The sequence below is a fragment of the Panthera pardus genome, unplaced genomic scaffold (genome assembly GCF_024362965.1).
Source record: "Panthera pardus isolate Hobbes unplaced genomic scaffold, ASM2436296v1 HiC_scaffold_21, whole genome shotgun sequence".
Classification (NCBI taxonomy): Eukaryota; Metazoa; Chordata; class Mammalia; order Carnivora; family Felidae; genus Panthera; species Panthera pardus.
In genome coordinates this window covers 60063460-60135548 of record NW_026526777.1, presented here as the reverse complement: position 1 = coordinate 60135548, position 72089 = coordinate 60063460, and the positions used below count along the sequence as shown (strand labels likewise).

At 41.1% G+C, this 72089-nt stretch overlaps 2 pseudogenes; both read left to right on the top strand.

Moving 5' to 3' along the window:
- Positions 1–15823: 15823 nt before the first annotated feature.
- Positions 15824–43561, top strand: LOC109261285 (vomeronasal type-1 receptor 90-like; annotated as a pseudogene).
- Positions 43562–58806: 15245 nt separating this feature from the next.
- LOC109261284 (putative vomeronasal receptor-like protein 4) lies at positions 58807–59695 on the top strand (annotated as a pseudogene).
- The last annotated feature ends 12394 nt before the right edge of the window (positions 59696–72089 follow it).

Here is a 72089-nt window from a genome sequence, read left to right as displayed (position 1 = left end):
GGGGCCATTGCTCAACTGTACCTGTCTCAGCCCCTCCGGTCCTCCACCCTTCAGTCTGGTCCTCCCATTGCTGCCACACTGAGGGGCGTGCAGCACAAATAAGCTGAACTCATCTTCAGGTTTCCCATATGGAGCTGAAGTATCTGACTTTGAGAAGTGGTTATAGACGTCACTTCCATTTCAGGAAAATGACTCCTTGCAAGTAAGGGTCAGGGTTAATTTTGGAAAAATACAAAAAACAAAAACAAAAAAAAACCTTCCCAAAGATATGTTTTACTTAGCCCATAATGAATGAGCTCCCCCATCTTTGTGGCCAGACTGATGTAATATTGGGGAAAGTTCTGGTAGGGACATATTTGGGTTGAAATGACTGATCCATACATTGGGAGGTACAAGGACATTCCCCTCATCCTGTCTAACTGGGGTTATCTGAAAAGTCAACTTATTCCAGCCATTCTGTGTTGCTGTGTTCTCCAGTGTAAGTGAAGATGCTGGTTTTGCCTAAAGAGAGGAAGAATTAACCTGTCAGGAAACAGGCACATGGGCCGTGCTCCCCAGAAAAGGCTGGACTAGGGATGGAAATGTTCTTGGGTGTATGCCTGAAGGAAGAACATGAGACCCCGGGTCCTGTAATTAATAGTGAGTGTTCCACATCTCCTATGGAGTGCCAAGGTGAATGTCAGAGGACCCCACTCCTGTCCCAAGTTTATGCAGAGAGAGGGAGGGACTGGCCTTGAGGTTGCCAGATGAGCTGACCACCAGCATGTTCCTCTGTAACTCCACTGTGGTGGTGGGCATGAGGCAAAGTTCATTCCCAAGCAGGCATTCAGGAAGTGTGGCTACAGTGGATGTGTCATGTCTCACACAAGTCAGCACACCAGTTCAGGGCTCACTCCTCTATCTGACCTGGCTGCCTTTGGCAGGTCTTGGGAGGGATGATATTTAGGCTAAAGACACCAGTAAGAGGAGCCAATTTGATGTAAGTTTTGAGCAAGCCCAACATCAATGACAACCATCCCATTAAAACCCATCATTACCTACTTCTACTAGAATAAACTAAACTTCTCAAATGCCCTCAACACACAGAACACACTTTTCCTCAATAATTCCCACTGTCAACCAGACTTTTGGTCTTTACAAGTACTTATCCTTCCATCTTTGGAAATACATTTGGCAAACAATGTGTTTTAGCTACCCTATGCACTCATCGTTGCCTGTAGAGAAGAAAGCCATGATGATGTGACTTTCCACACAGGTTGCCCTGTATCTTCCCAGCTGTGTCTGGCCAGGGCTCACTGTGCTCCTTCTGGTTTAGGCACAGAACTGGGGCTACATTTGCTAGTCACAGTCTTATTGACACACCACTTGCTAACACACCATGTTTAAGAACATCCAGAGTCTTATGACACACCCTAAATATGAAAGGTGAATAATTAAGAACACTCGCCAAATAAACCCCAGAGAAATGTCATCTTTAATATGTCACACAATTCACAGACCCCCAAAGCCAATGATGACCTAGGAGTTAGGATTCCCAATGGATTTGAAAGGAGACATCATTAAAAAAATGCTTTGCCAAGCAATTACAAAAGTGTTTGAAACAAATGAGAATAAGTCTCAGGAAATGAAGAAAGGTGTAAAGAAGTACATAATGGACAATTACAACTGAAAAGTATAATGACTACAATTTTTAAAATACAAACATATACACAGACAACACAAAGAATAAAACCTAATATTTATGTCACAGGAGTCTCAGAAGGAGAAAATATAAAAAAGTAGGGACTAAAAATATATTTCAAGAGAAAAATAAAAAAAAAAATTGTTTCAGGAAATCATGGCTGATTTGCCAAATTTGACAAAAGATGTGAACCTAATGATCTAAGAAAATGAGTAAATACCAAAGAGTTGAAACCTCAAGAAGTCCACCAAGAAACATGCTATGGACTACACTATGCTCCCACCCCATTCACAATTTTCCAGTTCTATCCCCATAAACTTGCATGTGGGGACTTGGAAGGTAATGAGGTTATGTTAGGTCACAAGTTTAGGACCCTCATGATGAGGTTAGCATGCTTACAAGGAGAGATGCCAGAGAGCTGGCACACTCTCTCCATGCACACATACAGAGAGAGGTCATGTGAGCACAAAGCCAGAAGGTGGCCATCTGCCAGCCAAGAAGATGAGTCTCCCCAGAACGTGACCACACTGGTGCCCTTGTTGGATTTCTACCCTAGAAACTGTAAGAAAGTGCATTATGGATATTTATCCATTGGCTTAAACTTAGTGCATTTTTACACATTTCAATAAAGCAAGATTCAGGAACTAAAATACATGGTGAATTGGACTTTATCAAGGTTAAAACATTTTGCTCTTTTTTTTTTAATTTTTTTTAACGTTTATTTATTTAGACAGAGAGACAGAGAGAGACAGAACACGAACGGGGGTGGGTCAGAGAGAAAGATGGAGACACAGAAGCTGAAACAGGCTCCAGGCTCTGAGCTGTCAGCACAGAGCCCGACCCGGGGCTTGAACTCACGAACCGCAAGATCATGACCTGAGCTGAAGTTGGACGCTTAACCGACTGAGCCACCCAGGTGCCCCATTTTTAAATTTTTTTTTAACGTTTATTTATTTTTGAGACAGAGAGACAGAACATGAATGGGGGAGGGTCAGAGAGAGAGAACATTATGCTCTTTTAAAGACCCTGTTTGTTAGCTAACAATATAACATATATTACAATTGTATTAATTATATAAATAATAAATATAATTAATTATAATGATAATACTATAATGTAAATTATATTGAAAATAATGTAGGGGCACCTGCGTGGCTCAGTCCATTAAGTGTCCGACTTTAACTCAGGTCAAGATCTCCTTGTTCATGTGTTCGAACCCTACATCAGTCTCTGTGCTGACAGCTCAGAGCCTGGAGCCTGCTTCAGGTTCTGTGTCTCCCTCTCTCTCTGCCCCTCCCCAACTTGCACTCTGTCTCTCTCTGTCAAAAAAATAATAAACATTAAAAAAATCCTGTTAATATGATAAAAATGCAAGCTATACACTAGGCGAACATGTTTGCAAACCACACATGTGACAAAGAACTTGTATATACACAGTATAAAAAATTTCAGAATGCAACAAAAAATAACAAAAAATAATAAGGAAAACATTTTCCAAATGGGAAATGGACAAAATACATGAAGAAACATTTCAGCAAAGACAACATACAGGTGGCATAAGCACATGAGAAAATGTTCTACATCACTAGCCATGAGGTAAATACAAATGACAACTGAGTAATCACTCCCAGCCTGTTAGAAGAGCTGGTTCAACTAACACAGTGAAAAGATAAAATGTTGGAAAGAGGCGGTTCTCTCATGCATTGCTGGTGGGAAAGTAAATAGTACAGCCACTCCGGTAAGACAGTTTGATAGCTGAACATAAACCCTACAACCTAGCGGTCAGATTCCTGGACAGTTATTTATCCCAGAGAATTAAACTTAAAATCCCACAGAACACTGAGCACAAATGTTCCCTGCAGGGTAATGTGTAATAGCCAAACCACTGAAAGCAAACAAAATGTCCCTCGAATGGATAAACAAAGCATTCCATCCACACTAGGGAGCCCTACACAGTGATAAAGAACATATATACATATATATGTACACACACACACACACACACACACACACATACACACACACAAAGTAAACTCAGCTAAACAGTCTTCTCAGTGGAGATGCAGAGCCAGGAGGGAGGCATCAGCCTAAGGTTCAAAATGAAATGGAAACATCATTCATTTACATTTCAATATGTGCCATGACATGGAGACACACGTCAGGGTTCTGGTAGGTAGGAAGCTGCTTCCAAGGAGAATGCAGGCAAATGCTGTGTATAGAGCCAATGAAGCAGGAGTCCACTTCTGGGATGAGACTGATAAATGAGGCAGAAAACTGGTAAAGTTTTTAATGCTAGCAGAGGTCATGGGCTTTTGTATAGCATGAGATCATTTACATTGCCCCTGGGGGGAGAAAGGTTTTGCATCTCTATTCTCCTAGGCTTGAGGCTTAGTTTTCTCTTCACTTGTGCACTTGAAAGAGTCCTAACAGGTCCTCATTGTACACAGTATGTCCAAGTTGCCAGAGTCCAGAGTCCCTTGGTGGGCTTGTGTGATGGTGCCCTTGCCATAACCATGAAGTCCACAGACGAGTTTTGTGCTTTTCCTGTAAGTCCTGCTTCTAACCTGTCCAGTCTGGGGGTGCCTATTTTCAAGTCCTCAGTTGAGGACATGTGATGAAGGCTGGAGATTGGGACTAACCTTTGATGATCTATATTTCCATGACTCCCTCTTCTCCTTCCAGTGCTGCGTAGGTTCGTGCCTTTGATGCTCCTTTCGTATAAACCCTTGACTACTTGGTCTCTCTACTCCTCCTCACCCTGTATGGTAGTCCTGTGGCTACCCTTGAAACCTCAGGCATAAGTTTTCTTGCCCACCTCTGCACACTGGCCCGCCAGATCAGGGTCTGGTACACCTTACACGTTCAATAGATGCTTGTTGAAAAATTGCACGTGGATGCCCTGTCTCTCTCTGTCACCAAAATAAATAAACATGAAAATAAATTGAAAAAAAAGAAAAGAAAAATCGCACGGATGAGTTGGGATCCGAGGCACACTGTGAAGAAAACATGGGGGTTGGGAGGTAGTGGAGGTGGAAATGCAGTTCCACAGAGTTGAAGGACATGACAAAGTCAGCGATGGCAGGGTGGTGTAGTCCAGGTAGAGCCATGGGAAGGGCATGCAGAGCTGAAAAGCACCGACATTTCAAGCAGAAGGGAGGTGGAAGGAGTCTCGTATTCCCAGTGTGTCTCCCTGTCCCTCAGGGCTGCCCTTTCAGTCATGGGTCACGAGTGGGGAGGGTGCACAGCTGCAGATGTCCACAGTTAGCAGGAACCTGAGGGAGACTGAGGAACAAACACAGAGGCCTAGGATGCAAGAGGGAGCACTAGGTTCATGTACAGCCACCTCCCTGTGAAACCAGCTTTTCAAAACCTTCCTGGGTCTCTTCAGGGATGACAGGGAGGTCTCCACCTGGGGATGAGACACCTGACAGTCCCTCTCCCACTAGCCTGGTCTCTGGAGTCCTCTCTCTGGCTCCTGGCCGTCAGGCTGGTGGGCAGGCGGCCATATCATCTGGTGGGCACACAGAGGTGCGGTGTTGCAGACCCTCGCGCCCAGCAGCTGTGTCCCCTGCAGGGGGTGGGGGAGGCGGGGAGGGAATTGGATCCTGGATACAAGAGGTGTGCAGGAGTGAGCCCCCTGGTGCGCATAGGTGCATGGGTCAGGGGCGGAGCCCGGTGAGGGATGCAGCTGAGGGTGCAGCTGTGCTGTGCATCCTGGCTCCAAGACCACCTGCCACCCCAAGCTCCCAAGTCTCTCTGCCAGCCAGGGGCTTTCGCCCACCCCACTCCCCCACCAGGGACATGGCTGTTGCCTGGCACCTGTGTCCAGGTAGCTGTGGAGGTAACGGTAGCGGGGCACTTGCAGGGAGGACTGGGAGCCATGAGCCTCCAGCCCCGGAGGGTGGCAGCCCTGCTGCTCCTGCTGCTCCGGGAGGCAGAGGCCAAGTCCCTGGATGTGCTCCCAAAGGCGCCTCTCAGCTGCAGCTGCGCTCCTGAAGCACCAACACTGCCAGGGGCTGAGCATGATGCGATGCCCCCAGGTGCCCCCAAAAGACCATCTGGAGAAGCCTAAAGTTGGAACAGCTGAGACCCACAGCCTCCCTCCAGGACCTGCCTCAGTCGCGGTGCTGCCAAGGTAGGGATCCTAGTGACAAGGTGCCATGTGGACTTCCCCCTGCCCCTCTCTGTCTTCCCCTTTCATCCCCACTCCCCTCCCTCATGCTACGGGGTTCTTCTTGGGCTCCTTTCTGGCTGTGGTCATAGGAGTGACCTTTATGGGTTGTACCCTGGTTCCCTGGAGGAGGAGGGTCCGAGATGGAGTAGAGGGTTAGGCTCCGGTGGTGGGGAGAAGAGCAGGTACAGAGAGGGGACGCCCTGAGTGCCCTTGGAGGTCTGACTGGGTTGGTGGCTGGAGGGTGGAGGTGCGAACAAATGAAGGAAAGAACGCGTGGACCTGCGGTTGTCGGAAAATGTCAAGGCAGAGCCAGGGAAGTCACAGTCATGAGCAGGATGAAACAATCCTACCTGTGAAAATGAAGCGCAGGGACCTCAGTTTGCAGAGAAACATTCCAGGGAGAGTCAGGGTGGTGGGCTTCAGTTGCTGGAGCCCAGCAAGGGAACTTGTTGAAGCCATTTATAGTGGAAGCGGCAGGTGAACACAAGCCTCCTGCCTCCCCCCTCCACACCCCCTGCCCTGCCCCACCCCGCCCCTGGTAGCAAGGGTGCACCCTCTGATGGGGCAGGGAGATCCCACCCCGCTTTTGGCTAAAGGCAGTCCTCTAACATGGGAGTTAATGGGACTATGCGGTATGGAGTCTGAATTAGGGGTTGTGCAACTCCCTTTGAGCTCTTCATTTCTGAAGGCAATTTGCATTCAATCGATGAACTCAAAGCAAATGGGCGATGAACAAGTGGAGCTTCGTTCTTTTAGAGGGTGGTCCAGACTCTTTCATACTTGGAGTTGTGTGCTGGAGAGGACTGGGTTTTTGGGATTCAGCACAAAATAATCTTTGGGAAATGTTCGGTGGGAACGTCTTCTTCGCAATCTCACAAGGAAGGTGGATGGAAAGGCTCCTTGTTCCAGGCAGACTTGTCGGTTTTGTTCTTCATATCTGGGGGGCGTGGTGCTTCATGTTTCTGTGGAGCGCCTCCTCTCTTGCATTCATCCTGTGTTCCAAGAGTTTCATACCTTAGGAATCACATCTCCTCTGGGACTCACCAGGCAGCACGAGGGAGAATTGACTCTGAGACCACCATGTCCCTAGAAAACAGTGCATGTGTATGTCAGCAGGCAGGGCTTACCTCTCAGCCTCCTCCTGAAATCAGCTCTTGAGCAAATGCTCTTTCATTCCATGGGTTCTCCCTCTCCCAGGTTGTTGGTGTGTGTGTGTGTGTGTGTGTGTGTGTGTGTGTGTGGTGCTGTGGACTGTATGTAGTCTGGACCACGATACGGTCCCAGTTCTTTCCAAAGACACTGTTTTGTTGCATGGGAATATCTCAATTCAATAGACTGTTCCAATCTTGTCTCAAAGGTTGAAAACACCCTGAAGGCAGCACCATGACCTCACTGAAAGCAAAAGCCTAAGAGCAGAGGCTTTCACAAACTTACATATCAAGATGACTGGTACTTTAGGTTTTCAGTAACATGGTGTGGTGTAGGCCACTTTCAGCAGCAGCTGCTCCTAAGCATCTGTTTTGTCCTTGGGGGGTGGGGGGGGTGAGTTGTCTCTCTCAGGAATTAAGGAGATTATGATTATCTTGAATATTGTTATTTTCATGAATACCATGATTGCTATATTCTTCATATCCCATCGCATGGAATTTGATACATGTGCTCGATACCTGAAATGTTTTCGTCAAAAAATGCTCGCTACAACAAGGAGGAAAAACTCGCTGTTGTGTGATGGATAATGTACCTTACCTTTATTGTACTGTTTTAGTGGTATGTACATAGGTTGACTGATGAGAGTGTCCACTTAGATCTAAGGGGATTTTTGTGATATAATGATACTTCAATAAACCATAAAAATAATTGAAAATCTGACATAGCTAGTAATCTAAGCACTCTGTCCTCTTTGATATGAAATACTAAGTAAAGAAATCATCTTTCAAAAACTTCTGAGTCATCATAATTCCTTATTATTCAGGTAGGCCTGGTGAATGTAATGGAATGAACTAAGGTCTTTGAAATAGAAGAAGCTAGAATTTGAGCTATTGAAGTCATATTTACTATTTCCCTGTTGACATGGTCTTTTTTTATTTGCTGATGTCTTTTGCCCTTTATGTCTTTTGTCTATTTCCCTCCTTCCTGCTCCTCACCTTTGCAATCATCTTTACGTATTTATGAGTTTGTTTTATTATGTTTTGAGGATTTTTGTATTTTGTTTTCTTATTTTTGTTACATTTTCTACATATATGTGTGAGCATTTAGTATTTGTCTTTCTCTGTGTGATGTATTTCACTTAGCATAATGCCCTCCACGCTATTAAAACCAATGTGTCTTAATACAGGTGTGAAGGTATTTTGGGGAGTTAGTGATTTCATGTGTTCTGAGCAATACCTAGGGGGGTTATTGAGGGAAATTGCTGGATCATATGGATGTTCTAGTTTGAATTTTTTGAAGAAATTTTATATTGTTTTCGACTGCTGCTGCACCAAGTTCCAATCCCACCAACAGTGCACAATGATTTGCTTTCCTCCACAGTTTACCCAACGCTTGTAATTTCTTGCCTTTTTGATAAGATCATTCAGACAGGTTTCAGGTGATATCTCTTTGGCTTTGGCTTTTTATTTCCCTAATGTGGAGTGACATTGAACATCTCTTCATGTATGTGGTGGCCATCTGCATGTCTTCATTGGAAAAATGCCTCTTCAGGACTCTGCCAGTTTCATCATTGCTCTTTGCTTTTGCATTGTTGTCCTGTAGGAGTTCTTCATATCTTTTGTGTATTAACCCTTTACCATGTATGTAGTTTGCAAGTATTCTCTCCCATTAACTATGTTGCCTTTTCATTCCTTTGAAGATATTTTGCTGTGCAGAACTCATTTTTTTTAGTTTCATGTAGTCCCACTTCTTTATTTTTCCTTTGTACCTTTGGCTTCTGGTGTTGAATCCAAAAACTCAGTGTTTAGACTGAGGTGTGTCTTGTGGTCAGCAGAGGGTGTCGTGTAGCTGCTCATGACAAGGACACTGCTCCCCAGATGGGGCTGGCAGGTGCAGGGCGTCACTGCTGGAGGAGCCTGAAGGGTGGAGGGGCTTTACTCGGTATCAAACCCTTGACTGAGTCTCCATCCTGCAGTCTCCTTGAGCTCCTGATGTGCTTTGTAAAGGACTCTCTTCCTTGCCGAGGTTCAAGTGGGTCTTGCTGTTGTCACTCAATCCTCAGGATGAACACATTCAGGTCATGGTCTTTAACTCATTGACCTGACCTGCACTTACAGGTACTTTCCTGAGAGTAAGGGACCCAGCCTGGGTGGAGGGCCAGCAAGCAGACAGCAGTGGCCCAGTCTGCATCCTCCATGGTCTGAAAGCAGGGACTGGTTGCTCTACCGAGAAGCAGAGCTATGGAACAGGAGGTGCACAGGTGGCTAGGTTTTATCATGGGACGGGGCCTGGATGAGTGTGTTCCAGGACATGGGGGCAGGGATGCTGTGCAGAAGGTCAGAATGAGGGAGTGTGGTTTCTTTCCTGCCCCATGGGTCACTCCTAGGTACCCTGATGGCCTCAGTGCTGGCTTGTCCTCCTATTTCTTCAGGTATCCGCTCAGTCCCAGGGGTCCCTGCTTTTCACATAAGGCCCCAATGTATAAAGAGTCTGTAGATATTTGAAAGTGGAAGCAGCACCCGAACAATGGATATAAATAATGTTCCAAAAGTTGTGCTCGGTGTACATGCCTAAAGAAAGAAAGATTTGTGGTACAGATGTACCCTTTTGTACAATGATGAGAGCCAAAATATTGGAATGGGCTCAGTCATTCAGCTTCTGGAAACGCAGAGTAAATGATGATGTGTGGCCACTGAGAATGAAGAAGGGGACAGGACTGTGCCTGCCCACTGTGGGGACATCATGTACTACAAGACCATAGTCCTGGATCCTTACACGCCCAACCTGTCACATCACTCGTAGACACAAACACAGACACCTGCTACAATCAAAGCAAAAAGACTGTGAATATGACACCATGTCTTATAGGCAATTATTTCTTTGAAGAATATAAATTTTTTCTCCGTATTTATTTTTTTTTCATATTTATTTATTTGGAAAGAGCGAGAAGGAGAATTCTGACCAGGGCTTCAAGCTGTCATTGCAGAGCCTGACTTGGGTCTTGATCTCAAGAGCCATGAGATCATGACCTGAGCCAAATTCAACTCGGAAACTCAAACGATTGAGCCACCTTGGTGCCTGTCCTCATTATTTAAATCTTAATTTTACTACTTAAACGTCACTTATAGAAAACTTTTAAGAACTTCATACTTTATTGTCTAATAGATTAGCATAAATGGGATATTGAATATTTCATTTGGGTATTTTTATAATATACACATTAGACCGATATCAACATGGCCTGTCCAGGGAAATGAAAGATTTTCAAGGTATCACTCTGGTCCACACATTTCTCTTCTGGCATATCTGGGTTGAGACATAACTCTTCATTCTTACCTCTTTCTGGTCCCAGATTCGCGATTGTGCTTCTCAGGGATGGTCCATGTATTTTTTGCCCAATGGATATAATTCTAGCATGTACTTCCTTAGGATGTCCTCAGGCATATGTGGGATGATACCTGTGAAATTGGAGGAGTGGTGTCACCCATTGGAAATTTATCCAACCACATTTACTTCAACTTCTCGCCTCCTCTGATTCTGCTGCTCCTCTGATCCCAAGTGTGCATACGTGTGTGCCTACGTGTGTGCATGCAAGTGTGTGTATGTGCATGTATGTGTGTTTACCGGTGCTCATTTTCTGGAGTCCCAGAAGATAACATCCCCACCTAGGGAAGGATGGCCAAAATTTTCTTAAGAGCTTAGGTTCTCTAATTTCTAAAGTGATCCCTACAGATGGGATTGCAGTTGTGGTCTAATAGGACAGAACTGAATTTACCTAGACTTTGTTAGTTGTGTGCCATGAGCCATTCCCTCCCACTCCACTGGGTACAGTGGGGTCAGGGTTGTACTCAGTGGGTTGCCATAGCCTGGAGTGCTCCTCAGAGAAGAACATGCTGGAATGCCTCCTGTTACACTCCTCTTCAGCTTCACCCCCATGCCACCTCCATGTCTGCACACAGTTACAGTGACACAACATTTTCCAGAGCCCCCTCAGAAAACCTGGGTCAAGACAAGGTCCCCATGTTGAGGACATGGAGTTGGGTTCATGCCTGGTTCGGACTTTTTACCAGTCTTTGGTTCTGGGCAAGGCACTGACCCTGGCAGGGTCTTCACTTTCTCCTCCTCTCAGTGGCTCCCTGGGATCCCCACATCCTGTAAACACATCCTTGTGTAATTTCCTCCTTGGAGTGTGGTATGGACTTAGTGTTTCATTTCTGTTCCAATGAAGATGGCAATGTGACCCCCAAACCACCAAAGTTTTGGTGATAAAAAGTCTATGACACTGCCACGTGCACACTGTCACTCTCTGTGTTGTCTCTCAGATCCTCACACTGGGGAACAACACCCTGTGTTGAGTAATGACACAGACAGTACACACAACCTAGCCCTGAGAGACAACAACAGACAGGGAAGAACTAAGGCATTCAATGTGGACTGAATCCTGCCACCACCCTGAAGTGAGCTCAGGGGTTGAGTGAAGCAGGTTCTGTCTCAGTAATGATAGCAGCCCCAATGTCCTGAGAGGCTCTGGCAAGAGCCCTCAGCAGAGCACTGCTGAATTCCCGGTCCCCTGGGCCTGTGAGATGGTAAGTTTATGGGGAAGCCATTAAGGGTGAGGGAATATTGTCACACAGCACTAGAGCAGAGTACTGAAAATGTCTTCCTGCCCCAGGCCCTGGCCCTCCTCACCCTCCCTCTCTGCTCTCTTCCCCAGCTCTTTCCGGTCTCCCTGGTATCCTTTCACATGTCCACCCTGACAACACCGACCTCTGCCTCTGAGGGTCTGCACCACTGTGCCTTCTGCCAGGCTGCATATACTCGGATTTGTGCAGGGCTGACTCATTCTTGCACTGCTGCAGGAGGTATTAATGTTTCCTCAGCACAGACTTGTCAGACCCTCACCTGGTGGAGCTCAGGACCCTGTTTAGCACCTTGATTTTTTTCTATGGAGTCATTGCTCATGTCATTCACATTTTTCTTTCATGTTATTTCCATCTTCCTGTCTAGATATTGAGCTTCTAGAGGGAAGGCCTGGCTTCCTTACCAGCACTGGCACTATCTGAATGCTCAGATGTTCATTCCCAGTGGCTGAATGAAGAGGTAAGGGGATCCATCCCACCATTTAGCAGCCCAGTCATTATAGCCTAATTTACTTGGGTCATTTTTCAATACATATTTTATTTTATATTTTTTCAGTCTACTACACTCCTAACTTGGGGTGTAAAATCACACTCCAAGATCAAGAGTCTCACGCCCTACTGAGTGAAACAGCCAATTTTAATGGAACTAGACTGATTTATAAGTTATCTTGAAGGTTAACATTTTGTAGGTATATTAAGTTATGCTGAATTACCAGAGAACGCGCCAAATTTCAATAGCTTGTCCCCATAGATTTCCTCACATGACAGTGCTGGGTGCGTGTTTAGATTGGAGACTAAACTTCTTCATATGGTCTTTCAGGAACCCAGAGTTCCTCCATTTTGTCCCGTCTCCCTCCTGAGGTTATCAGGTACTTCCACAACCAATGGCACAAGGTGTGATAAAGGGGAAAGGGAACAAAGAAATCCACATGGGAGCATGTTATCAGCCAGGTCTAGAGTGCCTAAAATATCTGCCTTTACACTCATTCCGTGTTTTAAAGGCAAGGGTTTTTAAATAATGATCTGTGAGAAACTATGTCCCACAAAACATAGAAAATGCATCCCTAGATATGCACCACAAAATATACAAAAGGTAATTCCTGATCTGAAGGAAAATTTTCTCCCTCCAGTAAACATTTATGAAGGAAATAAGAAGAGTAAAAATCTATGTGTGTGTTTGTGTGTGATTTATACATATTAATGAATATGACGTTTAATGAATATATATGAATATTTTAAGTGAATGATCATTAACTTTTAAATAGAAGAATTAGTAAAACAATAAGTTAAAAATAAGAATTAGTGAGCTTACAGACATATAGTATTAAGATATATGACAGTATCGAGGCGCCTGGGTGGCTGAGTCAGTTGAGTGTCCGACTTCATCTCAGATCATGATCTCATGGTTCGTGAGTTCGAGCCCCGCATCGGGCTCTGTGCTGATATCTCAGAGCATGGAGCCTGTTTCAGATTCTGTGTCTCACTCTTTTTCTGCCCCTCCCCCACTCACACTTTGTCTCCCTCTGTCTCAAAAATAAATAAACATTAAAAATTTTAACGACATTACATTAAGATATATGACAGTATGAATTAAACGATTGGTGGTTGAGAAATCAATTAAGTGCCTCTTAAAATTGTTTTCAAGTACGAAAACTCTTTAAACCACTTGACTGTAAGTATAGTGTAAATATTGAAACTCCAGCACAGTTAGCCAGTTAAATTGAAAGAATTACATATATCTATGTTCACTTACACTTAAGCACCCCACTCTTTGTTTCTGTTCAGGTCATGATTTCTGGGTAGTGAGAACGCTGAGAGACAGAAGAAGTTCAAAGGAGCCCCCTTGTGTCTTGGTGCTGGTGACATGGAGGGGGCTATTGTGGGACCCCATGTTTTCCTAGGTGTCCCCGGTCCAGGAATATTACAACCCTCCCTAATTCCCCTGCACAAACCGGGGCTAGGCAAGGAGGTTGTGGCTGCCGCAACTTCCTGTAAGATTTGGCCCGAGATCTCTACATATTTGACCTAAGATCGCATGATATTTGCCCCTAGATCTCATGACATCTATCAACAGGACAGAGTTGGCCCATTGCTCTGAGATTAGAAGAAACACAGGCTCCCCTGAAGGTTCCATAGCCTGGGAGAATCATGAGGGCTTATTGTGTGTTCAGAGGAGCCAGGTCCTGCGCACTTTCCTTTCCTCTATGCATCCTCACCTCCCATTTCAATCCCCTCTAGCTTCACAGAAATAAAGGGCCACAGGCCAAGTCTTCCCTATTTTAGTGGTGGTTCTTACCCCCACTGCTCTTAGAATGCTGGATGAGTTGGAAAGTATGAGCCAGGGACCTCATATCCTTTTGGTGGTGGCCTTGGGTTGTTTGTGGGACCCTGGGTGTTGGTAGCACTCCACAAACCAGGAGTGTCTCAACCTGCCTATTTACACTTCATAAAGGTGACTACACTAAGGAGTTCTCATGCCTGCCTCCTTCTGGCTATATTTGGCCTGACATCTCATGAGATTTGGCCTGGGGATCTCATAAGATTGGTCAACAGAGCAGAGGTGGCTGCATCTTTTCGAGTCACAACAGACACAGACTGCACTAAGTGTCCATGGCCTAGGACAGCACTCAGCGATACTTTTTCTGTGTTCACAGGAGTCAATTTCTGTGCACTGTGATTCACCCCACACCTCCTTCTCTCCTATGTCTTGTGCCTCTAGTTTACTGGGAATAACAGGCTAGTCTGGTTCAGCAGCCCCTGTTTCTGTAGCCAGGTGTTTCGCCCACCACATCTAGGATGCTGAGACAGACAGGAAATATGAACACGACCCCCCGTGTCTTGGTGCTGGTGACATGGCAGGGTCTATTGTGGGACCACAGGTTTTCCAAGGTGTCCCCTACCCAGGCATATCACAACTCTACTATTTTATCCTGCACAAAAGAGGTTATGCTACCTAGTTCCCGCTCCTGCCAAGTTCCCAGGAGGTTGGAAGAGATCTTGCCAAATTTGGCCATAGATCTCATGAGATCTGCCCCTGGATCACAGGAGACTTGTCAACAGGGACAAGGTGGATGTGTTGTCTGGAGGCAGGAGAGACACAGAATACCCTGAAGTTCCTGCACCCTAGGAGGTGCAATGGCAGACTGCCTGTGTGTTCAGAAGAGGCGGCACTTTCTTTCTCTCTGTACCTCCTGACCTCCTTTTTGTATCACCTCTTATTTAGCATGAACAATATGAAGTCCAGCTGTTACAGCAAATGCTGTGCCCAGAAAGAGACAAGCCACAGAACTCAGGGAATCTGAAAAACTGTTTATTGTGCACCCATGACGCCCCAGCAGAGTCACCTCCAAAGGCTGAGCCCCGTACCTTGGCATTCACCTCCTTATCTGGCTGTGATGCTAGGCAGTTGAGAGACAATGGAAAAATAGAGGGGTCCTTACCAGTGGTGCTAAATGGATAGTTGGTGGAGGCAGGAGGAAAACAAGATTACAGAAGAAGCCAAAAGAATGCATGGGAAGCATGCAGCCTCAGGCATCTGGCTGGCCCCTTTTATCTTGTTGTTGTTGTTGTTGTTTTCCCTAGTTTTTCTTCTCACAGCCATTCTCTCCTAGGTCAGTGGTCCTTGTTACCCCCACTGCTCCTAGAATGCTGGGAGGGATAGGGACTACTAGTGAGACACTTTATGGCATTTTGATGGTGGAGTTTGAAGACATTTGTGGGACCCTGGTGCTCCTAGGTGTCCCCAATCCATGAATGTCCCTGCCATGCACAAAGCAGACTTGGCTAGGGAGTTCCCCCTCCTGCTGTGTTCCTGGGAGATTTGGCTCCAAATCTCCTGAGAGTAACAGTGAGATCTTGCAAGATTTGGCATTATATCACACGAGAATTGTCCCTAGATCATGGGATACTTGTGAACAGGGGACTGGGGCTTCGTTTTACAGACCCAGGATGGAAACAGACTATGCTCAAATGTCCAACGTCTAGAATAGCTCTCAGGTAGCCTCTTTGTGTGATCACAGAAGCCACTTTCTGTGCACATTGTTTCTGCCTTCCCCTCCTGCCCTCAGGTTTCTCTGTCCTGTAGTTCAGTGTTCCAAGTGGGCCTCTGGTCCATTTGTCCTTATTTCATTGGTCTGTGTTTAGCTCTAATGTACCTAAAGGCTGGGAGCGGCAGGAAGTATGAGTGAGGCGCTTCGTGTGAATTGCTTATGGTATCTGTTGGCTTTTGTACAACTCTGGATGTCGCAGCAGTCCCCATCCAAAAATGTCCCAGCCCTGGCGGTGTGCCTTGCAGGTACCAGGCAAGACCAGGGAATTCCCCCTCCTGCCAGTTTCCTGTGAGATGTGACTCAAGGTCTGGTGAGCTTGGGACACATGTGTTCTGAGATATGACCTTAGATCTCAGGAGATTTTCCCCTTCGTCAAGCGCTTTTAGTCAACAGGGAAGAGTGGCTGTGAATTCAGGAGCAGGACGACACAGACTGCGCTGAAATGTCCAAAGCCTGGGAAAGTTCTCAGGGACTCGGTTCATTTTTCAATCATCTGTATCTGTCATAACAGATTACCAGTTTTAGTTTCTTAAACCTACACCAACTTATTCTTATGGTCTGAACATGAAAAGTCCACGAGGTTCACTGCACTAAAGTCAACAAGGCAGCAGGGCTGCGTTTCTTTCTGGAGGCTCCATGGAAGAATCTGTTTGTTGTCCCTTCCAGCTTCTAGAAGATGCCCACATTGTCAGCTCAGAGCCCGTTCCATCTCCAAAGCTGGCCATGGCTGATCAGTTACTCTCAAAATATGTTATCTTGACACTGACTCTCCCTCTTTCACTTCCATGGACCCTTGTGATTACATTGGCCCCTCCAGGCTAATCTCCTCAGATCAAGTTCCTTAATGTAATCACATCTACAAAGTCTCTATGCCATGTAAAGTAGCATTTCCCCAAATTCATGGGGTGATCATGTGGACATTTGTGGGAAGCTCTACTCTACCATAGCTACCCCCATCAGTGAACACATTTCTAAAGCATGTCAATCAATGCAGTCTCCGCATTACTGTAAATCAGCACGTTACCACATCTTAGTCTACTGCTTTTGAGTGCCAACCTGCCATCAGCTGACACCAGCTCATTTATGTCCCTGACATTCACCATTTCCAGAACTCCACACTTCCCAAAAATTCTACATAAGATCAGCAGTGTGGCCAGTTCAGAGAGACCGTGAGTGACTGATGGGGCTTGTCCTTCCTGAAGGAAGCAATACATTCAGCTCTGTGCTTGGTGCTGCAGAAATTATGAGGAGAGATTGTCATTTTTCAGCATATTTCAGTATTATGTGTATACACTTACCAGAACATAACTAAATGAAAGGGAAAAGAGAAAGAAAGACCATGCACGTACCAGTGTTGAGGCATTTGAATTGGGGAGAAGGAAGGAGAAAATCTGTGGTGAGATGAATCTGAGGATCCTGTGCTTCAAAGGTTCTCAGGGATCAGAGCTGTGTGCTGCAAGCAGTTTTAAGGGGGGCCAGGGCTGAAGGAGTGGGTATGGATTGACTGTGTCCTGTTAAAATTCTTACGTTCAACTCTAATGCCCAGTGTGACTGTACTTGCAGAAAGGCCTTTACAAGAAGATATAAGATTAAATGAAGTTAAGGGCATGGGGCCCTTGATCCAATAGGTTTAATGTCTCTGAAACAGTGAGCTTGAGCTCCCCACCTCCCACCTGAGCACAAGCACCCAGAAAAGGACACATGAGACCACACAGCAAAGAGGGTTCTCTGTGAGGACAGGAATAGAGCTCTCACTCAAACCTGAATTGCTGAGAACTTCCAGTCTTGATCTTAGATTTCCAGCCTCCAGAATTGAGAGAAAACACCTGTCTCTTAAATCCATGTAACATGTGGTATTCTGTGAAGGCAGCCCAAGCTGACTAATGTGGGTCTCACTCAGTCATTGGCCTCAGCAGCTTATCCTACCTGGGCATTTCCAGACTCGAACTCAGTTTTGTCTATATTCCGGAACTGGCACTCACTATCCACTTTCTCCTTGTGAAGAATGATCTGTGAATTTCCTTTTTTTTAAGTTAGCTCTATGCCCAATGTGTGGCTTGAACTCACTGACCCCAAGATCAAGAGTCACATGCTCTATCAATGGAGCCAGCCAGGTGTGACTGACCTGTGACTTGTCACATGGTTGATGATTTCATAGCACAATTTACCACATGTAGGAATGACCTAGACCAAAGATCTTCCCGGATTTTCTTTTGATCAAGTTTGACCTCAAATATCAACCTAGAATGACCTGGGAATTCTAGATCCAGATTCTGCAGGGTGACTCCTTGACCCCACATGGCATGCTCTTCCTTTTCTCTTGGAAAATTTCTGTGCTTCTGACTCTCCAGAACCACAAGACATGTATTTGACTACTGTTGAGGGAGCTGGGCTTAGTCTCGGGGAGCCACAGTTGAAAAGGAAAGAATCCCCAGAATCAGGGCATGTTGGGGTGGATGGAATTATAGAGGATGTGGGAGGAAAAGAAGCTGAGGATGAGAGCCCCTCTCGCACTCCACTTTTTTGAGGGCCAAAAATTTCCTTTTCTAGGAGCAGCAGATGAGACACTTCCAGCAATAGTAAATAATAATAATATTAATAATAATAATAATAATAATAATAATTTATAGAAGCAAGGATTCAGTGCAGCCTCTAGGTTTGAAGGCCTGGAGGCTCTTACATAGATGCCAAGCCAGCACAGCAGAAGAGGACCTCAAAGTCCGTGAAGTGTGAGTTCACCAAGCAGATAAGGAGCTCTTTGCAGATAGCCGGAGTGTGCTTAGTGGAGGTGATCTCGCAAATGAAAACTCAGGTGGGAAGAACATGCACAGGCCAATGGCACTGTGGGCTGAGGGAGAAGACAGTCTGTTCCAGCGCAGGTGTATCTGCTCATGGCCACCAGCTCCATTTGGGCAGGCACAGGTACTCTGCTAATCTAGGTTTGCTTGGCTCCGCCTTGAAGTCTTCTTTGACACAGGCCAACACAGGAAATGCTGTGTCAGCCTGAGGGGAAGATGAAGGAAAACTTTCCACCAGCAAGAAAAGCACTAATCTTTCTCCCTGTTTGATCAGATCCTGGGGAGCGCAGCATTCATGGCCACCTGCCCCCAGACCCTTCCCCCTACAAGACTAGGCATGACAGGTCTTAGGCCAATGTTGGGGGAAGGGTGACCAAGAGTCAGGAAGCCCCGGGCATTCAGGATGACATCTGCCTGCAAAATCTCCACGCACTGAACATTGGGTGCCTGCTTCTACATTGTGGGTTCCGAGAGCAGGACCATGGCGCCCCTCGTGGCCTCTTGGGGGAGGCGCACAAGGATCCCAGGATTGAGGCAAGGGCATGTATAAAGGATACAATCCCACCTTCCCCTCTAGACCCAGCTGAGAGTTCACAGCAGGAGGTGAGCCGGGTTCCAGGCACACCTCATCCTTCCCTTCAGTTCCTCCACAACTGTACTTTGGATGAGATTTCTGCAGTCCAAATCAGCCCTTGGAAGGAACAATACCATGTCTTGAAAACAAAACAAAACAGCTATTCCGAAGACACTAGAAGAATCTGGGCAATTTTATGTTCATCAGCGGACACTTCTAGGATTCTGATTGCCTATGTCTGGATTGCGCCTCTAGGTACTGTCTTACTTTTACATACACACACACACACACACACACACACACACATATGTATATACATACATATATACACATATATATGTATATGTATATGTATATGTACATATATATGTATATATATTTCCAGAATCAGTTGCTCTAGTAATGAACCCTCTACCTTCACTGCCCTCTTTTAGCTTCTCTTGGTCTTCTTTATTGCTACCATTTCCTTTGAGCATCTATTGGGTCATTATTATGGCTGAACTGCCAGATTCTTTGTCCATTTAATAGGCTTCATGAGGTACTGTACTGCATCTTTGTGAGATCTGTGAGATCATTTTGGTGTCTATTTGTATGGTATTTGTGTTGTACTTTCCTATGATCCTGTTGCCAGAGATTGATTCTAGAGCTGCTTTAATTAAGTGGGCTGGGTTGTTGGTGCACTACTAAGAAAGAATGAGTCCATCAGTAAGTATATTTTGTCATGAAGACCTTGGCTTGCCTCCTATGTCTTCCCCATTGTGTCTTGAACATTCAGGACACTCTCTTCTATAGATGTGATCTGACTGGCTCTATCACAAACCTCCTGTGGACCTTGTCATATGCAGATAAGATAAGCCAAGAGATTCACATTGAGTTTTCAGTGACATTAAAATCTTTTGACAAGGGTTCCTGGTAACCCACAAATCTTCACAACATTTGTGGAGATGTATACTGTAATTTACATTTTTTGAAAACTGTAAATGGGGCGCCTGGGTGGTTCAGTCAGTTGAGCGTTTGACCTTGGCTCAGGTCATGATCTCGCGGTTTGTGTGATCACCGAGTTGGGTTCTGTGCGGGGCCTGGAGCATGCTTCAGATTCTGTGTCTCCCTCTCTCTCTGCCCCTCCCGTGTTCATGCTCTGTCCATCTGTCTGTCTCTCCCTCTCAAAAATAAAACGTTTAAAAAAACCCTGAAATTGAGGTCAATATATTTATTGTAATTCTATTTTACATTAACATTCTTCATCTCATCTTGTTAAACTTGTCAACATCTGTTTGGGTGGTGACTCTGTCCATTTGGACTACTCTAACAAAATAGACCAAAGAAATTTATTTCTTAAGGCTCTGGAGGCTGCAGATGTTTCGGGAAGAAACACAAACTCCACACACACACGCAGAAACACACATACACACACACAATGAGAGTTACAGCACATGGATTCACATGTAGACACATCTACTTCCCTGCACACAAACTCACACCACCTAATGACACTACTGTGCTGCCAGGGACACTCCAATGTGACCATCGTTCTTTTCCTGGGAAACCCCTATGGACTGCCATGTCCCTTATTCTCTTTCCAAAAGGAGGTATAATCATAGTGGCCCTGCACAATAAGCCTGAAAAACAGCCCCACTTTTCTCATATTCCAGATCTCTCTTCACATAGGTAGGGGCTACAGAATACATTCCCCATTCACATTCCCTCAGGGTGTTCTGCAATGTCAGCACAGAAAACACTATGAGGAACAGATCATGCTGTGTTTTTTTGCACATCTCTTTTGTTATGTTAGTGACAGGAACAAACCAGATGGGAAAGAGTGATAGAGGCCAGGGAACCCCAAAGCAAGAGCAGAGCAAATGTAGTCACAGACAAAGGTATCGTATACTCCTACAGGATGTGCATTTCAAGTCCTTTTTAAATTTTATTTTTTTAATGCGTTCTGGTTTTAAGAGGGAGAGACACAGAGAGTGAGGTCAGGATAGGGGTCTAGAGACGGGGATACACAGAATCCAAAGTAGACTCCAGGTTCTGAACTTCAGGACACACCCTTATGCAGGGATCGGCTTCTTGCACCCTGAAATCATGACGTGAACCAAGTTCGGGCATTTAGCAGACTGGGCCATCCATGCACTCCACAAGTTGGTTAGGAAAAATGATATCCAAGAATGTAATTTGGATGCTCATGAAAAGCTCAGGATCCTGCAGACAGTAACTGATTCTGCAATTTTTCAACACCTTTGTAATCATGTATCTGTTGGTAATGGACTGTCACTGGACATTGTCACTTTTGACTGTTATATACCAATCAGTGTGCACATACTTAGAGTCATATGCCTTAATTCTATTGAAGGAGAAAGAAAATAATCTTCATTCTTACATAAGGAAAGGGAAGCTTACTTCCGAAGTCGATGTGGAATCTCCGTCTCTGTTCTCCATGGAAATTCCATCATTCAGGTCACTGATGGAACCTAAGAAGATACACAGATAGTTTCAGGACACCAGTGGGACTGCTCAGGAGTGTTCCCTGGTTTTTGCTTCGTGGAGTTATTGACACAAGTATATGGAGACCGGTGGTTCCTGAGTATCAACAGACCTGCTGCTGGGTCATCCTTGGTACATAAAAGAAGGTAAAGGAAAGGAGCAGGGAAGCAAATGGAAACAAGGCCTGTGAATTTTCGCTGCAGGGAATATAATCAATGGGAAATATTGGAAACAGTGAGATGCATGCTATGTTTTGCTAATGGATCCCAATGATCCTAATGCTTGTTTCAAGATCAGGAAATGATCCTGCATTGCGGACATTTTCAAGACAATGTGTTTGCCCTGACTATGCAGGACATATGCAACCAGGTGGTGGAAACAATCCTCACTACCAAAGTTTGATCTGGGTTCCTGTTTACCACGGTCCTTTCAGTGTGCACGTTAAGGTTTGAGTACTTCCTAAGGCTTATCATACTGTTATGAAATTGACTAGAAATCTTCCTGATTCTTCGCTGCCTAGGCCCCATATGAGAGATGCTGTTAAGTGTGAAAGATTTTGGGCCATTTTTTTTCCTTCTTTATCTCCACCTCCCTAGAGGGAATACCAAACAAACTTTCAGGTGCATCTGTCCTGAGGGAAGAATGTACTGTTGTAGGCAGTGTGCACTGACCCTGACTTAGAGTCCTGGAAATTGGTCACCTGAATTGTTGTGTGTGAGTAGCACATATCTTCTGAAGAAACACCCACTCCACACACACACACACACACACACACACACACACACATCACAGAGAAACATCCACCACCCTCATACACAAAAACCACACCAGCTAAATGGTCTACGTGCTGTCCATACCTGTAGAACAAGGTTTTTGTCTTACCGTACAATCCGTTTTCCTCACAAAACTCCATCTGCCACTCCCAGCAGGAACCCAGAAATCAGGGATTCTCTCCAGACCAAAACAGATGAGAAAGCCTCACCCTCAGAGTCATCAAGAGTCCTTCTCAAGAAGTTTCCAATTCCAGAATATATACCATGAACGTTTACTGTGGCCTCACCCTGCAATTACAAAATAGGCAACAATATGAGGTTCACATCATCCTGTGCACAGGGTTTACACATGAATTTTGTTCTCTTGGTGATGTTAGCAGCTAATCGGGATGCAGGTTTTGAGTCAATGACTTCAATCATACAAAGGTGACCTGTGAAAAGGCTTCCGTTTTCAAGGTCACATCTCCCAAGTCAGTTTAATCAGCACATACAAAATTCTTTTCCACAGAGGAAAATGATCTCCTGACAAATGCTGACTACCATACAGTTTCTCACTGGTGGTGTAATTATTACTTTTTTCCCTTGGTGAAATCATATCAGTTGGTGATAGAATCACAGGAAAAACCTTCAACAGTAATAAATTGGATATAACCTCACAGATGGCCAAGCACAGATGTTCATATCTTAATTCCCTTGAAATCGAAGTAAAGCAATCGTACTCTTTCAGGTACAGAAAATATCTTTACCTCAGGAAGAGTTGTGGGTGCTTCTTCCACCTTTGTGCTGGGAAGCTTTTGCATCAGGTCTTCGGGGGCAGCTAGGAGGAATCAGAGCAACCATCAAGACACTGGTGGGGCAGCTCAGGAACTAGTCAGAGGTTTTATTGATTGAACATGAGGCAAGCGTGTGCATGTGGGTGAAGAGTAATTATGGACTGTGCTGCAGCTGGGCATTCTCTAGGGGGACCAAGGATGGCACAGAAAAGGAGCAGGAAATAAATGGGCTACAGGGGGTTTGTCTTTCCAGCAGAGACGATCCTGAGGGAGATGAGATAGTTAATGAAAGTCGTGGAAAGCCTGAAGTGCCTTGCATGTCAAGATTGAGTCTCCTGGCCTCTCTTGATTGTTTGAAGGTCAGCCCATTTATCACTGTCTGCCTCTTTGAAAATCTGTTCTTCTGCCAGAATCCCCATCGTGTATTTGCTAGGAATTTGTATTGATCATGTCTACTTTGGAATTTGTCCTTGACGAAATGCAACTTTGAATGTGAAGGTGCATTTCATCCTAGGAAAAGAATCCTCTTAGATTTCCTCATGAATCATTTTGTCATAAAGATTATTACATCTAGAAGCCTTGAAAATACTGACATCCCATCATGTGAAAGGAAACACTATTGATCCCCTTGCTATACTCCGCCCACTTTTCTTTGGTCTGTAAGATGTACGTGTGTCCAGGGAGTCAGTGCTGTCCATCATGGCCCATGCCATCCAACAAATGACAAGTTCCTTGTGGAGGGGAGGCCTGGAATGAGCACTGAAAGTGTCTACCATTGCCATGCAGGAGGTTTGAAATAAAAGTGCTAGACACGTAGCTTACTACCCAGTTTTACTTTGAGTTCCTCTTTCAGAATGGCCTATGGGTGTGTGCTTACAGTTTTGTGGTATTTCTTTCCTTTTGTGTTCATGGTTATTTCTTTAGTTTGAGAAAGTGCATGAGACGGGGAAGAGCAGAGACAATGAGAGAGAGCATCCCATCAGGCTTCGTGCTGTCAGCATAGAGCTTGACGTAGGGCTTGAGCTCCAGAAACTTGACAACATAACCTGGACCGAAATAAAGAGTCAGACGCTGAACCGACTGTGCCGCACAAGAGCCCACAGAATTGGAGCACTTTTAATGCTATTGGTAATGTCATCAAATACACTAAGTTGTCTCTCTTCCTTTTCTGCTATTGGCTATGTGTAAGCAAAGACCCCAGCTATGAGAGATGTGGACTTGCACTGTCCTCCATGCAGCGTCTCACCTTCCAGAATCTCTGGGCTGACCACAAGAATGTGGTCCTTTTATGTGCATTTGAGACAACGACATGCCCAAATCATCTGCGCCTACTTCTCTGCCCTGCTTATGTGACTACTTAGGACACTGTGTGAGTTTAGGAGGTGATTGGGCCTTGTAGAGTCTAGCATTTCCAGGCAGCTACAAATTGCTAAAATTCCTTTCCTCTGTGACTAATGGTGCCATGGCTGAGTGCTAGGTGTATATTAGTAGTCCAGAGCAACTGGGGACTGACTCCTGCGTTCAGATCTTGGCTCTCCATGTAATAGGGCAAGTTTTAGGGTCATAAAGCAAACATGGTCATAGTGCTTTACTGGACATCTCTCTCAGTACACCTTAACCATCATTCCCAGGAGGAACACAGACACAGGACACAACCTACTTTATCCCACAAAGTTTTCCACAAAGACTGATTTTCCTAAATATGAACACTTTTCCTTTGCCCCAGCATCGATCTGTAGTTGAGAAAATAAAACACGATGAAGATCACACCATCCTATACACTTTGGCATAGGTCTTTCATTTGGTGAAGATCAGGAGATAAAACACTATGTACAGTGGTTGAGTCTTTTCCCACCCCCAAGTTAAGGAAGACACACATAAGGATTTTGAGCTTGTTATGCCAGATGTGTCAAGTTCATTCTTATCATCAAATCCTAAATTCTTTTTAGGAGGAACATGTCCTGCTGAGGAAAGTGTTCACTGACATATAGTTTGAAACAGGGACTCTCACGTTTTATTTCCCTTTTGTACTTGCTGTCACTGGGTAATAGACTTTCACTCAGCATTCTCCCAAGCAAGGAAACTGCATATCTAACCATTAAGTTTCATTGTCAGATTTACCTCTCTGCATTTGATTGAAGAGGTAAGAAAGGAAGTAACACTTCTCAGAGAAAGTGAAGTGAGCTTACCTCGGAAAGAGATGGGACTACTTCCTCTGCCCTGTCTCTGGGAAGGTCCTCAGATGGCTCCTCTCAGGCATCTAGGAGGACACAGAGTAGCTGTCAGGACATTGGTTGTGCTGCTCAGGAATGACTCAGGGAGATTTGTTTGAGTGGACATGGAGCCACAGTGCATGCATGTGATTCCTGAACAAGCAAGGCCTGACCTGCTGATGATCCAATGTCCTTGGTGGACAAAGAGGAGCAGGAAGGAAATGAGATAGAGAGCCTTTGCTTTCAAGCCAAAGGGATCTACTCAATGTGAAATCATCAGTCTCAAATAGGGAAACGCTCAATGCGCACTGTGTTTCAGTGATGGAGTCCGCTCACTTGTCCTGCCCACTGGAAAGGGCCATTTCAGCTTCCAGGCCTGCATATATGCCGCTGGCGAATTTGTCTTCTATCCTTCTGCGTTATTAGGTTTGTACAGGATGAAATACACATTAATTTGATCCTTCTATGACTCTACAAGTACACACTGGGTGGCATTCTTTACACGAATAATGCTGTGGACTCAGCACTAATATCTACTTCCAAGACATTTCCATTCTATTGTAAATAACCTCTCTCTCTTTCCACTGCTGCAGCCATCCTACCTTCTACTTTCTGCGTCTACAAATTTGTTTACTCTAGTTTCCTCATATAGTGGTATGTCTTTCCATGTGAGTCTTCTTTCAAAGAGCATATTACTTATTCAAAGTTCATGCATTTTTTAGCATATGGTAAAATTTATGATATTTTATGTTTGAATAATTTTCCATTGACTGCACAGATCATATTTTATTTATACTCTCATCACTTGATGGACTTTTGGGTGGTGTCTCTATGTCTACTGGAAAATCTGCTGCCATGAATATTTGGTGCAAATTTCTGTCAGTTACTGTAATGGGGATACTTGTAATTCTGCATTTGTCAGTCGCATAGAACCCTGAAGCACAAAGAAGGTCTTTCAACATAAACTGTGTTTTGACTTCATAAGAAGTATGTATGTTCTTTCCTGAATTGTGATATATGTAATACCCTCATGTATGATGTTGTGAATGGGGGAAAGTGGAGGGGTGGTATATTGGAACTTGCTGTATTATGTGTTAAAAGTTTATGTTAAGTGAACCTGTTGCCAATCATGTCTACTATTTTCGAAAAATCGGAAAACACTGTTTCATGGAGAGATCTATATTGATCTCTGTTCAAAAGGTAGCTAATGTGCATACATTCAGGTACTAGACACTTGTGTACCATTCAACATGGATCCTTCATTGATATAGAAATGTTTCTTAATTTCTGTAGTTATTGTAGTATGATTGACTCAAGGAGTTTAAATTTTTAGCCTTGAAATCGCTGAAACGCCTGCCTCGACATTTTATACTGTTCTGAAAGTACAGGACAATGAATGAAAAAAATAATTCTTAATCAACTTAATGAGTAAATTTCCACGGTACCTTCCTCCCTCTGGTACAGGAAGATGGTGCACCCTGGTGTGCGACCAGAAGCAGTCTCTTTTCTTCATGGATATTGTTGTCCTGGGTGGCACATCTTGTGCTTCATTTCCACAGCAATTTCCTGGGCAATGCAGAGAAATAGTAAGGTTGGCATCTTGATGGAAGAAGACCATAGAACAATTTGTCATGCTTTTCTCGTAGTTCATCCTTCCACTCTCCCTGCTCACCAGCTGCGTGACAAATCTCATGCATCAAAAATGGACTTAGGAAAATGTTGAGCTTTGGTTTTCACCTCAAACGGCTCACAGCCAGGTTTGGTGGGCCAATCCTGTTATTTAGCAGAGACATTAATAGAAATGCAGTAAAGCACAGTCACCACACATGATGGCCAGGGTTGACATCACAATAAGAATCTACACATACCTGACAGTGGTAAGAGAGGGCTCTGTTCCTCAGTTTCCTGTTCTCACATGTGAACGTGTTAAGATGCTGTGCTCATTCATGTGCTCTGATGGGGCTAAAAGTGATGTACTACAAGTGAAACCTCGAGAACAACAAATGTTGGGTGCTTTACAATTTCTCTGTAAGTGTTCAGTTACTGCATGTCTATAGGAAGAGTTAGACACATGATAACGGTTGACTCCAGAGAGGATACTTGGAGGGATGCACCATGTTGGAGGGTGGAACCTCACTGTTTCGCCTTCCCATGGTAGTGATTCTCTACAGCTCAGAGAATACATGTATTATCTACTCTTATCATCCCCGTGTCAGTACTGTTGGGAGGGCAAGCAGAGGCTGTCACCAATATTTCACAGTGGTTGACAAAGAAATTTAGGGACACGAAGTGACCTGATTGGAGTGTCCACCATGATGTATGACGTATCCTGGAGAGCAAGGTAGTTACGTCTCTGGTTCAGAGATCGCTGACCACCTGAGACCTGTCCAGGGTCTGTGAGGAAGTGCTTTGTACCTCTGAATCAGGAACTGCCCTCACTTACAGACATCCTCCTGTCCCAAGATTCTGTGGGAGACAGTGGGTGCCGGGCAGGAGGGGCCTGTGCTATGGAAATAATCTGCATCCTACCCCAGCCTCCTGCCTCTCTGTTTCAGTCCGTGACAGAAAATATGGTGCAGTTTTTCCAAATGAAGACCCAATGGAAGACCAGGGAAGTGTACCTTTAGCCATCCTCCCCCAGCTTTTCAGAAAGTCAGCTCACTCACCTAAGGCATTCCCAATAGCTATTTGAACATTCACATGGACCAGTGGTCTGCTTGGCCCCAAAGATGATTCAATATTTGGGCCATTCCAGACCAACTGCCACACTAGGACTCAGACGAGACTTTGCTTCCCTTCAACTGACCAACCCTGATGAGAAGTTTGTGGGGATGAACAGGAAAGTTACCATCTGTGCTGGGGCTTGCTGATTGAATGACTTAAGTTTATGATGCTCAGAGTGTTACTATTGATCTGAGGAAAATCCTAAGGGGCCTGGAATAAGGTCTGGCCTAGAGCCACTGGCTTGGATGCAGTGGCTGCAGTGAACACCTCCTTGCTCCTTCCTTCCTCTCCCACATCTAGTCTTTATTTTTAGGTCTCTTTATCCTATCTGGACACTGTAGGTGTAGAGTTCAGACTCCTGTCTGTTTTTAGAGCATCTCCTCCTTGTGCCCAGCCTGGAGACCCCACCTGAGGTCTCCCTTTGACTGTTATCAGGCAGTCCGTTACTAAGTTGCCAAACATTGCCAAACATTTATTCCACCCACCCAATGGCATGTTCCCTTCTCCTTTGCCCTCAGGCATCACCCAGACAGCTCGTGGTCCCTTCCATACCAGCCCAGGACAATACCCAAGAAATCCTAGTTCCTTTCCGTCTAAAAATGTCGCGATTTAGACTACTCATATTTACGTTCAGAATTTGACATCTGCATTCAGAAGAGTTGAGTTCCAATTCCCTTCCCTGTCATGTCTGTTGCTGGGGTGGAATCAAGATTCTCCTGACCCAATGAGAGCAGTGTGGGTGTGTTCTCTGTGTGTGTACTCAGTAAGACTGTGTACACACTGGGAATTCAGAAATAGCACAGTTTTCTGTATTGTGGAAGATCTTTATGAAAGCCAGCTCCATGGAAAAATCAAACGTAGAACTTAAGTTTTACAGCAAAATAAGATAGTACATTCATAGAACTCAGTTGACAAATTAGGGGTGGAGGTGAACAGCAAGAGAAAAGTTCAGTGGCAGATAGCCTACTTGAAAGAACAGAATTCAGAAAATGAGTAGGAACATACCTAAAGAACAACAATTCACATTTCCCATCATGGGGGAACTTCTCACCAGTGACCAAACTGCAACAGCTCAGCTCACACGGTAACAATTGGAATGGAAGCAAAGGTGCATCATCACATCTCCATGGTGATGGGTCATCAGACAACTTTCAGAGTGAAGGCACCTCTACATTCTGTGGTTCCAGCTTGCTCCTGTCTTGCCTAGTGTATGTCCTCATGGGCAAGTGGGCCATTTAAGACGGTATGTTTTGTTTTGAAACATGATTCCTATCCCACACCATATTCTCTGTGAAAACAGGGATAACAGAAAAAAAAAAAAGAATAAAAAAGAAAAAAAAAGAAAAGGAAAAGTCCTGCTTTCTAATGGAGTTAATGGTGAAATTTTCAGTGTGGAGAGGAATAAATGGAATATGTTCAGAATGCAAAGATATTCCTTTCTTGAGTAGAAATCCCAGCTCATCCCATTTCTGATATTCCTCATTGATGGGACAAATTTAGACAAACCAATTCACATTTGTTCTAGAGAGAAAATGAGCATCAGTAGGAATTCAATTTTAAAAAATTATAATACTTTCTCAGAACATAACTATCAAGTTATATCTTATCATCATCCTATATTAAATATGTTTACACTGTATGCAACAAAATCTGTACACTTAGTTAACCCTTCTGAGCTCCTTGAATATTGTCACTGTTACAATACATATACAGTGAGCAATTAATAAAGTAAGACTCAGAATATTCCCATCCAAGTGTTCAGTAAAAACATAATCAAGGCTATTTTTGTCTCAATGTACTTATTAATGTGTTTATTGATTTCTTTGTTCATTTCCATGTGTATTTACCTAATTTATTTGGAGAGCTTGAGATGTGGAGAGGGTGTGAGGTAGAGAGAGTGAGGGAGAAACAAAAGCATGCTTCATGCTAGCACGGAGGTCAACGTGGGGCACTAGGGAGACCCTGAGAAGGCCAGGATTTGTGCAGGGTCACACTCATGGTCAGGGGCAGGAGCCTGGCCTCAACCCAGCCTTGTGTCATCAACGCTGAGGCACTGGCTGCGCCCAGGCCTCCTGGGGGCGTTTGGTGAGGTGTGTTGGTGTCACTGTATGGACAGGGTATGGGGTGGAGTGGAGCCCTTCTGCAGCCTGAGGGCATGGTTCTTGCATGAGGAAGAAGTCTGGTAAGGGGACCACAGGCAGTGACCTCACGTCCTTGACAACAGAACACAACAGAATTCACAACACAGTAAGCAGGCACCCACATTCTGGAGACAGCGTCTTGCTGGGCTTATTTGTTTGGAAACCTGCACATAAGCAACATGCTTTCCTGCTGTGTGCCCATGTCACAAGGCTATCAGCTCAGGAGAGCCAACAGTGACACTGTTTCCCGATCCTGGAGACAGTGTGTCATGTCTCACACTGGGCGCCTCTGGATTCTAGCTTGGAAAGACCCAAAGGTAACAGAGAGAGTCCCAGATCTGTCCAGTCAAGCCTGATACCTCTTTTACTGACCTGTGCGGCCCCACTTCCCCTTCCCATGTGTGTGTCTATGTGTGGAAGGAAGGGTCATGTGTGGCAGGCCCACCTGAGGGGATACAGTCTGATAAAGGGTCAGATGCCCAGTGGATGGTCATGCTCACAACCCAGGTCAAGGCTGGCTGAAAGGGACAGGGTGTTCTGGGGCTTCCCTCTTGTCCCCAAGTTTCATCCTGAGACCTAAAGGTGTATGTCACTGCGTCCTGGGTGCAGGGCTGTAGACAGGTTAGTTATCAAACTGGGAGCATCCGTGGGAGAAGACAGAAGGACCCTGACGATGGCTGGGCAGGTCTGTGATACCTCTGGGACAGCGGCTATTCAGTGCCTTTGCAGAAGACTACAGATAAGATCAGGGATTGGCTGGCAGACCCATGCTCTGTCTACCCTGTTGAGGTGCCCATGTGTGCAACTTCCCAGGAGGGCCACTCTGGACACAGGGAGAATGTGACCAATGGGGAGTCTCCAGAAACAAGAGCTGACCCTAGCCCTGTTTCTGCTCCTGCCCCCAGCCCTCCCACAGTTCCTGCCCCTGGCCTCGCTCCTGCCCTGTTGGTGCCACTGCCCCTGCCCCTGCCCTTGGTCCTGTTCTTTCCTTGCCCCTGCTCCTGCCTCTGCCCCAGTCCCTGCTCCTGCCCCTGTTCTTGCTCTTTCCCCTGACCTTTTCCCTGTCACTGCCCCCACCAGGATCCCAGAGACCTTGTGAGCCCCCACAGCCCCATGGGGACACCCAGTTGTAGGATGACACTTAGTTCAATCACCCAAGCCCAACACCCTAGCAGAATTCTTCTTCCTCTCCCTATTTGTTCTTTCATCCCCTAGGATGTCCACATCCAAATCTTCATATCTCTAATGTGAGTACAATAGTTTATGTGTCAATTGTAGAAGAACAATTAATAATTATCTGATTTTAAAGTGAGATCGTTCTGAATTATGAGGATAAGCCCAATGTAAATATGATGGTCCCTAAGGGTGGAAGGAGGAAGAAGAAAGGGTCACAATTCCTGATGGAAACCTCACCTGGACATTATTTTTCCCAAATGTTTGATTGACAATTCTTTCCCATTAACATAACATATACAACAGCGCAACTACACAAACACTTGCGCATTCTTTTTATGACTATTAGTATTCTTGGTGCTGAATATGAGACAGGATAATGCAGAACAGAAATTTAAAAAAAATGCATGTACCATAGCAGTGTGAGAAATGGATACATTATCTTGACATGAAGTTGAATATGTTGTGTGAAATCTATCTCTCCCTCTCTCTCTGTCTTTGCCCTCTTTCTCTCTCTCTCCCTAGTTAGTGATAAATAGGTGATGGATATAGATTGATAGATAGATAACATACAGATTTCAGATACGTATGTACATATGTAAAATGCTCACAAACTCAAATTGGATGTACAAATAATGTTGAGAATGTATTTCTAAGACAACATAGCTTTTCTGACAAATTGGATGAAATACATTTGAGTAAATTAAAAACTGTGATATGGTGATGAGTTTGACAACAATGTAAATGACATTAATGTTGTGAGGTCTTGTTTTTCAGATACACAAAATATGTTTTTTCTTGGTGCCTATGATAAACACATTTTCCATTTACATTACTATTAAACTATGCCAACTTTTACAAATAGGCATTAGAATCAGCCAACCCAGTCCTCCTTCTCTTCCATACCTTCATACTCCTGCATCACAGGCCTAAACCACTGACCTTATGATTGGTCACTTCGCCCTTGTCCACATAACGAAACAATTCACTATACTGTTTATGATGTCTACAGATCTGATTGAAATATTAAACTTTTGGAATACTTTCAAGTGTAAGGCTTTATTCTGCAAAGACACTTGGTCTGTCTATGAGCACCACCTGCCTCCTGAGCATCCTCTAGGCCATCATCATCATCATCGCCAGCACCTCCTGGTTGGTCAGATTTAAACAGAAATGCACAGGGATGCCTGGGTGGCTCTGTTAAGTGTCTGGCTTCGTCTCAGGTCATGATCTCATGGTCCATGAGTTCAAGCTCCACATCGGGTTCTGTGCTGACAGCTCAGAGCCTGGAGCCTGCTCCAGGTTCTGTGTCTCCCTCTCTCTCTTCCCCTCCCCTGCTCTTGCTCTGTCTCTGTCTCTCTCAAAAATAAATAAGGATTAAAAACTCTTTAACAGAAATTCACAAAGTACATCTTTCATTCTTTTATCATCCAATGGCTTCTGTTTGTCTCTCAATAATAACTGTATCTTCCATACTTCTGCTTCTAACGTGACCCAGAGGAATCTACTGCATGTCAGTAAATACTGTCCATTTTACCACATAAGCTCCATCATCAGGTGCTGTTTTTCATTTTGACATTATCCAGGGATTTTTTCTTCATGGGAGTCAGGCTGCTCTCAAGTGCATACATGGTGACTTTCTTGTCCAGGCATCAGAGGCAGTGCCAGCACCTTCACAGCACCAGCCTCTCCTCAAGAGTCTCCCCAGAGACAAGGGTCACCCAGACCGTCCTGTTGTTTGTGAGTTTCTTTGTGGCCATGTACTGGGTGGACGACATCATCTCCTTGTCCGCTACTCTGTTATGGACATAAGATAGAGTCATCCTGGATTTTCAGAAGCTTGTGTCCAATGTCTATGCCACTATCAGTGCATTGGTGTTAATTTGTTCTGACAAAAGAAAAAAAAATGTGTTTCAAAAGTGTAGGAAAATGACAATCAATTTACAATTATTTATTCATGAAGTAATTAACCTGAAAATTGGTTCTTTTCCTTTAATCAAATGTCAGATTATTTGTTTTATGTAACATTTAAACTGTAGTTTTAATTTAAAGGTAATTTAAAATTATATTTTGGGGGGTACCTGGGTGGCTCAGTCAGTTGAGCATCAGCTTCAGCTCATGTAATGATCTCACACTTTGTGAGTTACAGCCCCATATTGGCCTCAGCTTCTGTCAGCCTGTCAGACTGCTAGCAAGGTGCAGTGTTTGGATATTCTGTCCCTCTGTCTTCCCCTTCCCAGTTTGCGCTCTCCCCCAAATGAATAAATATTTATAAAAATAGTATCAGGAGTTCTGGGTGGATCAGTGCGTGTTAGCGTCTGATTCTTGATTTCCGCTCAGGTCATGATCTCATGTTCTATGAGTTCAAGCCCCACATCAGGCTCTCTGCTGACAGCACAGAGCTTGCTTTGGATTCTGTGTCTCCTTCCGTCTCCCTCTCCTTCTCTCCTGATTGAGCTCTCTCTCTCTCAAAAATAAACACTAAAAAGTTAAAATAAATAAATAAACTTAAAAAATAAAAATAAATAAAACAAAAAATATCTTAATTTATCTAAATATTTTGAAACCTGTGATGTGAAGGAGCCTCCAGTTTGTTTAGTTTACCATTCAGGAAGATTAGATATTCCTATGCATTTACAATTCCTGTCTCTTTCACTTTAATTCTCAAACTCCCTTTAGGAAAATTGTCTCTTGTACAAGAAAATTACACTCTAAATTATTATTGTGAATTAGTACAATGTTAGTATTACCTATTGGTTATGCAGTATTTTTAAACTTAAATTTACTCTTATTCAAGAGACTTAGCTATGTATCCAATTTTACTTAGCAACAATTTCTCTCTGCCCTCTTTATACTTACTTCTCTGTGTTCTGGCTTCTATTAAGGCTGCAGAGATTTTACCCTCACCTTTGTAGTTTTTCTCTATTTTATCTTTCATTGCTTTTAAACCTCTCCCCCCTTTTCTCAGTGCTTTTACATTTTTTTTTTTTGCTTTTCTTTTTTTAAATTTTTTTTAAATTTAAATTCCTGTTAGTTAACATACAGTGTAATATTAGTTTCAGAGGCACAAAATAGTGATTCAACACTTCCATACATCACCCCCTGCTCATCAAGACAAGTGCACTTTTTAATCCTCATCACCCTTTTAACACAGCATCCACCCATCTCCCCCCGGGAACCATCAGTGTGTTCTTTATACTTATGAGTCTGTTTGTTGGTTTGCCTCTCTCTCTCTTTTTTCCCCCTTAGTTTGTTTTGTTTCTTGAATTCCACATATGAATGAAGTCATATGGTATTTGTCTTTCTCTGACTGACTTATTTCACTTAGCATTATCCTCTCTAGCTCCATCCATGTTATTGAGATTAAAATGTTTTTGATGGCTGAATAATATTCCATTGCATACATATATGTCACTTCTTTTTTATCTATTCATCAGCTGATGGACACTTGGGCTCTTTCCATAGTTTGGCTATTGTTAGATATGCTGCTATAAACATCAGGGTGCATGTATCCCTTTGAATTAGTATTTTTTTATCCTTTAGATATTTCCTTTTCTTTTGTGTTATCCAGTTTGGTTAATATTTTATGTAATTTTAGTACATTTTTGTTACAATGAATTTCTGATTTGTAACATTATTGTCTAAATTTGAATTTAGAAATTTATTAATCATTTATTTAATTTTATTTTCTATTTTTATATACTCTAGTGAACCAACTTTTTTCCTCTCATTTTGATCTTCCTACATCTGTAGTGAAAAGTGAATTCCTCATAATACTCCAGTCTTTAATGTGCTTGGTTGCAATATTGCTTCTCAAGATTCTAGCTATTATAACTTTCATCAACTTAGATTCATTTTTAAACTTTTAAAATTTATTATTTAAATTTAAGTTCATTAACATACACTATAATATTGGTTTCAAATGCATAACCCAGTGAATAACCACTTACATGCAACACCCAATGCTCATCCCAACAAGTTACTCCTTAATGCCCATCACCCTGCTGCCCCATCATTCACACAGCTCCCCTCCAGCAACTCTCAGTTTGTTCTCTGTGTTTGTCTTTTATGGTTTGCCTCCCTCTCTGTTTTTCTCTTATTTTTTCCCTTTCCCTATGTTCATGTGTTGAGTTTCTAAAATTCCACATATGAGGGAAATCATGTATTTGTCATTCTCTGCCTGACATATTTTGCATATCATAATACCCTGTAGTTCCATCCACATTGCTGCAAATGGCAAGATTTCACTCCTTTTCATCACTGAGCAATATTTCACACTGCTCTCTCTCTCTCTCTCTCTCTCTCTCTCACACACACACACACACACACACACACAAATCACCTTTTCTTTATCCATTCACCATTTGATGGATTTGGACTCTTTCAATAATTTGGATATTATTTAAATTTTTTTTTCAACATTTTTTATTTATTTTTGGGACAGAGAGAGACAGAGCATGAACGGGGGAGGGGCAGAGAGAGAGGGAGACACAGAATCGGAAACAGGCTCCAGGCTCCGAGCCATCAGCCCAGAGCCTGACGCGGGGCTCGAACTCACGGACCGCGAGATCGTGACCTGGCTGAAGTCGGACGCTTAACCGACTGCGCCACCCAGGCGCCCCAATAATTTGGATATTATTGATGGCACTGCTATAAACATTGGTGAGCATATGCCCCATCATAACAGCTTTTTGGTATCATTTGAATAAATCCCTAGTAGTGCAATTGATGGGCCACCAGGGTAGTTCTATTTTTAATTTTCTAAGGAAACTGAATACTGTTTATCAGAGTCCTGCATCAGTTTCCCTTCCCACCAACAGTGCAAAAATATTCCCCTTTCTTTCCCACCTTGACAACATCTGTTTTTTCCTGAGTTGTTAATTTAAGACATTTTTTTTTCAGGTGTGACATGATACCTCATTGTGGTTTCAATTTGTATTTCCTTGATGATGAATGATGTTGAGCTTCTTTTCATGTGAGCATTAGCTCTCTGGATGTCTTCTTTGGAAAAGTGTTTATCCATGTCTTCTACCCATTTATTCAATGGATTGTTGTGCTTTTATTTTTTTTGTTTCTTTGTTTTTAATTTCTGGGGGTGTCTGCTAAGTTCTTTATAGATTTTGGATACAAACTCTTTATCAGATGTGTTATTTGCAAATATCTTGTCCCATTCAGTTTACTTTTTTTTTTTAGCAGAAGTGTAAATTTGTTTAATACTTATGGAAAACAATTGATAATTGGCAATATTGATAAATGTAATGTCCCCTCTGGCCTAGAAATTACATTTTAAAAATTTTACCTTAAAATCTATCAGCACACACACATGAAATTGCATTGATTTCAGCAACATTTGTAAAAACAAAAGATTGGAAACAACCCAGATACCAGATGTCCACGCACAAAACTGACTATGGTACATTCATATAGTAGGATAGTATGCAACTATTAAAAAGCATGAAGATGTATACCAAATACTTTTTTTTCAATATATGAAATTTATTGTCAAATTGGTTTCCATACAACACCCACTGCTCATCCCAAAAGGTGCCCTCCTCAATACCCATCACCCACCCTCCCCTCCCTTTACTTTTGCTGATTGTTTCCTTTGTTGTGCAGAAGCTTTTTATCTTGATGAAGTCCCAATAGTTCATTTTTGCTTTTATTTTTCTTGCCTCCAGTGACATGTCTAGTAAGAAGTTGCTGTAGCTGAGGTCAAAGACATTGTTGCATGTGTTCTCTTCTAGGATTTTGATGGTTTCGTGTCTCAAATTTTGTTCTTTCATCCATTTTGAATTTATTTTTGTGCATGGTGTAAGAAAGTGATCCAGTTTCATTTTGCTGCATTTCGCTGTACAGTTTTCTCAAAAACATTTGCTGAGGAGATTTTTTTAATCTTTATTTATTTTTCAGAGAGAGAGACAGTGCACAAGTTGGGGGAGGGGCACAGAGACATAGAGACAGAATCTGAAGCAGGCTCTGGGCTCTGAGCTGGGCTCTGAGACCCTGATGTGGGGCTGGAACTCACGAAAGGTGAGATCATGACCTGAGCCAGTGTTAGATTCATAAACCACTGACTCACCAAGGCACCCAAGACTGTTTTTTTTCTTCCATTGGATAATCTTTCCTGCCTTCTTGACGATGAGCTTACTATATAGTTGAGGGTCCATGTATTCAGTTTCAGTAATCAATCTGTTTTTGTTCCAGTACCATACTGTTTTCATGACTTCAGCTTTGGAATATAGCTTGAAATCCAGAATTGTAATGCCTCCAGTTTTATTTTTTAGGATTTCTTTCGCTATTCAGCGTCTTTTGTGGTTCCACACAAAGTAGGATTGTGTGATCTAACTCTGCATAGAATGCTGGTGGTATTTTGTTAAGGGTAGCATGAAATGTGTAGGTTGATTTGGGTAGTCATTTTCAGATTGATTTGGGTAGTATTGTTCAGAGTATACACCTCTTTAGTTAGGTTTATTCCTAAGAATCATATGTTTTCTGGTGCAATTGTAAATGGGGTTTATTCCTAGATTTATTTTTCTGTTGTTTTGTTATGTTGTATAGAATTGCAACAAATTTCTGCACATTGATTTTATATCTTGCAACTTCCTTAATTTGTGGATTAGTTCTAAAAATTTTTTGGTGGAGATCTTTCGTGTTTTGAATATAGAGTAGCATGTAATTTACACATAATGAAATTTTTATTTTTCCTTGCCAATTTGTATGCCCCTTATTTCTTTTTGTTGTCTGATTGCTAAGGTTAAGACTTCTACTACTTATTAATTAGAAATGGTGAGTGTGGGCATCCTTATCTTGTTCCTGACCATAGGAGAAAGGCTCTTGGCTTTTCCCCAATGAAGGTGAAATTAGCTGACGGTCTTTCATTCATTGTCTTTGTAATGTTGAGGTATGTTTCATCTACCCCTACTTTGTTGAGTTTTTTTTTTTTTTTAATCAGGAATGGATGCTGTACTTTGCCAAATGCTTTTTGTGCATCTATTGACAAGATCATATCGTTTTTATTCTTTCTTTTATTAATGTGGTTCTGTCACATTGAATGATCTGCAAATATTGAACCAGCCCTTCAATACAAGAATAAATCCCTGATCATGATGAATAATTCTTTTAATGTACACTTGAATTCAATTTTCTAGTATCTTGTTGAGAATTTTTCCATACATGTTTATCTGGGGTATTGGCCTGTAATTCTCCTTTTTAGTGGGGTCTTTGCCTGCCTTTGGAATCAAGGCGATATTGGCTTTATAGAATGAATTTGAAGTTTTTGTTCTGTGGCTATTTTTATGGAATAGTTTGAGAAGGATAGGATTCACTCTTCTTTAAACATATGGCAGTATTCCCCTGGGAATTTATCTGGCCCAGAACTTTTACTTGTTGAGAATTTTTTGAAACTGATTCAATTTCCTTGCTGGTTTTGGGTCTATTTAAATTTTCGATCTTTACTCTTTCAGTTTGCAAGTTGGTAAGTGTCTAGGAATTTGTTTATTTCTTCCACATTGCCCAGTTTTTGGCATATACTTTTTCATAGTATGCCCTTAACAACTATAACAACTTTGTTATAATTAACTTTAAACTTTATCCTTGTCATAACTGCATTTATGTTTCTGTATCATACACCATGGGTTACTTCAGTGGTGACTTTATTCTATAAACAACCAAAGAGGCTGTATATGCATGACTTGTACTCTAAGACATTCTGTAAATATCAAAATAGCAGAGAAATGAAAAGATCAATGATTGCCCACCTTTACAAGAAGAAACAGTGTTGAATATTTGGAATACAGGGGACTTTTAGGACAACAGGGACACTGTGTATGATTCCAAAATGGTGCCTAGAAATAACTATCCATTTCTCCAAACCCACACAATGTGCAACACCAGAAGGGCACAATAATGTAAACTCTGGAATTTGGGTGATTATGATGTGTCAAAGTATGTTAAGCAGTTGTAACAAATTGTACTACTGCAGTAGAGGATGGGTATATGGAGGAGGCTATGCATGTGTGGAAACAGAGTATATCTGTAGCTTTATCTCAAATTTTCTGCAAAAAAATAATTTGAAAATTTGAAATGTTTACAAAACATAAGATTTACTACATAAGCAAAGTGAACAAAAGTCTATTTGCACCACTTGCTACCTAATCATAAACAAGGTCATCAATGACAGTCCCAGAACTTTCTGGTTGCAAAATAAAAAAAAAAAATTTCACCATCTAGGAATATAAACTAAGAAAAAAATAGAACTATTAATGAATTCAAGAGCAGATTCTTTAAAAAGATTTTCAAAAATGGTGAGGCAATTGGAAAATAGATAAAGCTCAGAAGTTGTGCTAGACTTCTCATAAAAAGAGAAGACAACTAAGTGAAACCATAATGAATGGGGAGAAATAAGAACCGAGAACACAGAAATGGAAATAATTATAAGATTATATTATTAAAATTATATGCAAACAAATTGAACACTACGGAATAAACTTATACATTATCAGAAACATATAATCTTCCAAAATGAATCAGAAAAAAATATGGAACATTTGAACAGACCAATAATTTGTAATAAAATTGAATCATTAAACAAAAAATCTCCCAAAAAGCAAACTCCAGGGACTGCATTGAATGTGTAGATTGTTTAGGATAACATAGATATTTTACCAATATTAGTTCCATCAATCCATGAGCATGGAATGTTTTTCCATTTCTTTGTGTCTTCTTCAATTTCTTTCATAAGGTTTCTATAATTTTCATGATACAGGGCTTTTACCTCTTTAGTTAGGTTTATTCCCAGGTATCTTATGTTTTTTTTTTTTTTTTTTTTTTTTGGTGCAATTGTAAATGGGATTTATTCCTTGATTTCAATTTCTGGTGCTTCTTTATTGATGTATAGAAATTCAACCAATTGCTATACATTGATTTTATGTCCTGTGACTTTAGTGAATTTATGTATCAGCTCTAGCCAATTTTCAGTGGATTTTTTTGAGTTTTCCCTATAGAGTATCATGTCATCTGTGAAGAGACAGAGTTTGACTTCTTCCATGCTGATTTGGTTCTTTTTGATTTCTTTTTGTTGTCTGATTAGGAGGCTAAGACTTCCAGTACAATATTGAACAACAATGGTGAGAATGGACATCCCTGCCATGTTAAGATCTTAGGGAGAATGCTCTTAGTTTTTCCCCATTGAGGATGATATTAGCTGTGTGGCGGAAATGAACAACTCAGGAAACCACAGCTGTTGTTGAGGATGCAGAGAAAGGGGAACTCCTTTGCACTTTTGGTGGGAATGTAAACTGGGGCAGTCACTCTGGAAAATAATATGGAGCTACGTCAAAAAGTTAATAATAGAACACCTCTATGACGCAGCAATTGCACCACTAGGTACTTACCCAAAGGATACAAAATACTGATTTGAATGGGACCATGCACCCCAATGTCTATAGCAGTTCTATAAACTATAGCCAAATTATGGAAATAGCTCAAATGTCCATCATCTGATGAATGGATAAAGATGTGATATATATAATACACACACACACACACACACACACACACACACAATGGAATGCTACCCGGTAAAAACATCTAACATTTTCCCCTTTCCCTCTCCCATGGTCTTGCATTAAGTTTCTCAGGATCCACATAAGAGTGAAAACATATGGTATCTGTCTTTCTCTGTATGACTTATTTCACTTAGCATAACACTTTCCAGTTACATCCACGTTGTTATAAAAGGCCCTGTTTCATTCTTTCTCATTGCCAGGTAGTATCTCAGCTATGATTTGTTCAAGTACACCTTCAGCCCCTTTTTCTCTCTCTTCTTCTTCTGGAATTTCTTTGGTATGGGTATTGTTCCATTTGATTGCATCACTTATTTCACTAATTCTCCCCTCTTGATCCTGGATTTTTTTTTTTATCTCTCTTTTTCTCAACTTCCATTTTTCCATAATTCTACGTTCTATTTCATGTATTCTCTCCTCTGCCTCTACAATCCATGTTATGGCCATCTCCATTTTATTTTGCACCTCATTTATAGCATTTTGTAACTCCTCATGACTATTTTTTAGTCCTTTGATATCTGTAGCTATAGATTCTCTGTTGTGCTCTATGCTTTTTTCAAGCCCAGTGATTAATTTTATGACTATTATTCTAAACTCTTGTTCTGTTGTATTGCTTAAATCGGTTTTGATCAATTTGTTAGCTGACACTATTTCCTGGAATTTCTTTTGAGGAGAATTCTTCCGTTTTGTAATTTTGGGTAGTCCTTGTGGTAGCTCCAAAGTACAGGGAATTTTCCTGTTATTGTCCAGAGAAACTTGTGTTGGTGGGCGGGGCCACAGTCAGACCTGATATCTGCCACCAGCCCACTGCTGGGGCCACAGTCAGGCTGTTGTGTACTTTATCTTCCCTTGTCCCAAGGGAAGGACTCACTGTGGAGTCGTGTGGCCTCTGTCTGGGCTGCTTGCACACTGCCAGGCTTGTGGTGCTGCTTCTATGGAATCTGGCCCAGGCCATATTAGCTTGGGTGGATAAGCAAGCTGCACAGGGGCAGGAGGGGCAGGCTTAGCTAACTTTCCCATAGCTGGTGCCCTGTGGAAGGGGCTGTGTAGTTCTGGGAGAGGGCAGTCCTGTCAGAAGGATGGATCCACAGAAGTCTAGTGTTGGGTGTTTGTGTGGTGCAAGCAAGTTCAGTGATGGGAACTGTTTCCCTTTGGAATTTCGGATGGGGGATAGGAGAGGGAAATGGAGCTTTCCAGCACATTTGTTCCCCCAGAGTTCTGTACTTCTGGGCCTTAACAACTTTCCATCCTGGCATCCTCTGGCCCTCCTTGCTCTCTGAGAGCAGAGATGTTGACTTTTAACATTCCAGAAGTGAAGTCCCACTGGCTGTCAGAACTCATGCAATCTGGCTCCTTCTCTTTTGCAAGCTAGACTTCAAGGGCTCTGTTTGCCCAGCAGGCTGTCCCTCCAAAGCCCAGGCTCCCTCCTGCCAGTCAATGTAGCAAACATCTCCTCTTTGCCCTTCCTACCATCTTCCAGTTTTAATACACACAGTATCATGTCATCTGCAAGTAGTGAACGTTTGAATTTTTGCCGATTTAGATGCCTTTTATTTCCTTTTTCTGTCTGATTACTGAGGCTAGGACTTCCATTACTATGTTAAATTCCAATGGTGAGAGTGGACATCACTGTCTTATTTATGACTGTGGAGGAAAAGCTCTCAGTTTTTTTCCTTCCCATTGACGATCAAGTTAGTTGTGAGTCTTTCATACATGATCATTCTACTGTGGAGGTATATTACCCATACTCCTACTTTACTGATGACTTTTCTCAAGAAATGACACAGCGGTTTGTATACATTTTTTCTACGTAGTTTTAGAGGACCATATAGTTCTTATCCATTTTTAATTCATATTGTACATCACGTTGAAATTTGTGAATATTGAACCACCATTTCAGTCCAGGAATAAATACCACTTGAATGATTCTTTAAATGTACTGTTGGACGTCACTTGCCAGGGTCTTGTTGAGAATTCTTGCATCAATTTTCATTAGGGTTATTGCCCTGTATTATCTTTTCTAGTGGAGTATTTTCTGGTTTTGTATTCTTGCATTGAAAGGTAAAGATTGCCTTGTAGAATGAGTTTGGAAATTTCCTTCATTTATATTTTTTTGGGGGGATCTGCTTGAGAAGAATGGGCATTAACACTTCTTTTAATGTTTGGTGGAATTCCCCTGGAAAACCATCTGGCTGAGGACTTGTTTGTTTGGGGCGTGGGGTTGATTACGAATTCAGTTTGTTGGTTATAAGTGTATTCAAGCTTTCTATTTCTTCCCGTTTCAGCTTTAGTAATTTGTATGTTTCTAGGAATTATCCAATAATTCCAGATTGCCCAACTGGTTGGCATTAATTTTTCATAATATCCTTTTACAATTTGTTGCATTTCTGTGTTGTTCATGGTAATCTCTTCTTGCTCATTCGTAATTCTACTTATTTGGTTCCTTTCTCTTTTAGTTTTAGAAGTCTGGATGAGGGTTTATGAATTTTACTAATTTATTCAAAGAAACACCTTCTGTTTCATTGATCTGTTCTACTGATTATTTTTATTTTTTTCTATATCATTTATTTTAGTATAATTTTTATTATTTCCATTTTTTCTGCTAGCTTTCAGATGAATTTGTCGTGCTTTTTCTAGCTCTATGAGGTGTAAATTATGGTTGTGTATTTGACCCTTTTCCTACTTCTTCAGGTAAGCCTATATTTCAAAACACTTCACCGTTATGATTATTTGCTCCATCCCAAATGTGGACTGTCATGTATTCATTATCATTTGTTTCCATGTATTTCTTCTTCTTTTTTTTTTAATTTCCTGGTTGGCTCAGCCATTCTTTAGTAGGATGTTGTTTAGCCTTCATGTATTTGTGATCTTCCCAATGTTTTACTTGTGGTTGACTTCAAGTTATATACTGCTGTAGTTGGAAAATATGCATGGTACAATCGCAATATTTTGTACTTATTGAGGTAGTTTCTGACTAAGCATGTGATCTAATCTGGAGAATGTCCCATAAGCACTTGAAAAGAATGTGTATTATGATGTTATAGGATGGAATGTTCTGAATGTATCTGTTAAATCATCTGGTCCTGTGTCTCTTTCAAAGCCATTGTCACGTTGTTGACTTTCTCCTTAAATCATCTGTCCATTGTTGTAATTGGGGTGTTAAAGACTCATATTCTATTATTATCAAAGGGTTCCTTTATGTTCGTTAGCAAGTGTTTTATGGATTTTGTTTGTATCAAGTTGGGGCATAAGTATTTACAATTGTTAGATCTTGTCAGACCTCTTTATTATGATATAGTGATGTTCTTCATCTCTTGTTACAGTCTTTTGCTTAAAATCTTGTTTCTTTGATAGAAATATTGCTACTCTGGCTTTGTCTTGACTTCCATTTGTGTGATAAATGCTTTCCAGCCCCTTACTTTCAATATACAGGGGTCTTTAGGTATAAAAGCAGTGTATTGTAGGCAACATATTGATGAGTGTTGTTTTTGTTATCCATTCTGACACTCTGTGACTTTTCTTGGTGCAATTGTGAATGGGATCAGTTTCTTTATTTGTCTTTCTGTTGCTTCATTGTTAGTGTATAAGAATGCAACGGATTTCTGTACATTGATTTTGTATCCTGCAACTTTGCTGAATTCATGTATCAGTTCTAGCAGACTTTTGGTGGAGTCTATCGGAATTTCCATGTATAATATCATGTCATCTGCAAAAAGCGAAAGCTTGACTTCATCTTTGCCAATTTTGATGCCTTTGATTTCCTTTTGTTGTCTGATTGCTGATGCTAGAACTTCCAGCACTATATTAAACAACAGCGGTGAGAGTGGGCATCCCTGTCGTGTTCCTGATCCCAGGGAAAAAGCTCTCAGTTTTTCCCCGTTGAGGATGATGTTAGCTGTGGTCTTTTCATAAATGGCTTTTATGATCTTTAAGTATGTTCCTTCTATCCCGACTTTCTCAAGGGTTTTTATTAAGAAAGGGTGCTGGATTTTGTCAAAGGCCTTTTCTGCATCGATTGACAGGATCATATGGTTCTTCTCTTTTTTTTTTGTTAATGTGATGTATCACGTTGATCGATTTGCGAATGTTGAACCAGCCCTGCATCCCAGGAATGAATCCCACTTGATCATGGTGAATAATTCTTTTTATATGCTGTTGAATTCGATTTGCTAGTATCTTATTGAGAATTTTTGCATCCATATTCATCAGAGATATTGGCCTGTAGTTCTCTTTTTTTACTGGGTCTCTGTCTGGTTTAGGAATCAAAGTAATACTGGCTTCATAGAATGAGTCTGGAAGTTTTCCTTCCCTTTCTATTTCTTGGAATAGCTTGAGAAGGATAGGTATTATCTTTGCTTTAAACGTCTGGTAGAACTCCCCTGGGAAGCCATCTGGTCCTGGACTCTTATTTGTTGGGAGATTTTTGATAACCGATTCAATTTCTTCGCTGGTTATGGGTCTGTTCAAGCTTTCTATTTCCTCCTGATTGAGTTTTGGAAGAGTGTGGGTGTTTAGGAATTTGTCCATTTCTTCCAGGTTGTCCAATTTGTTGGCATATAATTTTTCATAGTATTCCCTGATAATTGTTTGTATCTCTGAGGGATTGGTTGTAATAATTCCATTTTCATTCATGATTTTATCTATTTGGGTCATCTCCCTTTTCTTTTTGAGAAGCCTGGCTAGAGGTTTGTCAATTTTGTTTATTTTTTCAAAAAACCAACTCTTGGTTTCGTTGATCTGCTCTACAGTTTTTTTAGATTCTATATTGTTTATTTCTGCTCTGATCTTTATTATTTTTCTTCTTCTGCTGGGTTTAGGCTGCCTTTGCTGTTCTGCTTCTATTTCCTTTAGGTGTGCTGTTAGATTTTGTATTTGGGATTTTTCTTGTTTCTTGAGATAGGCCTCGATTGCAATGTATTTTCCTCTCAGGACTGCCTTCGCTGCGTCCCAAAGCGTTTGGATTGTTGTATTTTCATTTTCGTTTGTTTCCATATATTTTTTAATTTCTTCTCTAATTGCCTGGTTGACCCACTCATTCGTTAGTAGGGTGTTCTTTAACCCAATGCTTTTGGAGGTTTTCCAGACTTTTTCCTGTGGTTGATTTCAAGCTTCATACCATTGTGGTCTGAAAGTATGCATGGTATAATTTCAAGTCTTGTAAACTTATGAAGGGCTGTTTTGTGACCCAGTATATGATCTATCTTGGAGAACGTTCCATGTGCACTCGAGAAGAAAGTATATTCTGTTGCTTTGGGATGCAGAGTTCTAAATATATCTGTCAAGTCCATCTGATCCAATGTATCATTCAGGGCCCTTGTTTCTTTATTGACTGTGTGTCTAGATGATCTATCCATTTCTGTAAGTGGGGTGTTAAAGTCCCCTGCAATGACCACATTCTTATCAATAAGGTTGCTTATGTTTATGAGTAATTGTTTTATATATCTGGGGGCTCCGGTATTTGGCGCATAGACATTTATAATTGTTAGCTCTTCCTGATGGATAGACCCTGTAATTATTATATAATGCCCTTCTTCATCTCTTGTTACAGCCTTTAATTTAAAGTCTAGTTTGTCTGATATAAGTATGGCTACTCCAGCTTTCTTTTGGCTTCCAGTAGCATGATAAATAGTTCTCCATCCCCTCACTCTCAATCTAAAGGTGTCCTCAGATATCGTGCCAAGCCTTTCTGGCCTGCCAAGTTTCAGAGGAGAGATCAGTCACGAGTCTTATAGGTCTCCCTTTATATGTGAGGGCACGTTTATCCATTGCTGCTTTCAGAATTTTCTCTTTATCCTTGTATTTTGCCAGTTTGACTATGATATGTCATGCAGAAGATCGATTCAAGTTACTTCTGAAGGGAGTTCTCTGTGCCTCTTGGATTTCAATGCCTTTTTCCTTCCCCAGTTCAGGGAAGTTCTCAGCTATAATTTCTTCAAGTACCCCTTCAGCACCTTTCCCTCTCTCTTCCTCCTCTGGGATACCAATTATGCGTATATTATTTCTTTTTAGTGTATCACTTAGTTCTCTAATTTTTCCCTTGTACTCCTGGAATTTTTTATCTCTCTTTCTTTCAGCTTCCTCTTTTTCCATAACTTTATCTTCTAGTTCACCTATTCTCTCCTCTGCCTCTTCAATCCTAGCCGTCGTGGTTTCCATTTTGTTTTGCATTTCGTTTAAAGCGTTTTTCAGCTCCTCGTGACTGTTCCTTAGTCCCTTGATCTCTGTGGCAAGAGATTCTCTGCTGTCCTGTATACTGTTTTCAAGCCCAGCGATTAATTTTATGACTATTATCCTAAATTCACTTTCTGTTATATTATTTAAATCCTTTTTGATCAGTTCATTAGCTGTTGTTATTTCCTGGAGATTCTTCTGAGGGGAATTCTTCCCTTTGGTCACTTTGGATAGTCCCTGGAGTGGTGAGGACCTGCAGTGCACTTCCCCTGTGCTGTGGTGTATAACTGGAGTTGGTGGGCAGGGCTGCAGTCCGACCTGATGTCTGCCCCCAGCCCACCGCTGGGGCCACAGTCAGACTGGTGTGTGCCTTCTCTTCCCCTCTCCTGGGGGCGGGATTCACTGTGGGGTGGCGTGGCCCCTCTGGGCTACTTGCACACTGCCAGGCTTGTGGTGCTGGGGATCTGGCGTATTAGCTGGGGTGGGTAGGCAAGGTGCACGGGGGCAGGAGGGGCAGGCTTAGCTCGCTTCTCCTTAGGTAATCCACTTCAGGAGGGGCCCTGTGGCAGCGGGAGGGAGTCAGATCAGCTGCCGGAGGTTTGGCTCCGCAGAAGCACAGAGTTGGGTGTTTGCGCAGAGCAGGCAAGTTCCCTGGCAGGAACTGGTTCTCTTTGGGATTTTGGCTGGGGGATGGGCGGGGGAGATGGCGCTGGCGAGCGCCTTTGTTCCCCGCCAAGCTGAGCTCTGTCGTCCGGGGGCTCAGCAGCTCTCCCTCCCTTTGTCCTCCAGCCTTCCCGCTTTCTGAGCAGAGCTGTTAACTTATGACCTCCCAGACGCTAAGTCACGCTTGCTGTCGGAACACAGTCCGTCCGGCCCCTCCGCTTTTGCCAGCCAGACTCGGGGGCTCTGCTTGGCCGGCGAGCCACCCCTCTGCCCCGGCTCCCTCCCGCCAGTCCGTGGAGCGTGCACCGCCTCGCCGCCCTTCCTACCCTCTTCCGTGGGCCTCTCGTCTGCGCTTGGCTCCGGAGACTCCGTTCTGCTAATCCTCTGGCGGTTTTCTGGGTTCTTTAGGCAGGTGTAGGTGGAATCTAAGTGATCAGCAGGACGCGCGGTGAGCCCAGCGTCCTCCTACGCCCCCAAAGGGGTGCACTCTGTGACTTTTGTTTGGAGCATGTAATCATTTTACATTCAGATTGATCATTGATAGATATGAATTTAGTGCCATTTTATTATTTTGTCATTGCTTCTGGAGACTTTCTCTGTTTCATTCTAGTCTTCATTTCATTGGGTCTCTCTTCTTGAGTCCCCCTTTAATATTTCCTACAGGCTTGGTTTAAAGGTCATCAACACTTTCATGTGTGTGTTTTTTTTTTTTTTTTGTCTGGGTAAGTCATTATCTCTCCTGATACTATGATCAACAGCCTTAGTGGATAAAATATACTTGGCTGCATATTTTTTTCCCATTCAGCATGTTGAATGTATTATGCCACTACTTCTGGTCAGCCCAGTTTCTATGGCGAGGTCTTGTGCTAACCTCATTCATCTTCCCTTGTAAGATGCAGACTTCTTTTCTCTTGTTGCTTTTACAGTTTTCATTATGTCTATATTTTGCAAATTGTACTAAAATATACCTTGATGTTTGCCTGCTTTTGTGATTTTGATGGCACTTCTTTGTGTCTCTTGGATTTGGATGTCTCAGATGAGAGAAACCTTCATTTATAATTTCTTTCTCATGCAATTGTAAATGACATTTTTTTCTTTCTGCTACATCATAATGAATGCATGAAATGCAACAGATACCTGTATATTAGTTGTGAATTTTACAACTTTACTGAATTAATTTTCAGTTCTAATATGTTTAGGTGGATTCAATAAGGTTTGCATATAAAATGTCATGTCCTAATTCCTAAACACCCACACTCTTCCAAAACTCAATCAGGCAGAAATAGAAAGCTTGAACAGACCCATAACCAGAGAAGAAATTTAAACAGTCATCAAAAATATCCCAACAAATAAGAGTCCAGGACCAGTTGGCTTCCTAGAGGAGTTCTACCAGACGTTTAAAGCAGAGATAATACCTATCCTTCTCAAGCTATTCCAAAAAATAGAAAGGGAAGGAAAACTTCCAGACTCATTCTATGAAGCCAGTGTTACTTTGGTTCCTAAACCAGACAGAGACCCAGTAAAAAAAAAGAGAACTATAGGCCAATATCCCTGATGAATATAGATGCAAAAATTGTCAATAAGATACTAGCAAATTGAATTCAACAGTATATAAAAAGAATTATTCACCATGATCAAGTGGGATTCATTCCTGGGATGCAGGGTTGGTTCAACATTCGCAAATCAAACAATGTGATACATAACATTAACAAAAGAAAAGATAAGAACCATATGATCCTGTGAATCGATGCAGAAAAAGAATTTGACAAAATTCAGCAACGTTTCTTAATAAAAACCCTTGAGAAAGTCGGGATAGAAGGAACATACTTAAAGATCATAAAAGCCATTTATGAAAAGCCCACAGCTAACATCATCCTCAATGGGGAAAAACTGAGAGCTTTTTCCCTGAGATCAGGAACACTACAGGGATGTCCCCTCTCACCGCTGTTGTTTAACATAGTGTTGGAAGTTCTAGCATCAGCAATCAGACAACAAAAGGAAATCAAAGGCATCAAAATTGGCAAAGATGAAGTTAAGCTTTCACTTTTTGCAGATGACATGATATTATACATGGAAAATCCGATAGACTCCACCAGAAGTCTGCTAGAACTGATACATGAATTCAGCAAAGTTGCAGGATACAAAATCAATGTACAGAAATCACTTGCATTCTTATACACTAACAATGAAGCAACAGAAAGACAGATAAAGAAACTGATCCCATTCAAAATTGCACCAAGAAGCATAAAATACCTAGGGATAAATCTAACCAAAGATGTAAAAGATCTGTATGCTGAAACTATAGAAAGCTTATGAAGGATATTGAAGAAGATATAAAGAAAAGGAAAAACATTCCGTGCTCATGGATTGGAAGAATAAATATTGTCAAAATGTCAATACTACCCGAAGCTATCTACACATTCAGTGCAATCCCAATCAAAATTGCACCAGCATTCTTCTCGAAACTAGAACAAGCAATCTTAAAATTCATATGGAACCACAAAAGGCCCCGAATAGCCAAAGTAATTTTGAAGAAGAAGACCAAAGCGGGAGGCATCTCAATCCCAGACTTTAGCCTCTACTACAAAGCTGTAATCATGAAGACAGCATGGTATTGTCCCAAAAACAGACACATAGACCAATGGAATAGAATAGATACCCCAGAACTAGACCCACAAACATATGGCCAACTAATCTTTGACAAAGCAGGACAGAACATCCAATGGACAAAAGACAGTCTCTTTAACAAATGGTGCTGGGAGAACTGGACAGCAACATGCAGAAGGTTGAAACTAGACCACTTTCTCACACCATTCACAAAAATAAACTCAAAATGGATAAAGGACCTGAATGTGAGACAGGAAACCATCAAAACCATAGAGGAGAAAACAGGAAAAGACCTCTCTGACCCCAGTCGTAGCAATTTCTTACTTGACACATCCCCAAAGGCAAGAGAATTAAAAGCAAAAATGAAGTACTGGGATCTTATGAAGATAAAAAGCTTCTGCACAGCAAAGGAAACAACCAACAAAACTAAAAGACAACCAACGGAATGGGAAAAGATGTTTGAAAATGACATATTGGACAAAGGGCTAGTATCCAAAATCTATAAAGAGCTCACCAAACTCCACACCCGAAAAACAAATAACCCAGTGAAGAAAAGGGCAGAAAACATGAATAGACACTTCTCTAAAGAAGATATCCAGCTGGCCAACAGGCACATGAAAAGATGCTCAACGTCGTTCCTCATCAGGGAAATACAAATCAAAACCACACTCAGATATCACCTCCCGCCAGTCAGAGTGGCCAAAATGAACAAATCAGGAGACTATAGATGCTGGCGAGGATGTGGAGAAACGGGAACCCTCTTGCACTGTTAGTGGGAATGCAAATTGGTGCAGCCACTCTGGAAAACAGTGTAGAGGTTCCTCAAAAAATGAAAAGTAGACCTACCCTATGACCCAGCAATAGCACTGCTAGGAATTTATCCAAGGGATACAGGAGTACTGATGCATAGGGGCACTTGTACCCCAATGTTTATAGCAGCACTCTCAACAATAGCCAAATTATGGGAAGAACCTAAATGTCCATCAACTGATGAATGGATAAAGAAATTGTGGTTTGTATACACAATGGAGTACTACGTGGCAATGAGACAGAATGAAATACGGCCCTTTGTAGCAACATGGATGGAACTGGAGAGTGTTATGCTAAGTGAAATAAGCCATACAGAGAAAGACAGATACCATATGTTTTCACTCTTATGTGGATCCTGAGAAACTTAACAGAAACCCATGGGAGAGGGGAAGGAAAAAAAGAAAGAGGTTAGAGTGGGAGAGATCCAAAGCATAAGAGACTCTTAAAAACTGAGAAGAAACTGAGGTTTGATGGGGGGTGGGAGGGAGGGGAGGGTGGGCGATGGGTATTGAGGAGGGCACCTTTTGGGATGAGCACTGGGTGTTGTTTGGAAACCAATTTGACAATAAACTTCATATATTGACAAAAATAAAAAAAAATAAATAAAATGTCACGTCCTTTGACAATTGTAAGTTTTCATTCTCCTTTACCTATTTGAAATATTTGTCTATCTTTGTCTTATGTTATTGCTGTGTTTACCACGTTCAGTACTATCTTGAACAAAGGTGGTGAAAGTAGGTATTTGTGTTTCCCTCCTGATCTTACAGGAAAGGTTTTCATTTTTTCACTATTGAATACGATTTTAGCATGTTTTCCCCATATTTGAACCTTTAATATTGAGATATGTTCTTTCAAAAACCGCTTTCTGCGCCTTATTATAATGAATGAATGTTGTAGTTTGTCAAATGCTTTCTCTGCACCTACAGGGAGGATCCTATGGGTTTTACCCTGCATTGTTTTGATGGCATTTATCAAGTAGTTTTAATTGTGAATTTTCAACCACCCATGGATCACTACAAAAAATCCCAGTGGAGGATGGGTAATGATTTCTAAAATTTAATATTGAATATTGTTTGGTAAAATTTGTTGAGGAATTTCTGCATCTATATTCATCAGAGTCATTGGCCTGTAGGTTTTGTTATTTTATATTTTAGTTTCTTTGTCTGGTTTTTGATATCTGCGTAGTAGTGGCCTTTATAATCGATTTGAAAGTTTTTCTTTATCTTCTATTTTGTTTTGGTTACTTTGAAAATAGTTGTTAATGCGTCTTTAAATATTTGATAGAATTCACCTGTGAAGCCATTAGATTGTGGATTTGATTTAATTTGTGGGCGTGTGTTTTGGTTACTGATTCAATTTCATTATAATAGCATGTTCAAATTGTCTATCTCCAGGAATTTATCTGTTCCTTCTGGTTTGTTGAGTTGTTACCATGTAATGTCTTTCTATATTATTTTATAATTCTTCTCATTTCTGTGTTTCTTCTGTCAGTTTAGTTTCTTTATTTCTGATTTTATTTATTTGAGTCTTCTCAAATAAATGTTTTGAGACTGGCTGTAGTTTTTCATTTATGATTGTTTTTTTCAAAGAACAACCTCTTGGGGCGCCTGGGTGGCTCAGTCGGTTGGGCGGCCGACCTCCGCTCAGGTCATGATCTCATGGTACGTGAGTTTGAGCCCCGCGTCGGGCTCTGTGCTGACAGCTCAGAGCCTGGAGCCTGTTTCAGATTCTGTGTCTCCCTCTCTCTGACCCTCCCCCGTTCATGCTCTGTCTCTCTCTGTGTCAAAAATAAATAAACGTTAAAAAATTTAAAAAAAATAACAACCTCTTGATTTAAATTATATTATTTTATTTTAGTGTTTTAGAAGGTTGATTTTTTTTTTAATTTGGAAAACAGGAAATGCTGAGTCTGTTATTTATTGCCTGGTACCTGCTTAGGTAGCAAGGGTTGTAGATGGAGACCACTCTTCATTGTCATGGTGAAATAAATCTTACATTTTTAAAGACTATGTGCCAACAGTGATTTTTATTCAAAGAAAAATGAGAATAAGGTATAGAGAATTTCAATATACTTTATGCTTCCACACATGCATGGCTTCCTCCAGAATCAACATACTCTACCAGAGTAGAACATTATTTACAATAGATAAACCTACACTGACACATTACAATCAACCAAAATCCATAGCTTGCATTATTGTTCATTTGTGGTGTTGCACATTTCTTTTGTCTTTGAAAACATGGTATGTTGAGTTGTACGTACCATTATAGAATGACACAGAGTATTCTCAATGTCCAAAAAGTCCTCTCTTTTATAAATACTCCTCCCTCTCTATTTTTGCAACTATTCATGTTATTATTTTCTCTGCGCTTTCACTTTTTCCAGAAAGTCTTATAGTTGGAATCATACTGATGCATAATTGTTATTGGTTTATAAAAGAAGAAGTCATTACTCAAATACCGGATTAGTTGCTTGATAAAGAAAATGGACCACAAAACAACAATCATTGTAAGGATTAAGGTTAAACTTAACAATAAAAAGTTGCTGTGGATGGGTATTATTAAAGCAAACATTCTGTAAGTCTCTAGAATTGTTTCCTTGGTGCAGCGTGTGTGAAATAAAGAAACTTAGAAAAAGAAACAACTGAGGAAAAGGATTGGGAGTGACAGAATACACCACCGCAGGAGACTACAATTCTAAGTCAAATGAGACATTGTGGCAAGAGTGTATATCTTAACCTTAAGTGATGCTTGAATGTAGATTCACTTTTTATGTTTACTAAGTGCATCTGGCCAAGCTGGTGGAGGATTAGATTCTTAGAAGTCAGGTTACAATTTTCACACCATGAAGATGCCCTGTAATACTACTGAGTTCCCTCTACAAATGAGAACTTCAAGGGAGGTGGGATGGCACAATTTGTTAAGAGTCTCTTGATTTCAGCTTTGGTCATGATCTCGTTGTTTGTGAGATTGAGCCTTGCACCAGGTTCTCTCTGCTGACAATGCAGAGACTGCTTAGGATTCTCTATCTTCCTCTCATCCACTGCCTCAACACTCTCTATATCTCTCAAATAAACATTAAAAAAATCATTACTGCACCCAAGTGAAGTGGAGGAGACACTATTCACTCCCAAATGATATAACTTAGCTATGCTCCTGAGACTAATTTAGAACACGTGTGAAGTCTTCTGAACACTCTTGAATCATCAGAGATACACTGGGCAATATGACATGGTGATCTGCTCATTTGAAGTTCATGTTATGCGAAGACTTTGGGTTTTTTGACAGATATTGAGACCACAAAACTCCTAGAAAGGTTACCTAGAGAAATGAACTTATGTTGTAGAAAAGTTTGAAACCCAGTTGTTTCTCACCATTCCCCAGGAATTAGACAATTTCAGTTTTCCCTGTTGTGTCCGTACTTCCTAAAAACCCCAAAGTTAGGCATGTCCTGTTTCGACAGGTGACGTGACACATGTAGGCACTAGGGAGATGAGCTGAGGACAACCATTACCTATAACCTCTTTTTGTAGTCCCATTTCCCACAATCTGACTCTAAAGTCTCATTCGTGTAGGTGATTGTTTCTAAGCTTCATTAACAATGAGTGTTCAAGACTCAGATGGGAGGTGAGATGAGGCAGGATTGTGTGTGTGTGTGTGTGTGTGTGTGTGTTAAAGTATTAGAATTCTCTTCTCATAGTTTCAGTCTTTTATTGAACTATAAGTACCATCAGTTTATGTTTCCAGATTAAAGGTGAATTTAAGTAATGTTATTAGAGTATAAACTTATATATAATATATATATATATTGTATGTATATATACATATATATATGTATATATGTTTCCATATATACATATGTATATATGTAATATATATGTATATGTATATACATATAATGTATAATACATTGTATATACATATTGTATATACATGTATATACATATACATATGTATATGTATATGCATATAATACATTGTATATACATATTGTATATATACATGTATATACATATACATATGTATATGTATATACATATAATATACATGTATATACATATAATAATACATATATATATTGTATATATATACATATATATGTATATTGTATATTATATATATAATATTTGTGTTTTCCTGATGTTCCATTTAAATTTGAATGCTTTTCACTTTTTCTCACTATGCTTTTCCCCAGTATTTCTGAAAATTAAATGCCTTAAAAAGAATGATATCTTTGTCAGAAATCATTGTTTTCCTCTTAGTTCTGTACTAATTTCAGATGCTTTTCAGTTATTCAAAAGTATCTGGTGACTAAAATACATAATATTTTGGTATTGAAACATTTTTCCAAAAACATTTTCATGGAACTTATCTATGTAGTGTTTTTTTTTCTTTTTGAAATTGCCAACTCCGTTTCTCATGGTGCCACTATCACCACTGAACCAACCAACTTACTTGCACCTTTTCACTTGCAATTCTCATAATGACTTTATCCTATCAATAACTAGTCATATGTATTGCAATTTTTAATAGAATATAGTAAAGTTAGTTGGGGATATGATGTTATAGACTAATACAATAATAAAATACAAGACAGGATGTGCTTCGTCATTTTGATGATATATTGTGTGTGGACAAGTCTGGAAAGAAGTGTGTAAATATAAGATATATTAAATACAACTCTCAATGCAAGATTTTCTATACCACTGAGGAAATACATTTTTTTCATACTTATTTCCTCTATATAACATAAAATCTACTGAGAAATATAACTTGTGCTTTTATAAATGAATTCTTTTTCATTACCCCTTAAGTTTTCAGACATTTTATTTCATTCCAAAAAAAAAAAAAAACTTATGGTGAGTGTTTGTGCCAGGTTTGTTTAATGGTGACATTTATCCACTATTATCTATGGGTATAATGATACATAATTTGGCCTTAAAAATTGAAAATGCCCTCAAGCGACAGCATACAAATTAGAAGGAACTTCATACGCATCATCTGTCTTCTGGCACAATTCAGGTTTTGCACCTTCAGCACCAAACTTGTTGTCTCTTAGACGGAGTGCTGAGATGTGTATTTAGGTTTATAAGGTTTCAACATTTGAGCCAGGTCCATGTTCCCCTTTACCTATTCACCATTCTATGAAATCTACATTTTTATATCTCATTTCTCCAGATACAGTCTATATTTTCCCTATTCCATGATTTTTCCTTAGTAGCGTTGCCAGATTTACTGAATATAAGCACATGATGCAGAAATTGAAACTCAGAAAAGTGGCGATGACTTTTATGGGCCACTATGAAATACTTGCTTATTTACATGTAATATGTGTAGGCAATAGTTGGGATATACATCTACTAAAATAATTATTCATCACTGCTTGATAATGAAATTTAACTATCTAGCACTTTATTCCCCAACTCAAATCTATGAGGAACATAGTACTTTCTTGTCCAGGCTCATACAAAAATTATCAAGAGTGTCGCCGGATGAAGAAAAAACATTATTTATTTGTTCACCAGGAGTATGCCTTCAGTATGTGATAGCCATTTACAGAAAGCAGACATGAATTAGAGGAGGCCAGACATATATACCATAAGCTGGTAGAATAAAATATTAATATTTTTCCATATCATTTTATTGAATATATTTTACTATATCTTTTTAGGACATGGCTTGTGATATATGTCGTATATCTTTAAATGATTCAAATATACACTTCTTAAATAATTACACCTTTATGTTAGTGGCCAACATGCTAATGTTTTAGTGAGACTCGACTGTGATCCCCCAGATTTGTATATAATTGTGCCTTTAAGCAAATATCATCCTTGTCCTTAGGGTGAGAGCAGACCCCAAGTGTTCAGTGGGTACAGATATGTTTGTAGCAACTATTGTACTATTGTAGTTTTTTGTTTGTTTCTTTTTTTATGATATTGAAGGTAAATTTTCTTTAGATAAGAAAATGTAATAAAATTTTGGAAAAATAGTCACAGACATTTAATCAAATGCACAATCACTTCATAAAAAACACATATCAGGTGATTAAGAGCAATGTTTTACTTCAGCAAAGACATTCTGAGTTCCAGTCAAGAGCACTTACTCTAAAAATTTCTTCATTGAAGACAAAACGTAGCACTCTTTCCTTTCAAGAGAAGAACAAATAGAATAAGTACTACAGCTAAATATTTCAAGCCTTGGATCACATTAATTGCGTAAAATAATTATGACTGCATACAGGGCAAATAACATGAGAAAATAATTGCAAAACTGTTCATTGGCATTTTATAAAGATTTTGATATTGGAAATGTTCTGATGAGGCATGAACATAAGCATTTTTATGGGACCATTTTTGAAATTGTTTATTTATTTTGAGGGGGTGGGATCTTCAGAGAGAGAGGTACAGAGAAAATACTAAGTAGCTTCTGAGCTGTCAGTGCAGAGGTTGACACAGGGATCAATTTTATGACAATGAGACCATGAATTGAGCTGAAGTCAATAGTCAAACCCTTAACCGATTCAGACACCCAGGCTCCCCTATTGAAGAATTTTTAATGGAATGAGAGTATATCCTTTTATTAAATAAAATTCCCAGAATAGATATCCATATAAGCATTTTGACACAAATTTGTGGATGTCATAAATTGGAAAATTGTGTGTTGTCTTCTTGTCCTCTTGAAAATTTAGAGCTGGCAATCAGCAATTTCTTACTGATATAAAAAGAAATTATAGAAGGAATCATTGTGAATGAAAAAAAAGTAATGATCCATGTTCATGTTGAATAAATTTTGTTAATATGATTTGTAATAAAAGAATATTTCTACCCCCTGGGATGCTTATATCCAAATCCTCATATCCCTGATATAAATACATTAGGTTGTGTGACAATGAGAATTAATGTCGTAGATAGAAGGATGATTAATAAGTATGTGATTTTAAGTTGAGATTATGCTGAGTTATCAGAATAAGCCAAATGTAGTCACAATGGTATCTAAATGTGGAAGTACGAAGAAGAGAAATTGTGAAAGTTTCATGGTATGTGAAGGAAAACTCACCTGGGCATTACATTTTTGCAATTATTTGTTTGGTAATTCTTTCCCTGTTAGTATAAAATGTATATCACTTCAACTATACAAACACCTATGCATACTTTATATAGATATTGGCATTCTTAATGCTAGATATGAGACAGTATAAGGCAGAACAGGAAAGCAAACTTTCTAAAAAAGAGTATAGGGAATGGTACATTATCCTGGCATGAAGAGTATAGGGAATGTGTACATTATCCTTGCATGAATATCTATATGAGATATCTCTCTCTCTTTCCTATATTTCCTTCTTTCTCCCTATTTAGATAATACATATATTATAGATGACAGATAGATACATAGATAGATAGATAGAAAGATAGATACTAGATAGATATGAATGTGTATAATATATGCCTACACTTAGAATTGGTATACAAAAACTTTTGATATTGTATTTCTAAGACTTTTATGACATAGGTTTAATGATTAATTGGGTGAAATAAAAATTGTGTTGTGTTGATGGTTTTGATCACAAAGTGAATGGCATTGATGATGTAAGGTCTAATTCTTTAAGATACAAAAAAGTATATATTTTCTTGGCCACTGTGATGATGACATCTTCCATTTATATCACTATTAAGATAGGACGATTTTTACAAGTTGGTATTGTAATTTTTGTCACCACCTTCTTCCTTCTCTTCCATATCTTCACACTGCTTCTGGATTACAGGCCTAAATCTTCTGACATGATCATCTGTCTCTGGGCCCTTGTCCACATAATGAAACTCTTCACTGAACTGTTTCTGTTGTCTACAGACCTGTTTGAAGTTCTGAAGTTTCTGCATGATTTCAAAAGTAAGGCTTTATTCTTCATGATCACAGTGTCACAAAGAATCTCCGTGAGCAACACCTGCCTCCTTACCATCCCCCAGGCCATCATCATCAGCCCCAGCACCTTCTGGTTGGCCAGGTTTAAACATAAGTGCACAAAGTACATCTTCTGTGCTTTTATCATCTTATGGTTTCTTAGTTTGTCTCTAAATAGTAACTGCCTCTTGTATACTGCTGCTTCTAATGTGACCCAGAGCAATCTACTGCATGTCAGTAAATACTGCTCATTTTCTCACATAAACGCCATCATCAGGAAAGAGTTTTTCACTTTTTTTTTATTATCCAGAGATGTTTCCTTTATAGGAGTCATGCTGCTCTCAAGTGCATACATGATCATTCTCTTGTCCAGGCCTCAGAGGCAGTGTCAGAACCTTCACAGCACCAGCCTGTCCTCAAGAGTCTCCTCATAGACAAGGGATACCAAGACCATCCTGTTGTTGGTTAGTTGCTGTGTCATTTACTGGGTGGATGTGTCATCATCTCCTCCTCAAGTCTGTTATGGACATATGACCCTGTCATCCTGGATTTCCAGAAGCTTGTGCCTAATGGATATGCCGCTGTCAGGAATTGGTAATAACAGGTTCTGATAAAAAAGTAAAAAATGTGTTTCAAAAGTTTTGGAAAATTATGGGGTGCCTGGGTGGCTCAGCCAGTTAAGCGTATGACTTCAGCTCAGGTCATGATCTCGTGGTCCGTGAATTCGAGCCCCGCGTCGGGCTCTGTGCTGACCGTCCAGAGCCTGGAGTGTGTTTCGGATTCTCTGTCTCCCTCTCTCTCTGACCCTCTCCCATTCATGCTCTGTTTCTCTCTGTCTCAAAAATAAATAAACGTTAAAAAAAAGTGTTGGAAAATTATAATCAAGTTGTAACTGTTTATTCATGAAATAGTTATTGAAAAAATGATTGTTTTTATTTTCTTCAAATGATAGAGTATTTATATGACATTTAAAATTTAATTTTAATTTAAATGTAATTTAAAGGTATATTTTACTTTTTCTAAATATTTTTGAAACCTGTGATGGCAAGGACAGTCCAGTTGCTAGTTTAGTATCAAGAAAGATTCGATATTCCCATGTGTTTACAAGTTTCTTTATCTTTCATTTGATTTCTCAAACTCCCTTAAGGAAAATTTTCTCTTTATACAGGAAAATTGTACCCTAAGCACTACTATTATACTTTAGTTCAATGTTAGTGTTCCCTATTGATAATGCAATATTCTTAAATTCAATTACACTCCTTACTTCAAGACATTTAGCTACACAACTAATTTTAATTGGGCAACAGTTTCTCTCTGCACTTTCTACTTATTTCTCTGTGTTTTCTGAGTTCTGGCTTCTGTTAAGGCGGCAGAGATTGTACTCTCACCTCTGTAGTTTTTTCTATTTTATTTCTCTCATTTTATTACACGGCGTTTCTGTTTTATAACATCATGCCTAGGTTTAAAATTAGAAATTTATTTATTTTTACTTTTTAACTTAATTTCATTTTTGAGTGAGAGAGAACACGGGGCGGGGTGGGGCGGGCAGAGAGTGGGGAGAGAGCCTCCCAAGCAGGCTCCATATTGTCAACGCAGATCATGATGCAGGGCTGGAACCCTTGAATTGTGAGATTCTGATCTGAGTTGAAATCAAGAGTCAGACACTTAACCAACTGAGCCATCCAGGCGCCCCTGAAATTAGAACTGTATTAATCATCATTTCTTTAATTTTACTTGATTATTTTGTATACTCTAGTGAAACTATTAAATGTTTGTTAATTCTTCCCATTCTGATTTTCATTTATCTGTTGTGACAATTGTATTCTCTCTCTTTTTTTTTATTTTTTTTACTGTTTATTTATTATTGAGAGCGAGGGAGAGAGAGTGAGCACAAGCAGGGGAGGGGCAAGAGAGAAAAAGAGACAGAGACAGAGAATCTGAAGCAGGCTTTGCACTGTCAGCACAAAGCCTGACGTGGGGCTCGAACCTATGAGCCCGAGATAATGACCTGAGCTGAAGTTAGATGTTCAACCAACTGAGCCACCCAGGCGCCCCAACAATTGTATTCTCTATAAATGATCTTACTTTAATGTCCTTGGCTGCAATATTTTTGCTCAATATTCTAGTTTATTATTTTTTAAATCACCTCAGACTAATGTAATATTTAACAAAAATATTGTGTACTAAATTGTGTCATTTTATTTTTCAAGATGTAATTATATTAGGCTCCTTTTTAATATATTTGACTATTGTATAGTTTCTTACTCTTTCCACATTACTTTGATTTCCTATTTTTCCTGCCTTTACTTAACTGTTTTAAACATACTGTCAATATCTTTATTGTGTGACATGTAATTTCTTCTCCCTTTTACTCAATACCTTATTCAATGGTGTCTTTCACCCTTTCTAATTCCCTTATAAAATTTGGGACATATCAAAGTGGGTATCCAGTCACTTTGTTTCCTTTTTGTACCAATCATCCTGAGGGCAAGTTGGAGTACCAAACAGGTTTGAACTCCTTATGGTCAGCCAGGATCTGGATGAGGAGTTGTCTTTTTATTTTGATTAATACTTTTGACGTATAGATGACTTTGTCTATAGACGGACACATGAAAAGATGCTCAACACCACTTATAACCAAGGGAATATGAATAAAACCAAAAGAATTCCCATGTCACAGTTGTCAGAATGACTAAAATCAACAACACAAGAAACATCATATGTTGGTGAGGATATGAAGGATGAGGAACCGTTTTTGCCCTATTGGTGGGAATAGAAATTGGTGTAGCACATTTGAAAATAGTACAGAGGTCTCTCAAAAAGTAAATATATAAAACTGCCCTATACCCAGCAATTGATTTACCCAAAGGGTAAACAGATGCTGATACAAAGGGGTGCATTAACCTCAATATTTATAAGTACCACAATGTTAATAACAAAGTCATCTACAAATACCTGAATTATGAAATCAGCCAAGATATCCATTGAATGATTATAAACATACACACAAAAATTCCCCCTCACACACACACACTGGAATATTACTCAGACATAAAGTCAACAAAATCTTGCCACTTGTAAGCCATAGATGGAGCAAGAGTTTATTATGCTTAACAAAGTAACTCATAGAAAGACATATACCACATGATTTCACTCATATGGGGAATTTAAGAAACAAACCAAATGAACAAAGAAAGAAAAAGAGAGAGGGGAACCAAGAAATAGGTTCTTACCTACAAGAGCACTCACAGATAGTTATCAGAGGGGAGGTGGGGAGGATGGGTTAAATGGATGATGGGGATCAAGGAGTGCACTTGTCATTAGCTGTAGGTTATATATGTAGTTATGAAATCATCATATTTACACCTGAAATTATAGTACACTGTAAGTTAATTAACTGGAATTAAAATAAAATATTAAAATAAGTTACATGGTGATTAATGAAACAATTTTAGCTGTAGTGGACAATTTCGGCCACAAGCACAGAATGCTGTTAAGGTAACTTCCCTTTAATGTCACTGAAGTATGTAACAGAATTCACTTTGCAGTGAACTGTCAAAAAAGGTCCTTGCTATGTTCTTTGAAACAGTTATGGGTTTTAAAAAGATATGTATCAATGACCAATCTTGCTATTGATCAATTGATAAAGCAATATATTTTAATTCTACTAGTAAAACATCAACACATACAGTAACACTAGTAACACACCAACACATACATGACACATAAACATGAAAAAGAAAACACAAAACCATAAAAAAGCAAATAAATTTAGCATGTTATAAAATGGAGTGTTCCTTGAATAAAGCTTAACACTAACTTATATAGGTTTTGTAGGATTTCATGTCTACCCACCATAGACAGACACATTATAGAACTGTCATGATTCTGTTAGGTTTTGATGACCTTCAGAAAGGGGTTCTTCTGTGCCTTCCGTGCCACCAGTGGTTCCTTATGTATCTGGTCAACATCAAATTCCCTACTTAGAACATGTCAGACAAAACTGAATTATAAATACAAAATGCCTAGTACCCACCAGCGTTCTGGAGCCAATTGTTCACAATGGACCATTGGTAACATTACAATACTCAACAATGTGGCTATTTCATTTCAATTTGCAACCATTCAAATAAAAGGGATTTACAAACACTTCAAAAATTTTGTCGTAAGGATTCCAATGCCTACATATCCATATAATTCAAATAACAGTTTCATGTAAAAGAGATGTCAGTTTCTTTGCATATAATCCTATGTTGTTGTCAATGCTAGGCACCCATGGATCGTCATTTAAGTAAACGATGATGAGGTTTTCCACCCGGGTCACCTGATTTATTAGTACAACCCTTCCCTTATTTAAACCTAGCCCAAGAAATCGTGGTTTATTTGTTTTTGCTTATTTGTTTGTGTTTGTTTCGTTTTCGTTTTCATATTTAGCAAATATGTTATAATGATATTTCTGTTTCCAAAACAGACTGAAGAATAGATCTTTTAAATTCAATCTATTTGGATTTTAATCCAGCTTTCTTTGATTTTGAATCCTATTAATACTGTTTCTCAACAGTCTTGCCAACACTTATTTCTTGTCTTTTGTGGTGAAAGCCATTGTGACAGGTGGGAGGTAATAGCTCTTTGTGGGGCAGATTGTTATTTTCCTGATAATTAGTGTTTCAGCACTTTCCATGTTTTCATTGGATGGATTATTGTTTTGCTATTGAGTTGTGTAAGTTGTTTTATTTTTATATTTTATATACTAGTCCCTTTTTCAGATTATTATTTGAAAGTATTTTCTCTCTTTCAATAGGTTTCTTTTCATTTTAATTGATGGTTTATTTTGGTGTGCAGAACTTTGTAGTTAGATGTAGTACCACTTGATTATTTTTACATTTATTTCCTTTACTTTTGGTGTCAAATCCTGACCCCCCCAAAAAATTCATCACAAAGACTGATGTCAAGATGCTTTTCACCTATGTTTTATTGTGGCAGTTTTATGGTTTCAAGTCTTATGTTTCACTCCTTAACACATATTAAAGTGACTTTTTCATGTGGTTGAAGAAAGGGTCACAGGTTAATTTTTTTCATGTGCCTGTTTGTTCTTCCAGCACCATTAATTGAAGAGACTGTCCTTTCCTCATCGTGTGTCCTTGGCTCCTTTGTTGTAAATTCATTAACTATATGTACATGGGTTCATTTCTATTTTCTCCATCCTCCTCCATTGATCCATGGACTTATTTTTATGCCAGTACCATGATGTTTTGTGTACTATTTCTTTGTAATTGGAGTTTATTTTTTATTATTTTGATACGAGTTATTTTATGAGTAGAAAATGGATTTTAGTAAGTGGCACAGCTGCAGGTTGCCTCCTTAGCGATGCCCATGCTAGCTCACAAATGGGAGTTAGGCTCAGAGAAGGAGAGTCATTCCTCTGTGCAGATAAAGTAACTTCTAACTGCAGCCACTTTCCCCACATCTTAAATCGTGGTCATGTGAGTATTATGCTGTGTATAAAAACACAGTTGAACATGAATATAGCTTACAATGGTTGTGTGATTCAGGATGTGTGGCCAATAGTGTTTTTCTAATAAGTGTACATTCAAAAGTTTGAGATAACTCAATTAAAGCACAGAGGAATCTGTTGTCTGGAGCGATGATGGGGCACATTTGAGGTGTGTTAAGTCACAAAGAAAAGGGGTGGGAGAGATTTAAAGCAGCATCTAGCTGTGAGGTGAGGTGGCTGTTAGTCATGATTGTTTGAAAAGACTGGCCCTGTTGACGTCTTGGCGAATGGTGACCACCAGGGCCCTAATGCATAAAACTCTTTAGTATCTACGTGTTGTCCTGAGATAAGGCCAAAAAGTTGACTGTGGTCTTCCAGTCTCTGTATGTTCCCCTCTCTCTTCCAGATGCATTCTCTTTTCCTCTAGCCAAAGAGACTTTTTCTCTTTGGTCTTCCAAGTACCCTTCCCCAACCATGCATCACTTCTTCTGTGGACCTGTCCCTGTTCCACTTTATAGCATGTACCAGTAAATCATGCTCCATGAAGTCAAAGACCAGCTGTGCTCCTCTCGCCCCTCTTGTGTCTATATTGCTAATACAGTGGTAGGAGATAGCAAGTGCTTGATGAGTGTATGAAAAACAAGGAAGGAGTCAGTGGTGTGGCAGGTCCAGTTTCTGGTGCTAGCAAGAAAGAGAAAATCATCCCTGTCTTCAAGGAGCTCCTGAAAGTGCAGTAGAAGAAACAAGTAGCTGGCAGGCAGTTGCCGTGCTGTGGTCTCCATGCTCTGGCAGAAGAAAACCCAGGGCACTCTGAGAACACACGTGGACCTGGTTGTCAAAGAAACCTTCCCAGAGAAGAGGAAACTCAAAAGGACATTTGGACACAACCAGGGGAAAGGGAAGGGAGAGGTGTTACCTATAGGCTCCCTCTGCTGGTGGGTAATCACCCACCCTGTCTTCTCTCAAGATTCAGCTGCATGGCCACATTCTCATTTCCTGTCTCTCTCCCTGTGGTCTGTTTGGGCCTCTATTCTACTCCCTCCAGTGTGTCACGGAAGATGCTTGCCACCTTTTCATTTACATTAGGATACTGCCCATTGTGGCCTCTGGTTTTGTCCTTGTAGTTGCTTGGCAAATGACTGTTGGTGGTATAACTTTCTTGTGATCATGTATTCCTATTGTGGGACGGAACCTTGTAGACCATCTCTTCATTGTATGGATGGACAAACTGAAGCTAGGAGGAAAAATTACTTGCTAAAATACAAACCCTTGGCTGGCCCAAATGAAGACCAGCACTTATTTTTCCTGACTGTTGAGGCAAAGACTCCATCCTAGGCATACTTCCTTTTTTTTTCCATGTCTTCTTTTTCTTTTCCTTTTCTTTTTAAATTCAGGTTAGTTAAGATACAGTATATTCTTGGTTTTGGGACTAGAAGCTAGTGATTCATCTCTTATATATGACACCCAATGCTCATTCTGTAAAGTGCCCTTCTTAATGCCCATCACCCATTTAACTCCTCCAACCACTCCCTCCCCTTCCAGCAACCCTCAGTTTTGTTCTCTGTATTTAAGATCTCTTATGGTTTGCTCCATCTCTGTTTTTATGTTATTTTTTCTTCTTTTCCCTTTTTCATCTGTTGTGTTTCTTAAATTCCACATATGATTGAAATCATATGACATATGTCTTTCTCTGACTAATTTCACTGAGCATAATACACTCTAGTTCCATACATGTCATTGACAATGGCAAGATTTAATTCTTTTTTTATGGCTGAATAGTATTCCATTGTATACACACCACATCCTCATTTTTAAATTTTTTTAATGTTTATGTAGTTTTCAGAGATACAGAGACAGAATGCGAGTGGGGGAGGGGAAGACAGAGAGGGAGACACAGAATTCGAAGCAGGATCCAGGCTGAAAGCTATCAGCACAGAGCCTGACATGGGGCTCGATCTCACAAGCTGCGAGATCATGATCTGAGCCGAAGTTGGACACTCAACTGACTGAGCCACCCAGGCACCCCTACACTACATCTTCTTTATCCATTCATCAGTTGATGGACATTTGGGCTCTTTCCATAGATTATCTATTATTGATAGTGTTGCTATAAATATTAGAATGTATGTGCTTGAGGACTTGTAACTTGAGACTTTAATCTGCTACCATCTGCCCTATACAAATAATACACAACACAATAATAAATCCATTCCCGTTTTTGAGCACTCTTCCATTCTTGTCCTATGTTTTACTTGACATTTGCTACACAATCAACAGTATATTGCTTTTATAGTCACTTAAACTTTCCAGTATCTTGTAGAGGCAAATTTTAAATGAGATGATGAAAGCCTGACATATTTCCAATTACTGTTTCTACCCAACTTATTCTTTCCTAAATACAAGTGCTCATCTTGTACCATTGTCTGTTGGCCTAAAGAATTCCCATTCACTTTTATTGTAGCGTGAGTCTATTCTCAGACACTCTCAGTGTTGATATGCCTGAAATTGATTTATTTGTCTTTATTTATTAAAGAAAATTCTGCTAGGCGTGGAATTCTGTGTTGGCAGGGTCATTTTTATTCTTTAAGATTTTGAAGATGTCATTCAATATTATTAGTTTGCATTTTCTTCTAAAAAAGTTTTCGCAGTTCATTTACCCCTTTTTCCCATGTGTATCATGTGTGTTTTCTGCCTGTTTTCAGATTTTCCCTTTCTCACTGATTGCCACAATCTCATTATTTCAGTCCACTGTTTGCTTTTGTGTGTGTGTCTTTTGCTTGGGGTTCACATAACCACTGATGTGTGTCCTTTGATGGGGTTTCATGACCCATGTATTGATTCACATTGGTGTGTTATAGTGAATGGTGATTCTGAGTGACACGTTTGGCTTTGTTCCAGTTGACTCTTTCAACATCACCATGAATGTACTATAAATATATCCAAAATATTAATTTTCACCATGAAGAAATGTTAACATGTTTTCCTTTAAAACATGGTGTCCAAGCAATGATGTCAGGAGGGCTAATGAGAAAGCCATCTGTTATTGGCTAGCTGAGCTGCCAGGTGATTGGCTGCATGATCAAGGCCAACCTAAGAGAATCCTGGTGATTGGCCAGATATGGTTTCGATGTCACAAGAGAGCAATATGATGAACCAGCGCTTTAATAAAGGCAGGCAACAGCTCAGGCCATACTGAGGAAAGAGATGGCAAGGCCACCACAGCTCTTCCTGCTGTTCCTCAAATTATCTGTCCTGTTCCCTGCCCCTGATGATGGCAAGATGTGTGCTTACTCCCCAATGTGAGGCCTCTTGCTGACACTCTGCATTCCACATGCATGTTTGTTCTTACCTTTACACCCTTATGTAGTTCTGAGGGTCTGTGTAACCACACCTCATGTTTCCAGGACCTATTTCCCACTGTAAGTTTGGCTGGGCCACTCACCTATGCATTCCAACTTGGCAAGTGGGTCGGGGCACTAGTAAAGAGAGTACAGTGGATTTTCAGCCAGGTGGGAGAGCCCCTCCCAAACTTCTGTGATCAAAACAAGGGTCAGCACAGGAAAGCCAAGGCCATGTCCTGAGAGAACCCAGAACACCTTACTCCCCTTGGAGTCCTGCAACTCAGCACAGGGCATATAAATGCTTGGCACATCAGGCTGACCCAGATGTTCACAATGTGGACAATGCTCACAGACACCTGGAAAAGAGGAGATTTTTTTGACACAAGAAAGTACTGGGAGGAGTCACCACAACACTGGACACAGTGGAGGTCTTTGTAACACAGAACAATGAGCTGTCTTATCCAGCTCAGTGGTGGGAAAACAAATTCCCAAGACACTTGGGTGACCAGAAGCCATTAGAGCACTACCATTCCAACCCAGAATATCACAGTACAATCGAATCCCCAGAATACCGGGTTTGTTGGGAGCCACTCTACCATGAGTCCTGCATACCAGCTCAGTATTGGGCAAAAGAATCGCCTGGAAACAAAGCTGACTAGAGGCCCTTGAACTATGGGACCTTCGACCAGGATAGAGGACAATCGAGTCCCCAGGACACTAGATTTGCAAGGTGCTTTCAGAAAACAAGCATTCCAATTGAGAAGAGGAGACATCAATCAAGTCTCCAGAATACTGTTCTTGCCAAGACCCATCAAACCATGATTCCTCCAACCCAGCTATATACTAGGCTAAGGAGTCATTTGGACACTGAGCTCACCGCAAGTCAATGTACCTGTAGCCCAAAAAGCCATGTCTGCATTAGGCTATGTTTTCACCTGGTCAGTGAGCTCACCATGTGCCCTTGGGCCTGGAGTCCTCCAAAAGAGCAGAGCGCTGGACAATCAAGCCTCCAGAATACCAGGTTTCCTATGAGCCTTCAGACTATGAACCAGTCAATTCAGCTCTACATGAAGCCAAGATGTGACCTGGACAGTGGACTCACTATTTTCCCTTGGACCTGGAGGACTCCAAAGCAGCTCAGTACTAGGCCAAGGAGTGTCTTAGAGAGTGGGGTCACCACATGCCCTTGGATATGGAGCCCCACAATAGAGCACAGCACTGGGAAATAAATTCTCCAGAACCCCAGGCTTTCCAAGAGCCATCAGACCAAGATTCCTACAACCCAGCTCTGAACTAGGCCAAGGTGTCACCTGGACAACATGCTCAACACATGCCCTGGAACATGCAGCCTGAAAACCTACTTCTGCACTATTCCATGAAGTCATCTGGTCGGTGAGATCACCGTGTACCCTTGGACATGGAGACTTCCAAACAGACTGCCAGGGCGATCAAGTCGTCAAAACACTGGGCTTACCAGGAGACTTCAGACCATCAGGCATTCAACCCAGCTCTGTACTAGGCCAAGAAGTGACGTGGACATTGGGATCACCACCTGCCTGTGGAGTTGGAGGCCTCCAAATGGCTCAGGACTAGGCCAAGGAGTGTCCCGTTCAGTTGGCTTATCACGTGCCCTTGGATCTAGAGCACTCCAACAGAGCAAAGCACAAGGCAATCAAATCTCGAGAACACTGGGTTTGCCAATTACTTCGACTACATGCCATCCAAACCAGTTCTTCCCTAGGCCAAGGACATGGGGCTGTACAAGAGAACAACACGACTCTAATAAAGCAGGGCTCAGGGCAACTGAACACAGAGCTTGCCAATTGACTTTAGTCTATGAAACCTCCAAGCCCAGCTCAGCACTGCACCCACATGTCCACTGGACCTTTGGCCAAATGGGAGCCTTAAAACCATAAGCCCTCCATCTCTGCTTAGCACTGGGCAAAAAAAGTCACTGGAACACTGGTCTGACCCAATCATGTCTCTCTAGGAGCCCTCCAACCAGCACAAAAGTGAGCAATTGAGTTATCAGGACATCAGTTTCACTGGTAGCCCTGTGATCCCAAGCCCTCTATTCTAGCTTGACACTGGACCAATGGTTACCCTGGACACTGAGCTAACTGGGACTTTCAACCAAAATCTCCACATCTCAGCAAAGCACAGGAAAACTGAGTCCCTTTGCACCCAGGACTGACTTCAAACATAAGTCCTTGTGGTCTGTAACCTGTGAAGCCTTCCTCTTTTGGGAGTCCCCCTCTTCAAAAGAAACAAACACTATGCAATAAAAGAAGAGACAGACCATTTGTTTGAACTTTGTACTGAAACTCATGGCAGAACATGAGCAGGGGAGCTGGGAGGAAGTTGTAGAGGAAACCTAGGCCCTTAACACAGAGTAGTCATTGAATGAAACCCTCCAGATAAAGGAATGGTGTTCCCACCTGGAGAGATGGGGCCTTAGAAGAACAGGCCAAGTAGTGAGGAGGGAGACAGGCTCAGCTCCATTATGTACAGAGATTCTTTGTGCACATGAAGGACTTGCTGGATGCTTTTTACTTCCAAGAATGTCCAAGGAGTGCTGTCCCCCGTCCACACAAGATGACATAAAAGGAGAGCATGGAAAAGTGTAGTCATCTCCAGGAGTGGGGTCATGTCATAAGTTTATAATTTACATGAGTTTTAAATGAATAACTGAGAATGATATTATAAGAATAATGATGAGGAACAATCCCTGGGTGATTGTGATGTGCAGATTGGCTCAGCCAACACTGCTTTATGGCACATAACATCGTCCTAATGGTGGACATTTTCTACACAGCTCTGAGAAAGTGTAAGTGAACTACAGGGAGATGACCTTGATCACAACATTCCTGTCCCCATGAGCACATTCACACACAGTGACTTCTCAAACCCAAGGTCAGTTGATCAAGTCAGCTCTATTCTGATAGAAAGGATAAGAGAAGCAGTATGTCTGTACTCAGGTATTTCTGTAGAAAGCATTTCTGTCCTGAGACGTCCCAGACAGGTTGTTGCTAAGCTTGAGTTTGGACCCTGATGCTATGGCTTCAAACTCAGGCCGTGGCAGCAGGTGTTTCTACACTTAGGTTTCTTTTCTGATGTAGACCTTTGAAGAACAAATATCACACGAATACCAGATAACCAGACAGGAGGGAAGACAGGGGCATTGGATAATTCCCTGTCTCTGCTTGAGGAGGTGCAGTAAGCAGAGAGTGGCGTGAGGGGCCATGATGGTGGGTTCTGTTCTGACAAAGGAAACATTGAAGGACTTGGGACACACATGTGGGATTCAAATTGGGTGTTTTAGATGCAGAGGTCGGGGACAGAGGAAGGCATAGTGTGAAAGAAGTGGGAACAGTTGCATCTTGACAATTGTAGGGTGTGCATAGGCATGAAGGAAAGTAGTCACTTCCAAGAGGCAGAGCTAAGATTCCTTCGTGAATTGGGCACTGGGGTTAGAAGATACTTGGAGGTTAAATTTTCAGGCTCAACCCCTCCTGGGAAATCGTCCCTCTTAGCTCCAGGGATGTGGGGGTGGAAGCTCAAGTGTGGTGCAGAACCAGTGAGGTGGGGCCCACCTATAGCTCCACCTGAGATGCGAGGGAAGTGTCTAGTCCAGTGGCTCCTGAGCTCAGCTCAAGGCAGTGTGCTCCCAGCCACTGGCCATAAACTGATGGGAACCATGAGGAAACTAGCTGTGGAGGTGAAATATGAACTTCATGAGGACATAGGAAGTGTAGGATTCTGTCTTTAAGATTTTCACTCTCTCTACCACAATGTAACATCTGCTAAAGAATATTAACATCAGGAAACCAACAGTGGCATGATTGGCGTGCCTGGGTCTGTCAGTTTGTTATCTACATTTATGTATCCAACAGCACAATCTATGTGTGGAACTGCTCTATCAGCATAAAGATCTCCCTAATGCTATTGACTCCTGCTCCAGCATCCCTGGCCATGGCAATAACCAATGTGTTTTACATTTTGGGAGTTTGGGCATTTTGTTAAGGAGGAGAATCCTGCAGTTGTGATATTTGATGTTGGTTTTGTTTATTGCTTGTTTGTTTTGGTTTCACTCAGCATAATGATCCTCAGATACACCCAAATCTTGTGCATGAATTTTTTAAAAATACTTTATCATTAAGTAGGGATCCCTAATGTGGATGTAACACTTAAT